Source organism: Jaculus jaculus, chromosome 1 (assembly GCF_020740685.1).
Source record: "Jaculus jaculus isolate mJacJac1 chromosome 1, mJacJac1.mat.Y.cur, whole genome shotgun sequence".
In the NCBI taxonomy this organism is placed as follows: Eukaryota; Metazoa; Chordata; class Mammalia; order Rodentia; family Dipodidae; genus Jaculus; species Jaculus jaculus.
The window spans coordinates 219,875,975-219,948,063 of record NC_059102.1 but is presented as its reverse complement, the minus strand read 5'-3'; the positions used below and the strand labels follow the sequence as shown (position 1 = coordinate 219,948,063).

Below are 72,089 nucleotides of genomic sequence, written 5' to 3'. Positions count from 1 at the left end.
TTTAGGCTAGAGTGAGACCCTGCCTGGGAAAAACAAATAAATATAAGATAGAGAGTGATTAAGACAGATTTTCATTGTTGAACTTTGGCCTTTGAATGCAAGTGTACACACATGTACACACACGTGTACCCACACATGTATAAACATGCAGACACATGGTCTCATATATACATACACCCACATACACATGCAAAAATGAAATATAAAAGGGAGTCATGTACACAGGAGTAGGCAGGCTCACATGAGGCCTTGCTTGGTACTGTGAAGATTAGAATCCACCTTAACCCATTATCTCAGGCTAACAGGGACAGGGAATAGCAGGTTTTGGATCTAGAGGGAGCAGCTGAGACCAAAAGAATAGCTCAAATGGAAAGGAGAGGGTAGAAGACAGATATCATTTCCTCTCTTAGTTCACCTTCTGATGCTAATAGTTCAATATCATAGTCTGAGCAGCTTACAAAGAAAAGGGGGTTGTTTTGTCTCATAGTTGTCCAAGGTCAAGGAGCCTTATCTAGTGATGGCCTTCCTTTTTACTTATTTGGATTGTAAATTCTATTTATTTGCATGTGTGCATGTATGTGTACAGTGTTCTAGGACTTCTTGCTGCTGCAAATGAACACCAGACACATGTGCCACTTTTTGAGCCTGGCTTATGTAGATGGTTTAGGAAGTGAGCCTGTGTAAACAAGATTTGTAAGCAAATGCCTTTAACCACTGACTGAACCATCTTCCCAGCCCATATTTATTTGTTTTTTAAATTTTTGTTTATTTATTTGAGAGAGAGAGAGAGAGAGAGAGAGAGAGAGGGGGAGGGAGGGAGGGAGAGAGAGACAGCGCGAATAGGCACACCAGGGCCTCCGGCCACTGCAAACAAACTTCAGATACATGTACCACCTTGTATATCTGGCTTCGGTTTCACAGGCAAACAATAATGAATTGTAAAAGCAGACACCTGGGAAGACCAAGACTTAATGTCACTGCAGACTCCTTCAACAGTATCTTCCTTGGGTTGGACAAGTCTGTGGATCCCCACCTTGAGCCCTCTTACTGGCTGGGTAGCTGGTGGGAGTGATTTTCAGATTCTCAGAATTGGAACCCCAACAAATATGACCTGGGGAGGTTGAAACCCACTACTACTCTAAAGATTTCTCTGTGTTTCTTTCTCTCAAACCTGTTCATTTGATATCCTGGCACTTCTGCCAAGATTCTGGCAGCTCTCACCAGAAGATCTGGCACTGGATGTACTTTGAGGCTTGATGGATCTATCTCATGACCTTCACTGTAGTGGGTGAAATGCAACAACTGTGAAATTACAAACTACTGTGGGTTTTTTGTGAGTTCAAGTCCAGCCTGAGACTATATAATGAATTCCAGGTCAGCCTGGGCTAGCATGAAACTCTACCTCCAAAAACAGGCAAGCAAGCAAGCAAACAAACAAACAAAAATTGTCAAGGGAGTGATCCTTTCACACAGCCTGCTCATCCATGCCAATCAAGTTTCTGCTCAAAGATCATTTGAAGGGATTTCCTCCATGACCTTAGTGTTCATAACTACATTCTACGTTCCCTCACTCTGCTATTTTTTTTATAACTTCATACACATGTATAAATGTATTTTGAGCATATTCTCCTCCTTTATCTTGTCTCTTATCTCACTCCCACTTCTGCTGAGCCCCTTCCTATTTCCAACTAGTCCCCCTCATAGTTTCATTTATTTTGTGATTCACTGAGTTTAATTACAACACACACACACACACACACACACACACACACACACACACACTTGGGTGGGGGTTATTTACTGAAGCATGAGCAACTTACCAGTGGACTAATACTGAACAAAATGCTTATCCCTTATTAAACTGCCTATAAATCCCCAGGGAGAGGTGTGGCCTCATGAGCCCCTCCACCACCCATGATGTGATATAGATATTCTATTTAGTATTGAACTCTTAACAGTCATGTATTTTTGTCATTTTGACCAGTTTATAATTCTCTGTAGTAGCCCACTGCAGAAAAATCTTCTCTGACCAAAGCTGCAAGCAACATTAATTTATAGGCATAAACAAAATGTTTACATGGCAGTTTAGTGGGCACAACATATTCATTTAATAAAATATTAGTAGCAGCTTTCCCACTAGTACCTATGACTTCCTAAGCTTTTGACAAAGGTGATAGTATCAGGCATGGATTCCCTCCTATAAAGTGGGCCTCAAGTCCAATCAGATAGTGGTTGGTTGCCTCCATAATATCATGACATTATTTTACCTATGGGCACAACTTCCTGTCAGGCCAATAGTGTAGCATTACTCTGTTTATTATTTTTATTACCTGCACCATATAACTTGGTGATATTTCCTGTTGTCAACTTTCCCCATCAGACATGAGCATTGTGATGAAAAGGGCCTCATGTGTTTTGTTATTCTGCACTCTGGGTCCAAGCATCAGGCCAGGTGCACTTCCATGATCAAGTGGCTCACTGTTGAAGACTGAACTACCTGGGAGGTATAATCCCACTCTTAATTTTAAGGAGAACATGAGGATCAAGATGGCAAGCAACTTGTTCAAGATCACATAGTCAGTGAATGGCAGAACTTGCACTCAGTTCTGAGGCATTCAGAACTTGTTTCTTTCTGATAGCCACAGAAGAGACAGATGCGCTTCCAGCTACCAGGAAGCATGTATGATGGTATGAAAAGACTCTAGGACAAGACATGTTGGAATTTGTCTTTAATTCAAGTACTCAGGGAGCTGAACCAGGAAGATTGTCACCACTGTCACTGTGCTTGACTTTGATGAAATGATCACAAGTTCTGGGAAGCTTCATGAGACCTGTTTTTTAGATGTAAGATGTAGACTCAAAGGGTCCCAAGCAGGTCACCTATGGAGTTATCAACATTGCTGGTCTGATTGCCAGCCAAGGGATGGACAAAATGAGCTCCTGGAGGGAGGAACCAGCCCCCATTTACCATAGGAACCTCCCCTTTCTCTCACTAGGGAACATTCCATAAACCTTGCTGTTTGATTTGGCTGAGAGCACATTCCTTTGTGGGATGAGAAATCACTGGGAAGGCTCTAGGCTACACAGGCAGAATACTCCCAGAGCATGAGTTGTCTTTGCTATTCTTCCATCTCCTTCAAGGCAGGGTCTCTTGTCACTGTAAATGAACATCCAACTAGCTGGCCTGTGAGCTTGAGATTCTCCTGGCTTCACCTTCTATTGCTGTAGGTGTGTTGGGATCACAGACTTATGTACCATTTTGTGTCTGGCTTTACATGGATGCTGGGAGGATGGAACTGGAGTCAGCAGGCTTCACAAGCCAGTGCCTTTAACTGCTCAGCCACCTTCCCTAACCCAAGTCAGATCTTATTATTTGGTTGATTATTTGCTTATTTATTTATTTATTTTTGGTTTTTTTGAGGTAGGGTCTCCTCTAGCCCAGGCTGACCTGGAATTTACTATGTAGTCTTAGGGTGGCCTTGAACTCACGGTGATCCTCCTATCTCTGCCTCCTGAGTACTGGGATTAAAGGTGTGTGCCACCATGCCTGGCTCTGATTGATTTTTTTTTTTTTTTTTTGTGATACAGGGTTTCTCTGTGTAGCACAGGCTGGCCTTGAACCTGTGTCAGTCCTCCTGCTTGAGCCTCTTGAATACTGGGATTACATGTGTGTATCACTATATGTACCCTGATGATTTGTGTGTGTGTGTGTACATGCTCATGTGTGGATGGCTATGAGTACACATATGTTCATCCTTAAGCATGTAGTCCACCTTTATTTGACACAATATTTTATTGGCCTGGGGTTCCCTAATTAGGCCAGATTGGGGGCCTGCTAGTCCTAGGGATTGTCCTGTCGCTGCATCCCCAGTGCCAGAATTATAAGCATGAACCATCACACCTTGGCACTTTTTTTTAGACTCTTTTTTTAAAATTTTTATTAGCATTTTCCATGATTATAAAAAAATCCCGTGTTAATTCCCTCCCTCCCCCCTACTTTCTCCTTTGAAATTCCATTCTCCATCATATTACCACCCCATAACAATCATTGTACTTACATATATACAATATCAACCTATTAAGTACCCTCCTCTCTTCCTTTCCCTTCCTTTTATGTCTCCTTTTTAACTTACTGGCCCCTGCTACTAAGTATTTTCATTCTCACGCATAAGCCCAGTCATCTGTAGCTAGGATCCACATATGACAGAGAACATATGGCATTTGGCTTTCTGGGCCTGGGTTACCTCACTTAGTATAATCCTTTCCAGGTCCATCCATTTTTCTGCAAATTTCATAACTTCAATTTTCTTTACTGATGAGTAGAACTCCATTGTATAAAATGCCACATCTTCATTATCCACTCATCAGTTGAGGGACATCTAGGCTGGTTCCATTTCCCAGCTATTATAAATTGAGCAGCAACAAACATGGTTGAGCACGTACTTCTAAGGAAATGAGATGAGTCCTTTGGATATATGCCTAGGAGTGCTATAGCTGGGTCATATGGTAGATCAATCTTTAGCTATTTTAGGAACCTCCACACTGATTTCCACAATGGCTGGACCAGATTGCATTCCCACCAGCAGTGTAGAAGAGTTCCTCTTTTTCCACATCCTCACCAACATTTATGATCATTTGTTTCCATGATGGTGGCCAATCTGACAGGAGTGAGATGGAATCTCAATGTAGTTTTAATCTGAATTTCCCTGATGACTAGTGACGTAGAACATTTTTTTAGATGCTTATATGCCATTCGTATTTCTTCCTCTGAGAATGCTCTATATAGCTCCATAGCCCATTTTTTGATTGGCTTGTTTGATTCCTTATTATTTAACTTTTTGAGTTCTTTGTATATCCTAGATATTAATACCCTATCAGATATAGAGCTGGTGAAGATTTTTTCCCATTCTGTAGGTTGCCTCTTTGCTTTTTTCACTGTGTCCTTTGCTGTGCAAAATCTTTGTAATTTCATGATGTCCCAGTGATTAATCTGTGGTTTTATTGCCTGAGCAATTGGGGTTGTATTCAGAAAGTCTTTGCAAGACAAATATGTTGGAGGGTTTCCCCTACTTTTTCCTCTAGCAGTTTCAGAGTTTCAGGTCTGATGTTAAGGTCTTTAATCCATTTGGACTTAATTCTTGTGCATGGCAAGAGAGAAGAATCTATTTTCATCCTTCTCAGATATATATCCAGTTTTCCCAACACCATTTGCTGAAGAGGCTGTCTTTTCTCCAATAAGTAATTTGGGCATTATTATTGAATATCAGATGGCTATAGCTATTTGGGCTTACATCTGGGTCCTCTATTGTGTTCCAATGATCTACATGTCTGTTCTTTTGCCAGTACCATGCTGTTTTTGTTACTATGGCTCTGTAGTATAGGTTAAAATCAGGTATGGTGATACCACCAGCCTTATTTTTGTTACTCAGTATTATTTTAGATATACGAGGTTTTTTTTGTGATTCCAAATGAATTTTTGGATTGTTTTTTCTATTTCCATGAAGAATGCTTTTGGAATTTTGATAGGGATTGCATTAAATGTGTAGATTGCTTTGGGTAAGATTGCGATTTTAACAATATTGATTCTTCCAATCCAGGAACAGGGGATGTTTCTCCACTTTCTAGTGTCTTCTTCAATTTTTCGCTTGAGTGTTTTAAAGTTCTAATTGTAGTGATTCTTTACTTCCTTGGTTAGGTTTATTCCAATGTACTTTATTTTTTTTTGATGCAATTGTGAATGGGAGTGATTCTCTGATTTCATCCTCAGTGTGTTTGTTGTTAGCATATATGAAGGCTACTGATTTCTGTGTATTTATTTTGTATCCTGCTACATGGCTGTAGATTTTGATCAGCTCTAACAGTTTGCTAGTAGAATCTTTAGGGTCCTTTATTTATAGAATCATGTCATCTGCAAATAATGATAACTGATCTCTTCCTTTCCAATTTGTATCCCTTTTATGTGTGTCTATTGCCTTATTGCTATGGCTAAGACTTCCAAAACTATATTAAATAAAAGTGGGGATAGTGGACACCCTTGTCTTGTTCCTGATTTTAGTGGAAGAGCTTCCAATTTTTTCCCATTTAGTAATATGTTGGCTGTAGACTTGTCATAAATAGCTTTTATTATATTGAGATATGTTCCTTCTATTCTCAGTCTCTGTAGGACTTTTATCATGAAGGGATGTTGGATTTTGTCAAATGCTTTCTCTGCATCTAATGAGATGATCATGTGATTTTTGTCCTTCAACCCATTTATATAATGTATTACATTTATAGATTTGCATATATTGAACCATCCCTGCATCTCTGGGATAAAGCCTACTTGGTCGGGGTGAATGATCTTTTTGATATACTCTTGTATTCTGTTTGTCAATATTTTGTTGAGAATTTTTGCATCTCTGTTCATGAGGGAGATTGGTCTGTAATTTTCTTTTTTTGTTCTATCTTTGTCTGGTTTTGGTATCATGGTGATGCTAGCCTCATAGAAGGAGTTTGGTAGAATTCCTTCTTTTTCTATTTCCTGGAAAAGCTTAAGAAGCAATGGTGTTAGCTCTTCCTTAAAGGTCTGGTAAAATTCAGCAGTGAATCCATCTGGGCCTGGGCTTTTTTTAGTTGGGAGATTATTGATAACTGTTCGGAGGTCCATGTTTGTTATAGGTCTATTGAAGTGATTGATCTCATTTTGATTTAATTTAGGTAGGTCATATAAATCAAGGAAAGAATCCATTTCTTTCAGATTTTTATACTTTGTGGAGTATATACTTTTATAGTATGTCCCTATGATTTTTTGAATTTCTGTGGAATTTGTTGTGATGTTACCTTTTTCATCTCTGATTTTATTAATTTGTGTCTCTTCTCTCTTTTTTTGGTCAGATTTGCTAAGGGTTTATCAATCTTGTTTATCCTTTCAAAGAATCAACTCTTTGTTTCGTTAATTCTTTGGATTGTTTTTTGTTGTTTCTATTTCACTAATTTCTGCCCTAATCTTTATTATTTCTTCCCGCCTACTGATTTTTGGTTTGCCTCGTTCTTCTTTTTCCAAGGCTTTAAGGTGAAGCATTAGGTCATTTACTTGCGACCTTTCTAATTTCTTAATATAGACACTTAAGGCTATAAATTTACCTCTTAGAACTGCTTTTAATGTGTCCCAGAGATTTTGATATGTTGTGTTCTCATTATCGCTTGACACTATATAATTTTTGATTTCCTTCTTGATATCTTCATTGACCCATTCATCATTTAGTAGTGTATTGTTTAGTTCCCATGATTTTGTGTATGCTCTATAGCCTTTCTTGCTACTGATTTGTAGTTTAATTCCATTGTGGTCAGATAGAATGCAAGGAATTATTTCAATTTTCCTGAATTTGTTAAGATTTGCTTTGTGTCCTAATATATGGTCTATTTTAGAGAATGTTCCATGTGCTGCTGAAAACAATGTATATTCTTCAGCCTTTGGATGAAATGTCCTATATATATCTGTTAGGTCCATTCCTTTTATGACCTCATTTACTCCAGATGCCTCTCTGCTTATATTTTCCTGGGATGTCCTGTCAATTGATGAGAGTGGGGTGTTAAAGTCACCCACCACCACTGTGTTTGGTGTCATCTGTGACCTTAGTTCTAATAGTGTTTTTTTGATGAATTTGCGAGGCCCCATATTAGGTGCATATATGTTTAGGATTGTAGTGTCCTCCTGTTGTAGTGTGCCCTTAATCACTATAAAGTGACCTTCTTTATCTTTCTTGACTAACGTTGGACTAAAGTCTACCTTGTCAGATATTGGGATAGCAACCCCTGCTTGTTTTCTAGGCCCATTTGCTTGAAACACTGTCTTCCAACCTTTCACCCTAAGATAATGTCTATCCTTTGTAGAAAGGTGAGTTTCTTGGAGACAACAAACTGTAGGATCCTGCTTTTTAACCCAGTCTGCAAACCTGTCTTTGTGTTGGGGCATTGAGGCTGTTGATATTAAGAGATATTATTGAAAGGTGTGTATTTATGTTTGCCTTTTTTTGTGTGTGTGTGGTTCCGGTTCTACCTGTGCTCTCTTGTGTTAACTAGTTTTTGAGTCTTGCTTGTTTTTCTAGGTTCCTTATATGTGTGCTTTTCCTTTTCTTCAGCATGGAGGATTCTATCAAGTATTTTCTGTAGAGCTGGTTTTGTCTTCAAATACTCCTTTAAACTGGTTTTGTCATGGAATGTCCTTATTTCTCCGTCTATTTGAAGGGATAACTTTGCAGGATAAAGTAACCTTGGTTGACAGTTGTTATCTTTCAGAACTTGGAATATATCACCCCAAGCCCTTCTGGCTTTAAAAGTTTGTGTTGAATAATCTGTTGTAATCCTGATGGGCTTGCTTTTGTAGGTAACTTGATTTTTCTCTCTAACTGCTTTCAGTATTTTTTCCTTGGTTTGTGTGTTTGGTAGTTTGATTATAATATGATGAGGAGAGGTTCTTTCCAGGTTTTGTCTGGCTGGGGTTCTAAAGGCTTCCTCTATCTGCATTGGCACTTCTTTCCCAATTTGGGGGAAATTTTCTTCTATGATTTTGTTGAAGACACCTACTATGCCGTTGGAGTGGAATTCTTCTCCTTCTACTATGCCCTGAATTCTAATATTGGATCTTTTCATCGTGTCCCGAATATCTTGAAATTCCCACTCATACTTTTCTATAAGTTTGTCTTTCTCTTTGTTGGACTGCATTAGATCTGCCACATGGTCTTCTTGCTTAGATATTCTGTCCTCTCCTTCATCCATTCTACTGGTGAGATTTTCTACAGATTTTTTTAATTCATTAACTGTGTTCTTCATTGCTAGTAATTCTGACTGGTTTTTCTTCATTATTTCTATTTCTTTATTTATGTCTTGTATTGCCTTCTTTATTTTATGAAATTGGTGTCCTGCATCTTCTTTGATTCCTTTGATTTCCTCTGTAAGTTCCTCTTTGACTCCTTTGATTTGTTCTCTGACTTCTTTGATCATATTTACAATCATTCTTTTGAAATCTTTCTCAGGCATTTCCTCTAACTCATTCTCACTGGAGGCCATTTCTGATGCCTTAATACTTTTAGGTGTATTTATATCGTCTTGCCTTTTAGTGTTCCTTGTGTTATAATGTATATATTTTTGCATCTTGGATTAAGTTAACACTTGGATTTTCTAGCTAGCTGGATATTCTTAGCTGTATCAGTTGATTTGATGTTATATTTTTTCAGGGTAGGAGCTTAAGGTGTTAGGTGTGGCTCTTAAGACTGTCAGAGTATCTACAAAGGTGCTCCTAGGGGTTGAATTTCCTTGCTATGGGAGTATTCAAGTAGGCTGAGTGGAATAAAATACAGGTAGATTCTAAAAGTTAACTAAACACTGTACACATCCCATCAAAAACAGCCCCAAGTATGTATGCCAAAGTGGTTATCATAACAACCAGATCCTCTATCACCATAGAGGTTAAGATTTCTGGTCTGTTGAGGGATCCAAGTCATCTTGTGACCAAGTGAGACCCTTCCCTGGTGCAGTCCCAGTTACCTTGGATGATTTTGGTCTCAGTCAAGTTGCTGCACCTTGGCACTTTTTTTTAATACATAGGTTCTGGAGATTGAACTCAGGTCCTCATGCTTGCAAGGCAAGCACTTTGATGACTGAACTATCTCCTCAGCCTGTGATTATTTTCTTTGGAGACAGGATCTTGCTATGTACTTCAGGCTGGTTTTGAACTGCAGTCCTCCTGCCTCAGCCTCCCTACTGCTGGGATGACAGGCATATGACACTGTGGCTGGTGACACACCACCCTCCCACGAGCTAAAACCACCTGATGTTCTAGTGTAGAAGGACTGGAGGTGGTACTGTGTGTGTGTGGTGGGGGGTGTAGGGATGTGTGGGCTGTCCTTAATAACTTATCAGTGTCAGAAACACTGTCTCTCCCTCGCGTTCTGTAGCAGTTACCTCTTTGCTGCTGGGACAAAACACCTGAACAGAAGTAGCTTATAGAAGGAAAGGCTTTATTTCAGCTTACAGTTTTAAAAAATATTTTATATTTATTTAGTTATTTGAGAGAAAGAAAGAGAGAGAGGGTGAGAGAATGGGTGCACCAGAGCCTCCAGCCACTGCAAATGAACTCCAGACACACGTACCGCCATGTGCATCTGGATAACTTTGGTAGTGGGGAATTGAACCTGAGTCCTTAGGTTTGACAGGCAAGTGCCTTTACCACTCAGCAATCTCTCCAGCCCCAGCCTAGAGTTTTGAGGGAAAGTTTCATTATGGTGGGAAAAGCATGGTGAGAACACACAGCAGGACATCACATCTTGTTACATTAGGTTGCAGGAAGCAGCAAAAGTGAACTAGCTATCATTGGAACATGGGGCTGAACTATATATTTTTAAGGTCCACCTCTGCTGACACACCTCTTTCAGGCAAGCCTCCACCTTCCAAAGGTTCCACTTTCCAAAAGCTCTACCAGCTGGGGACTAAATATGAAACTTAAACACATGAGGCTATGGGAGATATTTTACATTCAAATCACCATGCTTTCTTTCTTAGCATGTTTGCTTAGAGCAATTTCCAATTTGATAGGATTTTGAATCAGCATGGAAACAAATTTCTAGCATGTCTTAGACGGATTTTCTAGATTAGGTTAATTAAAATGGAAGAAATTTCGAAAAAGAAATAGGAGAGCCCATTCTAGCCTTGGACAACTCCATGTCATGGCTCGGGTCCTGAGCCAAATAAAACAGAGAAAGCTAGCTGGTTGTGGGCATCCCTCACACTCCACCTCCTCCTGGTATATGCAGCTGTGATCAGTTGCTTCAGCCTTTAGCTACCACACCTCCCAGCTAGGATAGTCTACACCTCCTTGAACTTCAAGCTTCAATGGACCCTGGCATCTGAAGTGAATTTGGGAGGTATTTGTCCCAGTGATAAGCTCATCCTCAAGCCCTCACTCTTCTGGGACCATTCCACATGGTGATTCTGGATTCTCGATATGATGCTAACAGGAAAGGGCATATTCAAAGGAGCATCCTAGGTGTGAGAGAGCAGGTAGTGATCAAAAAAGCCTAGATGCTTCCTGTCTGGGGTCAGCTCATTGCCTGAGATCACACCTCTATAAATATATTTGGGCTAATAAGGCATTGTCCCTAGTGAATGAGGGTGGAACAGCATGGTGAAGGGAAAGGGTTTGAGATTGAGTTTGACAGGCTTGGAGTCCTTTGAGATTTTTAAGCTCTGCAACTTGGGCTAAAGCCTTGCCCTCTCTGATCTGCAGTTTGCTCCTCTGTTAACTGGGTATCTTCCCATCACTTGGGTCTCTTGATGTGACACCCAAGACTCTTGCCCAGACAACTGAGAGCATGGAGAGAGACCTTGGGCCTTGTGGTGAGAATGAGCCTCTTCAGAAAGCAGACAGTTTATGCAAAAGACCCAGTTTTTATGTAATGCTGTCCTCTGAACATAACAAGGCCATTGCCCTCAAACTCTCAGCAGAATTGCTGTCATTACCTGCAGGAGACTTGTATAAGATTGGGTCCATCAACATTCTGTCATGGAGGGGCTCACATGCCTGACTCCTCCCTGAGGATCTATTTGAAGTTAACAATTGATGGAGATGGGGCCCATTATCTCCTTCCCCTCCCTGAAGATTTGTAGACAATTGGAAGTTACTGGGAGAAAAAAATTTTCTTCAGTGGTAAAGCCTCCCATAAGTTGAGGGTGCTCCTTTAAGTAACCCCAATTAAAATCATTGGTCCATTACTACATTTGTATGGAATCATTTCTTTGGTCTATCCTTGGTGCCTATCTGGGATGAATAGATGTTTGATCATCTCACCTCAGAAAAAGTTAACAGGAGCCTTGTGTGATGGCATATGCCTTAAATCACAACACTTGGGAGGCAGAGCTAGGAGGACAATCATGAGTTTGAGGTCATCCTGAGCTACAGAGTGAGTTATAGTTCAGCTTAGGTTAGAATGAGACCTATCCAGAAAAAAAAACAAAAAACAAACAAACAACAACAATAACAAAAAACCAAGTTCACAGGACAGCAGCACATAGTAGGCATTTTGTTTTTGGAGAGGTCCTGGTGCACAGTGATAGTACTTTCTCACATTTTGCACAAAGTAAAGTATCTTTTCACAGCAGCTTCAGAGATAGTGGCCTCACTTCCTCTTTTTTGGGCCCCATCTCTAAGGATCCCTCGTCTGCCCCATCTGAGGCATGGAAGGTGCCATATTCTGAGCATTGAGCACCCATACCCTGTGACTTCTACACCTCACTGGCCCTGCCCTCATGTCTTGGCCACCAACCCAGACAGGGAGAAGACAACTGGGTCTGTAAGGGACTGGGTGGCCCAGCCCAGCCCAGCCCAGCCAACCTCAGCTTTCCATAGCCTCCTTCAGGTCAAAAGCCAGAGACACAGATTCTCTAGAGTAGGAGAGAGGCCACTCAGGACACACTGCAAGAAGGTGCCAGGCTGGGGGTGGCAGAAGGCTGGAAAGCTCTGGCCAGAGATTGGGTAGAGATTGCCCAGGACTAAGGCAGGTTAGGGAGCCAGCTGGCTCAGGAGGTTTATGTTTGATTTAGATGCTTTAGTCTCTTTCTTCCCCCTTTCACTCCTTCTCTCTTCTTCCATGTCTTCCTCCATCTTCTCCTCATCCTATTCCTCTCCCTCCTCCTCCTTGTTCTCACTGTCATCCTCCTCTATGCCTCCCTCATGCATTGTCCTGGGTCTTTTCTCTCTCAGCCCTTTTGGTTCCTGTTCTTGCCCACTGTCTCTGTAAGTTCCCATCCTTCTCCTGGCCCTTAGAAACTTACCCTCTGTCCATCTGCTCTGTAGGATGCTGCAGCTGAATCTGTCCTGGCTGGGATGGGGGCCTGTGGTGGCTTCCCCATGGCTGGTTCTGCTACTAGCCAGGACTTCCGGGCTGCAGGCTCGCATTTTGACCCAGATCTACAGCTTTTATAAAAACTCTCGTTGCCTCGGCTGTTTCCCTCAGCCTCCCAAATGGAACCAGCTTATGGGTCATCTGGGCTGGTAAATGTGGTACCAGGACAAGTCTTGGATGCCAGGAATGGGGCTCAAGGGGATTGGGGTGGGCTGGGGTCTAGGGTGGAAGAAGAGGCAGGGAGGGACTCCTTTATGCCTCCCATGATACCCTCATTTCCCAGGTATGCCAACCCAAGCCTTTCTTACATCCCTCTCCCCACCAACTCCTAATGTGCCAGCCTCTCTTTCACACAGAAGTGCACAGTACAGGACTCCAGCGCAGATCATATAGAGTGAGGATTTCAGGTGTCCTCACATTTTCTGCTGCTGGACTTGAGTCCTCCTGATGGCCAGCTCCCTGCCTGGATTATTTCTCTAGGCTTCCATTGTTCATACTAGTGAGCTACAGTCCTCCCTCTAGGCACATGCAGGGGGCACAGCTAGGCCAGAAAACTCTATGGGCTGACTCCTCAGCTTCCTGACCTCCAGCACCTTCTCCTTATCTCACTCTTCTCTACTAAGATGTATTAATGAGCCCCATGCCCAATCTACACACAACCTAGCCATTAAGTTCCCTTTTCAGAAGTCTTCTCAGACCCCACCTTGAGCCTTGAATTTCTCTGCCAGGTGACTTGGTCATATTTGCTTCCCTTGCAAATGGCACAGTGTGTATGTGTATGGTGGGGAGATGTATATAGGTTTCATGAAGCACACACAGAGACATGGGTGATTCAGGCAGCTGCAACACTAAAATCTCACCCAGAATGGGTGATGACTCACAAAAGTGGTATCTCTGGATCTTCCTGCACAACTTGTAGGAAACTCCACTAAATAGTTCCTCCTTCAAGCAATTTTTATGCTTAGATTAACTCAGGGAAAGTCCTTTCCTTGTGGATCTTGTAGATTTTGTGAATTTCCTGAAGTCTTGTGACCCTCACTCTTCTCACCTTGGAAGGAATATTTCCACAGGAGGAAACTGGGTATACCACATATGATTTGAATATGAAATGTCCCCTATCATGAATGCTTGGTTCTAGTGATACTATCTGTAGGTCTGGAATATCTAGAAGGTAGGGGGCATAGCTGAAGAAAATAGGTCACTGAGGGCATGTCTTACAGGACACCTCTCTGGCCCCTTCTCTCTTTCTGTTTCCTGTCTACCATGAAGTCAAGAATCTTCCCTTTCATACGCTCCCATCACCATGATGTTCTGCTCAATTGTATAGACTGGCCCTTCTGAAACCATGAGCCAAAATAAATCATTTCTCTGTTTAGTTGTTCTCCCTGGCATTTTAGTCATAGCCACATAGAAGTAACTAACATCAAGCTTAATGGGTGGTTTTGATGAAGCTCAAAAGACCAAATGTCTGGGCTAGGACGATGGTCAGTTGATAAAGTGCTTGCTGTGCAAGTACAAGGATTTCTAAATTCAGATCTTACAACCCATGTAAATGCCTAATGTGGTAGTGTGCACCTACATCCTAGCAGGCAGGAGACAGAGACCCCCAGATCCCCAAGGCAAGCTGGCTAGCTAGTATAGCTGAATCAGAGAGGTCTGGGTTTAGTGAGAGGCCCTGTCTCAAAGAATAAGCTTGGGAGACATTGCAAAATACAACTGAGGTTGACCTCTGGCCTTTTCATGTCCATACTCATATGAACACAGATATATAAGCACATGCACAATATATACAGAAGAAGAAAGAGAAGACCAGAAATATGCTAGAAATTTCTTTGGTAATTAATGTGCCCTTAAGGTTTGGGGTGGGAGTAAGGACTGTACTGGGAGTTGGACTAGAGACCATCTGTGCTGCATTCTGGTAAAGAGCTTGTGTATATTTTGTTCCTATGAGATTTTTGTGGGGAGCTGAGTTTTAGAATGACAAACTAAGGGGCAAGAGGGACAGGTCAATAGTTAAGCCTGACAACCAGAGTTCCAAATCCCATAATCCATGTAAAGCCAAACATAAATAGCACATACATGTTTAATTTCAAAGTTCCTACAGAAATGGGAGGTAGAATCAGGAGATTTACAAATCTCCCAAGCCAACTAGACTAGTGTTTACAGGAGAAAAATTACAAGAGAGATCCTGTCACAAGATAGAAGGCAAGGACAGAAACTCCAGGATTGTCTTCTGACCTCCACATATGTACTGAAGCATGAATGAGTGCATGTGTACACACACACACACACACACACACACACACACACACACACACACACCACCTGACCAAAAGAAGCTTCTGGGAGGAAAGGGTTAATTTGGCTTACAGACTTGAGAAATTCCATGATGGCATGGGAAACATGGCATGAATAGAGGTTGATCATCACCTCCTGGCCAACATCAGGTGGAAAATAGCAGCAGGAGAGTGAGCCAAACTAACATGGGTAAGCTAGGGCTAATAAACCTCAAGGCCCAACCCCCAGTAACACACCTCCTCCAGCAAAACTTCACTTCCCAAATTACCATCAGCTGGCAACCAATCATTCAAAACACATGAGTTTATGGGGGACATCTCATTCAAAACACACACACACGCACACACACACACACACACACACACACACACATACACAGCAAACTAGATTATTTGACAGAAGTTTCAAAGGAGCACAGAACTCAGGTTGTGGCATGGTACTGATTTAACCATATTTATAGTAAGATTTGGGAGCAATAAGCAGAGCTAAATGATAAGAAAAACTTGCAGTTTGTCCAGAAAAGGAGTACATGTAACATTGTGGCCAAGATGTGAATGCTAAAGAGGTAAGCACCAATAAAAACAAATAAGTACTTTGTGCTGGGGCAACAGGAAATATGCCTTGAGGACCTCTCCCGAATCAGCAAGACCTACACCCATGGTAACCTCAAGGATTTACAAAGGTAAACTCATCTGGAAGACTCTCTCTTGAGAAGAGAGCACAGCTGGAGCACCCTTCTCACACAGAATCACATAGGAAGGTGTTTTCCCAGGATTTGGTTCAGACACTTAAGTTCAGAGCCCCCAAAGCAGCCATTGTCCAGATCACCCTGCTTGAGCTCTTGGAAGACTTGGTGTCACTCACATATTGCTAGTTTTGCAGGCAGACTAAAAGCAAAAGTTATATAATCATGGGAGGCTGCCAGCTAGATTTCAAAGAAAGGCCTTACAGGCCAGGCAATGTATAGCAGAGAGAGGCTCATAGCTAAGATTTTACCCCAAGTTTTAGAGGAGATTTTGGGTTTGGACTTGAGCAATGCTAGGACTACAAAGATTTTAGAGATCATGCAGATGGGCTCAGATGCATTTTGAATTATCAGATGACCATAAGCCTTTGGGAACTAGGAGTGGAATATTATGGTTTAGATATGAAGTGTCTTCCAAAAACCTGGGTCCTTAGCTACTGGATCCAATCATTGACAGATGACTGGATCATGAACGTTGTTGTATGAATTTTTCCTGGGAAGACGTGAACACACATTTATTCACCCAGGAAAAGGCACTGACAACAGATGGATTCTAGTTTGGTAAACCAAAGAGTCTACTACAGTTGTTTACTGAAGCATGGGAGACTTATCGGCTGCTGCATCACTGAAAAGCTCACCCAGCATGGCTTATAAAGGCACATCCCTAGAGCTCCTCTCACAACTCTATTAGAGGGTCTTCCAGTTCAATCCAAGCTCTCCAGTCAGGAAGATAAACTAGCCAGCTTGCCCTAGGCATCCTCTCGTCTCTGCCTCCCAGTGTTGGGATTACATATGCAAACCACTATGGCTTGGATTTACATGGTTGTTTGGAGATCTGAACTAAAGTCTTCATGCTTGTGCAACAAGTGCTTTATCCACTGAATCATCTCCCCAACCTTCAAAGATGTATTTTCCCCTGTAACAGAGGGACCAGGATTGCTGTTTACTGAGCCTCCAGGATGTGGGTTCCACACAGGAGATGATGAAGTGGAGGATGACAGCTTCAGAGCTCTGTCTGGCCCCTTGCACTTGCAAGTCCTCTCTGGCAGCCTAGAAGAGCAAGTATCAGTATCTCTTTGTTCTTTTCCAGATTCAGAGCTCAGAGGAGGGTCTCCTATACATTCAGGGCCTAGTGCGCACCTTTGGGGATGTGTGCTGCTGGAAAGTGGGGCCATGGCACACTGTCACCCACATCTTCCATCCTGCTTTCATCAAGCCCGTGCTGTAGACACCATGCAGCCCCAGCTTGCCCACCATTGATGTCACTGTGTGGTGTCCAGCTGGTCAGGTGACCTGAGTATGCACAGGAGGAACCGAGACAGTGAAGCCCCTGATTGTGTCTCACATGGACCCCATCTGTCTTACCTGTGGTCATGTTGCTCATGCCCATCCTGTGTAATGTCTTCTGTGTGATCACTCCTGGTGTAGGGCCACAGTTGCTTTCATATACTATATGTTGTACCTGATGGACACCTGGGCTTGTATGAAGATGGTCCTGTTTGGGGGGCAGGGTGGGGTTCATCTAGGTCCCTGGACAATTGAGGTGTTTTGGGTTCTGTCTGGTTCTTGTCTGAGGGGTTGTTTGAGTTTGTCTTTTTCTCCTGTTAGGTCATATCTATGTCTTCTTTGGGTTGTCTGAGGTCTGGGACCCAGACACTTTCTGAAATATGACTGAGACCTTATTTGAGATATGTACAAGGCAGACTTAAATATGTACAGGTGGCGACTGAGGCCCAGATAGGTTACATCTGAGCCACATTGTGAAATTAATTTTGACATAAATAAATGTATGTATATACACACACATATATATGTGTGGCATATGTTGTATATGTATATATGAATGATTATATGTGTGTGGGCATTTGTGTGTATCAGGTGTTCATGCATATGTTTGCTGGTGGGAGCAACAGAGCAATGTCAGGTGTCTTCCTAAATTGTTCTACATCTTTTGTGTGTGTGTGTGGTGTGCATAAAAGTGTATTCATATATGTTTGTGGTGCATATATGTATGTTGGTGCACATGCACTTGTGTGCACATACATATGGATGCCAGAGGTATACATCAGGTGTCTTCCTTGACCACTTTACACTTTATTTACTGAGACAGGGTCTCTCACTTGAACCCAGAGCTCACCAATTTGGCTACTTGAGCTAGCCAGCTTGCCCTAGGGGTTCTCTTTTTTTTTATTTTTTTTTAATATTTTTTTTGTTCATTTTTTATTTATTTATTTGAGAGTGACAGACACAGAGAGAAAGACAGATAGAGGGAGAGAGAGAGAATGGGCACGCCAGGGCTTCCAGCCTCTGCAAATGAACTCCAGACGCGTGCGCCCCCTTGTGCATCTGGCTAACGTGGGACCTGGGGAACCGAGCCTCGAACCGGGGTCCTTAGGCTTCACAGGCAAGCGCTTAACCGCTAAGCCATCTCTCCAGCCCCCTAGGGGTTCTCTTATCTCTGCTTCCTGAGTGCTGGGATTATAGTGGGCCACCATGCCCATGCAACATGTACATGGGTGCTAGAGATCCAAACTGAGGTCCTCAAACTTGTGAGGCAAGTGCTGTATACACTGAGCCATCTCCCAAGGCCCCTCCACCTATTTTTTGGAGACAGAGTCTCATACTGAGCCTAGAACTCACTGATTTGGCTAGATTTGCTAGCCAGCAAGCTTTGGAGGTTCTTTTGTCTCTGCCTCCCCAGCACTGGAATTATAGACACATGTCCTCATGCCTGGCTTTTACATATATTCTTGGGATATGAACTCAGTGGTGCATGTTGAGGTGTGTCAGAGAAGATCATGTATATTGTGGCCATGTCATGACATGTTAGTTTATGTGTATCTATATCACTTGTCTATATCAGGAGATGTTAGAGAGTGCTGGATGGACAGGATGCTCTGGTGTCTATGAAGGTCTGTAGAATGTTGTACTGAATTCAAGTGTGGCAGACATGTTGCTCTCTGCAGAAACCATGTGATGTGCTGGGACATGAATTGTCATGTCACACTATTCCTTTTCCTCTCTTCCATGTTCCATCTACCCTTGTCCTTGGAGGGGGGTGTGTTAATCCTTGGTTGAGGGACCCAACCCTTCCAAAGTCCTTCCACACTCAATGGCTCCTGACAGTCTTCATTCATGTCAGCTGCAGTTGCCTCCAAAGACATGGTCTTCTATAGCTTCCTGAAGCCCTGTCTGGGTGAGTATATGCAGGGGAGGGAATGGTGACACCTTTGAGTAGTCAGAAGATGTCACCCTTGTTTCCCACTGATATGGCTGCCTTACCAGGAGATGGGCTCTTGCTGAGTGCTGGTGACAAATGGAGCTGCCACTGTCACATGCTAACACCCACCTTCCATTTCAACATCCTGAAGCCCTATGTGAAGATTTTCAATGATAGCACAAATATTATGCATGTGGGTTCCTTGAGCCTAAGGTGAAGGGGCTGCAGCCAGATCTGGTCGACAGCCCTGGATCACATGGAGCATTTGGGTGTAGTATTAATTACTTTCCTTGTTGCTGTGACAAAAATGCCTGACAAAAGCAGTGCCTCCTCCTATGAGCAGTTCTCTTCAAATGCAACTCTTACAAATAGCATCAGAAGGGTTAGAGATGGCTCCGTGGCTAAAACACTTGCCACATATGCTTGAATACCTGAATCCAGAGCCCCATGCCCCATGTAAAAGCCAGAACCTGTGGTAGGCTTCTGTAACCCCAGCAACCCAATGGCAAGATGGGAGGCAAAGACAGGGCTTATAGACCTGCTTACCTGGCCAATGCAGCATTGAACAATAATGACAAGAAACCCTCCCACAAATGTGGTAGAAGGTAAAGGACAGAACCCACAAGCTGTCTTCTGACCTCTACATATACACAGTGGCATCCCTGTACCTGTATTCTTACATGTGAACACACACCCACACACATTCTGAAGAAAAAAAGTATCTTATATGGATGGACATATATGCAAACATATATCTCTTTTTGCATGTGTGTGTGTGCATGTATGTTCATATGCATGTGGGTGCATGTGTGGGTACAAATGTGCATATGTGTGCATGCATGTAGACACCAAGGTTGATGTCAAGTGTCTTCCCTGATCACACTCTTCTTTATGTCACTGAGGCAGGAGTCTCACTGGAACCCAGGGCTCATGCTTGTACAAGTGCTTTGTCCACTGAGCTATCTTGCCAGGCTCTGAGATAGATTTATAATAATGAAGATAAGGACACTAACACTGACTGAATGCTTAGTATATGTCAGAAATTATGGGGCATACAACAATTCTTTAATGAATGAAATCCATTTCTCACAAGCCTGTGAGGTAGAAGGCATTCTTCCCCATTGAGGATGATGAGCCTGAGGTTCTGATACATCAGAGAGCTTGTCAAGGCTTGGTCAGGTAGGAAGTGAGTGAGGAGTGGTTTATCAGGCAGCAAATCAAGTCATCTTAACAATTGCTGACAACTTGGCAGGTGGGACCTGGGAGAAGATAATGAGCTGACCAAAGGCACACAGAGCATGGGCATGAACTCAGGGTGCCTGAACCCTCAGTTTTGCACCATCACCCCCAGTAATAGCAGTTTTTACTCACACCTAAGTCTCATTATCTATGGGGTAGGGTGTCTGGGGCTCAGGATCAAGAAATTGGTTCTGGGGGATCTGATCCATTTAGGTGGGTGGGGTTGGACAGGGACTCAAGGACTATGGCCCAACACCAGTCCCATTCCTTTTTCTGCCCAGGCCAAGTGGCAGCATTTAATCTCACAGGGCAATGCCTGTCTGGACACGTTTGATCACATCAGCTTCATGACATTGGACAGTCTGCAGAAATGCATCTTCAGCTTTGACAGCAACTGTCAGGAGTGAGTTCCTGCCCCAGGCCTGGACACTTGGCTCATGGACTCAAAGGAGGAGTGGAGAGAGGACTGTTAGAGGGAGCAGAGAGTACTCCCTGGAGGAGGTGGGCCAGAAATAGCACAGAAGGTCCTGGAAGTGGTGAGGGAGTGGTCCTTCTAAGAGATGGAAGAGATGTGGATGAACAGGTCACAGGCATCCAATAGTGAGGAGGTACTTTGGAGATATGGTTGCTGGAGGAGGCAGTGGCTTAATCCCAAGGACTTGAAAAGCAAGGCAAAGGAACATGGACTTCATTATGAGGTTTCTGGGACACCACTGAAAGTGTTTAAGCTTGTATTAGATTTCCCTTGCTGTAACAAAATACATGAGCTAACAACATAAAAGGAAGAAACATTTGGGCTAGGGGGATAGCTCAGTGGTTGACGTGCTTGCTATTCAAGCAGAAAGTACTGAGTTTGTATCCCAGCACCCACCTAAAATCCAGGTGTGGTGGTGTAAACCCAGTACTAGAGAAATGGAGACTGAAAGCTATCTAAGGTTTGCTGGCCAGCTAGTCTAAGTGAGTCAGTGAGCTCCAGTGAGCAAGTTTCTTTCTCTCAAAATAAGGTGAAGACTGACTGAGCACGAGACCTTATGTCAACATCTGTTCTCTCCATGCACATGCACATGTGTGCACTCACACAAACACACACATGCTTCAACACACATATGAACACCACATACATGCACACCACTCACATAAACACACACAAAAGAAGAAGGGTGTGTCTTGGTTTCACAGGCTTTGGTCAATGATCAGTTGGCTCTGTGATGAAGTGGCACACCAAGCAGGAACATATAGAAGGGAAGACTGTTCCCCTTGTGGCAGCTAGTAGTAAAGAGCAAGATAACAAAGCATGGGGATCCAATTATCCCCCTCAAGAACACACCAATGACCCAACTTCCTCCTGCTAGACTTGAAGGGTTCAGCATCTCTTAACTGCCCCACAGCCTGGCAATGAAAATACCAACATGGGGCTGGAGATATTTGCTCAGTGGTTAAGATGCTTGCTTGCAATGGCCTGTGTTTGATTCCCCAGTACCCATGTAAATCCAGATGTACATAACACATACATCTGAAGCCATTTTGCAGAAGCTAGAGGCCTTGGGGCTCCCATTCTCTCTCTGTGTGTCTCTCTTCATTCTCTGCTTGCAAATAATTTTTTTAAAAAAGTGTGTATACACACACACACACACACACACCTCTTCAGGACAGTTCAAACTATGGCAGATCTACTGAGTAGACACTAACTGTTCTGAACATACTAGATGAGCTGACACTGGATGAGGGACACTTGAAAGGGAGCTAAAACCTAGACCTGGTGGAAGAGAAGGGGCTCCAAGCTAGGGGGGTAGTTTCATGCAGGAGGTGGGGCAGGACTGGATCTTGGGTGGGAAAGGAAGGAGAGGGGCCCAATGGCCTGGAGGTGGCTCCAAGAGATGCAATGAGTGTGAGAGCAGATCACAGAGAGTCAAACTTCAGGGCTGATCCCACTGGGTATTACCATCTCACTTAGTGGGGAGCCCGTTCCTCCTAGACACAGGACTTCCAGATAGCAGAGCCCTAAATGTCATATTCTACAAAAGTTTCCAGATGTCCCTTAATCCAAAAATGTCCTTGGTGCTTATGAACACCCGACCAAGCTCAAACCACAAAGAATATAGTGCTTTTTAGTCTAATTTGGTGATATCAATTGACCCACATACCTCTCCCTTTCTGGGGACCTTCCCTTGTTCCCCTTCTCCTCCCATTAAACCCCTTTTTTCCCCAACCATCCCCCCTTCTACTTCAGTGTCTTGTTTTGCTATTGTTGTTTTCTTTTTTAAAGTTTCTTTATATTTCTTTCTTTATTTATTTAAAAGAGGCAAACAAGAGGGTGAATAATGGGCTCTGTATGCAAACTCCAGATGTATGCACCACTTTATGGCTTTATGTGGGTAGTGAGGAATCAAACCCTGGTTATGAGAATTTGCAAGCGAGCCCTTCTCCAGACTTGTTCTTGTTGTTTTTGGTGAAGGGTCATACTCTAGCCCAGGCTGACTTGGCACTTGCTCTGTAGCCCCATAATGGATGATTCACAGTGATCCTCCTACCTCAGTCTTCTGAGTGCTGGGACTACAGGCATGTGCCACTATGCCTGGCTTTGATGTTGTTTTTGTGTGTGACTCTCTGAGTTTACTTAAATAGGATTTGTTGCCTAAAAATGGGGTTCTTTATTGGAGCATGGGCAACTTATCATTCTGTATGACACTCTGAAGAAAATGACTGCCCTTGCCTCTGTCTCAGCAACCATTAGCTGCCAATAATTCCTCAGAGAGGATGAGGCCTCATGAGCTGCTCCACAACCCATGATGGGATGCTGGTGGGCTCAATCTTGTGCAAGAATTATGAAGGAAACTACAGCTGTTACAAGTTTAGGAGTACAAAGGGCATGTCATGTTTGAAAGACAGAGCTCCACAGCATTCCTCCCCATCATCAGCCCTTACATTCTTTCATCTAACAAACAGATTAGATCTCTCTTTCTCTCTCTCCTTTCTCTCTCTCTCCCTCTCTGTCCTTCCTTAAAAACTAGCAGGCATTTCTTTGGCCATCTGTTTCTGGTTACATCAGTCCCGGAGAATAGAGGCAGCTCTTGGATGCTTGTGATTCACATATGTTAAGTCATCATTGCATCTGTGACCAGATCCCACAGAAAGCCCAGTGAATATATTTCTGCCATCTTGGAGCTTAGTGCCCTGGTTTCCAAAAGGTACCAGCGGTTACTTCTGTACATGGACCTACTGTACCGCCTCACTACCGATGGGATCCACTTCTGCAAGGCCTGTCGCCTGGTGCATGACTTCACAGATGGCACCATTCAGGAGCGATGTCACACCCTCCCCAGTCAGGGTGTGGATGAATTCCTCCAGGCCAAGGCCAAGTCCAAGACTTTGTACTTCATTGATGTTCTGCTGCTGACCAAGGTGGGCTTTTCACAGGGCAAAATGTATCGTGATGCCCAATACCAGGTCCAATTACTGGTCCTATGAAGAAGTTGCCAAGGAGCTATGGCAGGTGTTGGAGGGTGGGAGGGACATACCATGCACACACAGATTTTAGAAGTGACTCTGGAATATGGGCTGTGGGAGACTTCCAAGGTTGGAACTTTGAAGAGCCTAAAGGTTTTACAAATTAATAACACTGCAAGACACTTTTTTTTGTGTTTGTATGTATGTATGGGTGGGTGGGTGGGCATGTGTGTCTAGAGGCCAGAGGTTGATGAAGGTGTTTCTTTCAGTTACTCTCCACCTTAATGTTTTGAGATAGGGTTTGTCACTGAACCTGGAGCTCATATATTTTGCCAGACAAACTAGCTAGCAATTCCTAGGGATCCTCCTATCTCTACTTTCCCAGCACTAGGATTATGCACATGCACTACTATACCCAGCTTTTATGTGGGTGCTAGGGATGTGAACTCATATCTTCATGCTTGTGCAGCAAGCACTTTATCAACTGAGCCATCTTCTCAGCTCTGCATGACACATGACCTATGTCTATACTGACAATTGCCCCAAACTTCATAATCAGAATATCCCATTATCACTAATTGCAATTGCCACAAACTAAGTTGGATATAGCAATGGCCTACATTCCCAGCATCCCCCTCCTTGGGCAAGGCAATATTTTCACTTGTATGGAAGCAATCCTTCCATTATTGTTGATGGCTACAGGAGCTGAGGTTAGAGGTAGAACCTGGTACACAGCAACAAGGCACATGGGGCTTGTGCAGATCAGCTGTCATATCTGTCTTTTCTTCCCTCAAAGGACACAGAGAGGGAAAGCTTTGTTCTGGAGCATAAACTAGTTCTCTCCTGTGCAAAGGTGAGGTGTGCAAACCAGTGCTTCTAGGGAGATAAGAGTTTTTGGCTTTCATGTTCCAGAACAAGAGCAAACATCTTTGGAGTGATGTATCTATCACCTATGTCTTCTGAGGCAAGCTGCTTCATCATACAGAAATAGGAAAACAAGGCTAAGGAGATGGCTCAGTGTATGAAGCGCTTGCCACACAAGCATGAGAAATATAGTTTGTACTTCCAGCTCCCATGTAAAAGCCGGGCATGGTAGAAAGTGCCTGTAATCCTAGTGCTAGGGAGGTGGAAACAGAGGATTCCTGGGGCTTACTGGATAGCTAGCCTAGCTAAGTCGGTGAGCCCCAGATTCAGTGAGACACTGTGTCTCAAAAATAAGGTGAAGAGGGCTGGAGCGATGGCTTAACAGGCAAGGCACTTGCCTGCAAAGCCTAAGGACCCAGGTTTGATTCCCTAGTACTCATGTAAGCCAGGTGCACATAGTGGCACATGTATCTGGAGCTCATTTGCAATGGCTGGAGGCTCTGGCATGTCCATTCTCTCCCTCTCTGTAATAAGTAAAAAGCCATTTTATTAAAAATAAAGTGGACAGCAATTAAGGAAGACACATGTGCACACAGACATGCACATGTTAGCCATATTATATGAACACATATAATCATGCAGACACACCACAAACAGGCAAAATAATAACTAAGTGAATAAAAGAAATAACAGGAAAACATTCATGGGTCACTGATTACTCCAACCAGGGTCACAACAGGAAGCAGGGAAGCCAGGGTTGATGTCTGTGGAGTGGGCACTTTGGTGATGTTTATCAAGAGAGGTTCAGAGTGCTGGAGAGATGGCTCAGGTAAGAGTACTTGCTGTGCAAGCAGGATAACCTGAGTTTGATCCCCAGCAGCTACATAGAAAGCCTGGCATGGTCGTACATGCTTGCCATCCCAGCACTGGGAGGGGCAAAGACAAGAGAATAACTAGGGTTTCCTAGTCAGCCAGTCTAACCAAAAAACAGAGAGATGTAGGTACAGTGAGAGACTGTCTCAGGGAAATTAGGTGATGAGTGGTAGAAAACTATGCCCAGTGGCTTCCTCTGGCCTTCATGTGCACATAGAGAACACATGTTTGCACACACATAAATATGTACATATGCACACACCACATACTCCAAACATACACACCCCAAAAGAGAGAAAGAGAGAGAGAGAGAGAGAGAGAGAGAGAGAGAGAGAGAGAGCAAGATAAAGGAAGGAAAAGGAAAGGAAAGAAGGGAGAAATGAAGGAAGGTGGGTGCAGAAGTATGGTGGATATTGTTTTTCTGGGACAAAGCACTCAGCCAAAAGCGGCTGATAGGAAGAAAGTTTTTATTTAGCATACAGTCTCAAGAGGAAGCTTCATTTTGGCAGGGGAAAGCAAGGTATGAGCAGAGGCTGGACATCACCTCTGCCATAGCAGGTGGAAAATAGCAGCAGGAGAGTAAGTCAAGCTCTGGCAATGGGGAGCTAGCCATAACACCCCAAAGCCCTTCCCCAACAACACACTTCCTCCAGCAAATTGACATCAGTGGGGGACCAAGCATTCAGAATACATGAATTTATAGAGGACATCAGATTTAAACCACCTCACAGGGCTTGGGTGTCTGGATGGATGAGGGATCTTTACAAACAGCCAGGTTAATGGAGGATCTCTCAGAACTTTGTGTGGTTTGGGGTCTTGTTTTTTCTCTAGGATGAAGATGGAAAGCAGTTATCAGATGAGGACATTCGAGCAGAGGCTAGCACCTTCATGATTGGGGGTAAGGATACCAGTGTGAAACTGCAGAAAGGATACAAGTCTCCCAATACCAGGGATATGTTAGGACCCTGGGTCCCTCCATTCCACCTATCCAGTCTTTTCTCCCTCCTTCCTGGGGGTGGGGGCTCAGTACCTGGTTGCTACCCAGCTGGTGGTTCTGAGGCAGCTCAGATACCCAAGCCTTCATGGTTGCCCCCTCAGGTCATGACACTATAGCCAGTGGGCTCTCCTGGGTCTTGTACAACCTGGCAAGGCACTCAGAATACCAGGAGCACTGCCTGCAGGAAGTGCAGGGGCTCCTGAGTGACCGGGAGCCTCAAGAGATTGAATGGTGAGTGCAAGTCCTCATGAACGTCTCCCAAGCCCCTGTCCTGGGCTCTGTTCTTCAGGTGGAGGAAGGGAGCTCTTTTTGCTGATCTTTCCATTATTGCTTGGCAGGCACAAGAACTGAAGTTAGAGGCAGAACCTGGTACCCAGTCTGGCCAGCAAGGGAAGGTTTATAGGCTTCTCAGACAGAAAGACCTGGGCTGCTGAAAGCATTAGTGAGAAGACAGCATTGGGTAAGGGCAGCCAATATCCATTAAATGAACTTCTCCTGTCACTTTCTTCTGTCTCAAATAATGTCAGGCCACCCTGAGACTATATAGTGAATTCCAGGTCAGCCTCAGCTAGAGCGAGACCCTACCTCAGGGAAAAAAACCCTCAGGTTAAACTGATAGTGTGGTGGCAAACGCTTTTTAATTCCAGCACACAGGAGGCAGAGGTAGGAGTATCACTGTAAGTTCAAGGCTAGCCTGGGCTACAGAGTTAGTTCCAGGTCAGCCTGGGTTAGGAAATGCTACCTTGAAAAAAAGAACAAAGCAAAAAGTCCCTGTGAAGTCATGGATATCAGGGCATTCTGTGTCTGGGGGGAGCACGTTGTAAGGAGTCCTACCTTTCCTTTGGCTCTTACATTCTTTCTGCCACCTCTTCCTCAATAGACTCTGAGCCTTGGAAGGTGTGATAGAGATATTGCAGTGCTGAGCACTGCTGTCACTTCTTTCCAGCACCATGATGCCTTCTGAGTCATCTCAAGGTCACTGCCTTCTGAAAGGAGAAGGTTCACTACCAAAAGTGAGAGTAGCATTAATATAACATTAAGAGAAGTGCTTACTGGGCAGTTTGATAAGCATAGTATATACATTTAGCCAGACAGCAGCAGACGTTTACACCCCTAGGGCTGGCTCATAACTACTGCTGTTTTAAGTGTTCAGTATCAGGGATGTATTCCCTCCCATGGAGTGGGCCTCCAGTCCAATTAGAGGGCAGTTGGTTTCCACCATGACAGATGTGCCACTATTATACCCGTTCGCTCAATAGGCCTTGCTGGCCAAATATAAGGCTTGCAGTGTCACTGGTGATTTCTCTCTTCCACTGAATGCAGAATGGCTTCTTCCAGCTTTCTGTCAGCTGGTCTACATGGAGAAGGTTTTCAGCTCAGCTCCAGCAGGATTTCTCAGTGGTCTTACAGCCCAAGTATGTGGAGTGTTCAGCAACAGGGTCTTACCATCTATTCCTGGTGGGAAACCAAGGGCCTCGGCAATGGCCTATAATGGGCAAAACAGATTTTTTTAAAAAGGAGCTACAGAAGGGTAAATGAAAAGTAGTGACCCAGGAGGTTTATGGGAAAAGGAATTATTTTACCATAGGACTAAGGGATGTATATATTTCAATTTTTTTGGATCAGAATTAGATATTACAATTTTAAATAACCATATAAAAAGAAGATAAAGAAAATAATAAGTTATTTGTTCTTTATTGCTTATAAAAAAAGTCTAGTGGATTCTCTGTGTATACTTAGAAAAAAGTATAAAATCACTGTATAAGGCTGTGGCAATAGCTCAGTAGTATAGTACTTACCCAGCATATACAAGTCCACGGGTTGAATCCCTAGCACCACACACACACACACAAAAACACACCACTATCTGCTAAAATGATACATTTACCTCTACATGTCAAATTGTATTGTTCTCCTGTCTTGTCTAATTGCAATTGTTGGTACCTCTAGTACAGCGATAAGGAACAAATTCATTATATCTGTTTATCTTGGCTCTTCTTTATCTTCTTAATATATATAATATATATGTTTATGTATATGTTTGGAGTGAGAGAGAGACAACATACTATGATCCCACCACACCACCCTCCCTTTTCCCCCTGCACTGAATCCTTTCTTCTTTTCAACTAGTCTCTCTCTCTCTCTTTTGTTTTTAGTTTTTCAAGGCAGGGTCTCACTCTGACCCAAGCTGACCTGGAATTCACTATGTAGTCTCAGACTGGCCTGGAACTCACAGCAATCATGCTATCTTTGCCTCCCCAGAAGTAGTGTGTTTAAAAGCATGCACCACTAGGGCTGGCTCTTTTTTTTTTTTTAAATGTCATTATTCCCCCCATTCCTATTGTTCATGTCTTGTGTAGGTAACATCAGCTGCTGTGAGGTCATGAATGTCACAGTCTGGGATGAATGTCACAGTCTGGGAAATTCCATTGTCAGCACTCCTCCCCTTCCGATGGCGCTTGTAATTTTGGGACCCATCACAACCCAGCTGTGTGGCCAGACCTTAAGGTGTCACCTGTCTCCCCTTTCCAGTCTCTTCTGTTATGGAGGGAGGAAGAGTGTGTGTGTCCTATGTGCGTGCACATGTATTCCTGTGTGTGTGGATGTCCATGTGTGTGTGTCTATGGGGAGGTGCAGAGGTCGATGTCTTCCCCAGTCATACTCCACTTTTTTTTTGTTGTTAAATATTTTATTTGCAAGGAGAGAGGGGCAGGAAATGGGTGCACCAGTACCTCTTGCTGCTGCAAATGAACTCTAGGCACATGCACTACTTTGCACATTTGGTTTTCTGTGGATACAGAACCACAGGCCAGAAGGCTTTGCAAGCAAATGCCTTCAGCCACTGAGCTCCTCCACTTTATTTTTTGACATTGAACGTGTAGCTCACTGATTTGGCTAGACTGACCAGCCAGTGAATCCGACAGATCCTTCTGTCTCCACCTCCTCAGTGCTAGCATTACAGATGCATTCTGAAACACCTGGCTTTTATGTGGGTGCTGGGAATTTTAACTCAGGTTCTCATGTTTGTAAGGGAAGCATATTATCCACTGAGCAATCATCTCAGCCTCAGCAATCAGGTATTGACCAGGCGAAATCAGACCTCACTTTACCCCAGCAGAGCAGGTCTGTCATGCTGGCAGATGTCCCTCATCCATGATGGTTAGGTCTCTCCTGTAGGCCTATACCCTTTCCGCTTTGATCCAGAGAACACCAAGGACAGATCACCCCTTGCTTTCATCCCCTTCTCTGCGGGGCCCAGGTGAGGCCAGTGGCCTGGGGTGACAGGCTGGGATTGTCAAGATTCAGGGTATCCTTCCCATCCTGCAGGCAGGTTATAAGCAAAGGTTTGGAGAAGTGGGGGAGAGAAGGTGGCAGAGCGCCGCCCAGCGCTGAGCCCCGAGGCACGCTGGGTTCCCACCTGACGGTCCGCTCCTGTCCCGCAGGAACTGCCTGGGGCAGACGTTCGCGGTGAGCGAGATGAAAGTGGCGCTAGCGTTGACGCTGCTGCACTTCTGCGTCCTGCGGGATGACAAGGAGCCACGCCCGCAGCCGGAGCAGATCCTACGTGCAGAGGGCGGGCTGCTGCTGCGCTTGGAGCCGCTGGGCACGGGCACCGGCGCGGGCGAGCGCTGGGCATTCCCGGAAGCCCCGCAACCTCTGCGCATGCCCGGCGCCTCCCAAGCGCCAGCAGAGGCTTTGTGGGACGCGGATCCCCGCTGGTGAGGGGGACTGGGCTAGAGTCTGACCCCAAGACCTGGGCTGTGATGAATTCTTCTATGGGGAGACATCTGCTGGCCCATATCTAAAGATTCCACCACATACCAACTTGGGGAAACAGTTTAATGGGCTTACTTACAGATGTCCATGCAAAAACAGTTCTCACCTTGTGGGGGTTTGACTGTAAGTACCTGTCCCCCAAAGCTTCCTACCTGGTCTCTATCAGGCAGAGTCCTGCTTGGAGGAAGTGTTCCTGGGCGATCTTGAGTCTAGCCTCAAGGTGTGTTCAGAGTCAGCGTGCACTTGCACCACGGTGCTGACTGCTGTCTTTCTGCTATGGATAATGAAATGATCTTCCTCCATCGTGATGAAGCTTCCCTGGACACTAAGCCTGAAATAAACTCTTTCCTCCCAGAAGCTGCTTCTGATCGGGTGTTTGAGCAACTAGAAGTTAACTGCAGCACACCTCAAAGGGAATGAGCTTATTCTGGAGCAAAGTATGAGTGACCATGGCCTGGGAATACATTTAAGTTGCCCAAAATTCCAGATTCCAATGTGCTAACAGTGAAATTTTTATAGTAACAAAACAGTCACTTTTTAAACACGTTGGTAACATCAGGTAGGTAGGTGGTTTACAGGAAAGGGTGGGGGTGGGGGTAACTCTGCTATACATTTCAAATGCTATCTGATGACATTCTTAGCTCTTGCATATGTGGAAGCTAGTGGTTTGTTTTAATCACAAGGATGTCAGATCTGACACAGGAGGGCAAGGAATGGCTTTCAAAGAGACTAAGTATAGCCAAGATAAATTGGCTTTGATCAGCAGCATTCTAACTCCCCATAGTCATGAAGGTCGGTCATTTAGCCTTGTAGCAGGTATGGCACCTTTCTTCCTCCTCCTCCCCCTCTTATGTTATACAGAGCATGGGCAAGGGCATACTTACAGGAGTAGAGGTGACCCCAAAGCCGCCAATCACCAGAAAGTCTTACCCCAGCATGGATAACAATACCCCCATGAAGCCATGAACAGCAGAGGCAGAATCACAGATAGCTGGCTGGGAGGTGCCGGAAGGAGTGGCTGTGATTCAGGTGAGGATCTGATGCCCAGTCCCCTCCTATGACAATTGGCTCCCTCTTGAAGGTCTCTGATGAAGATGACCATGGCTGTTGTGTTCAGGGGATAGCACTCAGAAACACTGTGGTGAGTCATGATGCAACCATGCAGATGGTGGGGCCTCCCCAGATCCAAGTATTTGACTACCCTATGAGCCATAGGGAGCCATGGAAGGTGTTTGAACAGGAGAGGGATTGGAGTTAAGGACAGGATTTGTTGCGGGAAGTCCTGGATAGATTGGGACTCGCAGCTGTTTGGACAAAGGAGAGGAAGATTTATTTGCACCAGTGGGCTGACACCCAGATATCTATGTAATAGCACCAGCCCTGGCCTTAGGCATGTGGGGCCTTTTATATCTTTCATCTATAGCAGGTGCAAGCAAGCAAAAGTTACAGAAGCAAGCCGGGCGTGGTGGCGCACACCTTTAATCCCAGCACTCGGGAGGCAGAGGTAGGAGGATCACTGTGAGTTCAAGGCCACCCTGAGACTACAGAGTTAATTCCAGGTCAGCCTGGACCAGAGTGAGACCCTACCTTGAAAAACAAAAAAAAAAAACAAAAAAAAAAAACAAAAAAAAAAAGTTACAGAAGCATATGTGGCAAAAGCAAGCAGCTGCACAGTTCTTGTAACTCTTGTTCCAGTTAGCTCAAGTCTATCCGTGAGTGGCAGGTGGGTGGGAGTGTTATCTCAATTCCCTGCTGTCTCCCCGTGGGTGGCTCACAGGAGAGTGAGAACTTACTTCTGCTCCCTGTGGTTAAGTCTTGGACTGTTGCGGACGTTACAACCCAGTACAAGTTTGCTTTAAAATAGCTATTTTTGGGCTGGAGAGATGGCTTAGCAGTTAAGTGCTTGCCTGTGAAGCCTAAGGACCCCAGTTCGAGGCTCGGTTCCCCAGGTCCCACGTTAGCCAGATGCACAAGGGGGCGCACGCGTCTGGAGTTCGTTTGCAGAGGCTGGAAGCCCTGGCACGCCCATTCTCTCTCTCTCCCTCTATCTGTCTTTCTCTCTGTGTCTGTCGCTCTCAAATAAAAATAAATAAAAAATGAACAAAAAAATATAAAAAAAATAGCTATTTTCTATTAGATACCCTCCCCTTCATCTTCATAATCCCTTATGACTCTCTCTCTCTCTCTCTCTTTTCTTTTTGTGGTTTTTGAGGTAGCCCAGGCTAACCTGAAATTCACTATGTAATCTCAGGATGACCTCCTACCTCTGCCTCCTAAGTGCTGGCATTAAAGGCATGCACCACCATGCCCAACCCTTATGACTCTTCTAATGGGATCCTGTTGGGAGCTATGAACCAAACCTCGGCCATGTTAACAGAAACTGCCATGTAGCAAGTTATGTTTCTACTTCCTCACCTAATATTCAATTACCAGAAACAAAGACTGCCATATAGCAAGTGAAGTTTCTACTTCCTCACCTAATATTCAACTACCAGAAACAATGGGATCGTACGCCTGGCTGAACACTTCCCCATCCTGCTGGTAGCTGATGAAGAAACAAAGGCATTGTGGTTTAACGAGTAACTCTGTGATCTTTGCCCTAACCACGTCCCCTTCCCCCCTACAACTCCTTGCCCTGACCATGCCCCCTACAAACCTATATAAACCTATGTGGAAAAAAATGAAATCTTGAGGCCTTGACAAACACCTAGCATGGTCTCCTTCTTGTGTCTGTTTTCCTTTTTTCACTCAGGTTAACTTCTCCTCTGGTCCTTGTTCAACTCCTCACTGGCCAGGGCAAGTGGTGCCCAACGTGGGGTCCGAGGTATGAAGTGTGACCTGGGCATTGCTGAAGTGGACAGCCATCCTCGCCATTGGATCGCCACCCCACCAGGGTGAGTGAAGATGCTCATAGAACACTACAGGCAATACACCTGAAATACAGATCTGCTCCATGATCACCACAGAAAAACCCGCCTGTGATACATATCTGCTAAGGTAAGACAAGTGACGCAGACTTCTAGGCAAACCATTTAAAGACTATTTAGTCAGATTTGTAAGACACAAGAACTGCGGGATTTCTTTTTGTACTTCTTTTCCTCCTTTTCCTTTTGGTTGGCGCCATCACGTGGAATTGCAACATAGCAACAGGGCAACTAAAGCCTCTTGGCTAGGGCTACCCTCTGGCATTGGCTGAAGGCCCCTAGCTCCCTGTGTGAATCCTGACAGCCCATTCGGGCATTGGCAAAGACCTCCTATCTAGCCTCTCTTCCTACCAACCAACCTGGTTATGCAACAGCCAGTAAATGCCCTCAAGGCGGCTGCCAGTTCTTAAAATTGTGGACAGGCTTACATCAAACCCACCGGGGAATCCCCCATGCTGGTTCTCCGACTGGGAACGTTGCCCTCTGGTCTTGCCATTTCTACTCTATTCCTTTCTATCATGGGACAGACTCTAAGTAAGCATAAATTGTTAAAGGGCTTAAAACTTCTCTCAAGACACAAGGAACACAGGTTAAAAAAAAGAAAAAAAATTAGCAAAGAGTAAAAAAGGAGCTAATTGCCATAGTAAAAGATATTTTAAAAGCTCAAGGAATTGAGATTGCTTCAAGTTCTTTAAGCAAATTTTTTAATTTTATCAGGAAAATATGCTCTTTTTATATGTGTGTATGTGTTGATGTGTGCTCATTGTGCTTGCTAGTCGTGACTAAAGAGATGAGACGGATACAGGTGACACCCCTTTCTCTTCTAGAGAACCATTTCAAGGAAACCAAAGACCTAAGCATAAAAATTAAAAAGGAAAAGTTAAATGCCTTTTACAGGAGTAAATTTGCCAGATATTGTTATAGATCAAGTTCACCTTACATAGAGGATTATTAAAAACAACAAAACTTCCTCTAAAGAGTAACTTATAATTTGTCAGATATTTTAAAAAAGATTGTAATGTCCTGTTACTTAAAAGGAGGAGGCAACTTATCTGACTTCTCAGCCAGCCTGCCTCAAAATAACAACACAATTTGCCTAAGTTACTTCTAATAAAATCATTTCCAAGTGTGTTATTGGTATTAATGACATAAAATTGTGTTAAGACTACTTTCTTGTTAGTAATAGGATTAATCAATTTGGTGTAATTTTTTAATAGCCTGATAAGAAAGATAATTAATCACTTCTTCTCCTTTTGGCTAAGATCAAGTGTAGTATCTGTTCTTATCAGTTTAATATCTGATATGTCCTCTATCTGAGGACAATATCATAAATAGATTTTTGGAGCTCAGAGTTGGAATAGAAACTTGCTCCATCCACTCCATGCATTGACCTGGTATTGCAGTATTTCTAGGAATGGTGTATCTCCTTGGGGGAATTAAAAAAAAAAAAGAAAGATAATTAATGATTGGGTGAGATAAATTGAAGGAACTGGGAAGGAATTTTTCAATGATTACTTGTTAAAAATGCCTTCTGAGTGGTACGTAGATCAGAATGTTAAAAGTATATAAATAAAGGTGTGCAGATGTAAGACAATACTTTTTCAGGCCAAACCTAAACACCATGCCTAAAGTTAAAGGTTTTTAAACTGTTTACAAACTTTAAGAAACAAAAAACTAATTTTCAGGCTAAAATATGTTGGAATAGCTTGCTTAAGTTTTATCAAATTTAAGTCATGGGTAAAACATAAAATTGTTTTTTTATTTTTATTTTATTATATTTTAAAAGAGTTTTATTCCTACTCACATAGAAGTCCAATCATTTGTAGCTAGGATCCACATATGAGATAAAACATGTAATGTTTGGCTTTCTGTGCCTGGGTTACCTCACTGAGTATAATCCTTTCCAGATCCATCCATTTTCCTGCAAATTTCATCATTTCATTTTTCTTTACTGCTGAGTAGAACCCCATTGTGTGAATGTGCTACATCTTAATTATCCACTCATCAGTTGAGGCTGGTTCCATTTCCTAGCTATTGTGAATAAAGCAGCAGTAAACATAGTTGACCAAGTATGTCTAAGGTAATGAGATGAGTACGTAGGATATATGCCTAGGAGTGGTATATCTGGGTCATATGGTAGGTCTCTTTTTAGCTATCTCAAGAACCTCCACAGTGATTTCCACAATGGCTGGACCAGATAGCGTCCCCACCAACAGTGTAGGAGGATACCTTGTTTTCCATATCCTCACCAGCATTTATGGTCACTTGTTTTCAGGATGGTAACCAATCTGATAGGAGTGAGATGGAATCTCAATATATAGGGGTGAGATGGAATCTCAATATATTTTAGACTGCATTTTCATGATGGCTAGAGAGGTGGAACACTTTTTAGATTCTTATATGCCATCTGTATTTCTTCTTTTGAGAACTCTCTTTTTAGTTCCATAGCCCCCCCCTTTTTTTTTTCTCAAGGTAGGGTCTCGCTTTAGCCCAATTCACTAGGTAGTCTCAGGGTAACCTCAAACTCATGGTGATACTCCTACCTCTGCCTCCCAAGTGCTGGGATTAAAGGCATGAGCCACCATTTTTTAATTGGGTTGTTTGGTTTCTTATTATTTAACTTTTTGAGGTCTTTGTATATCCAAAATATTAATCCTCTGTCAGATGTAGAGCTGGCAAAGATTTTCTCCCATTCTGTAGGTTGTCTCTTTACTCTGTTCACAGGGTCCTTAGCTATATAAAAGCTGTGTAATTTCACGAGATTCCAGCAATTTATTAGTAGTTTTCTTTCCTGAGCAACTGGGGTTATATTCAGAAAGTCTTTGCAAATACCAATGTGTTGAATGGTTTCCCCTACATTTTCCTCTAGCAGTTTCAGAGTTTCAGATCAGATATTAAGGTCTTTGATCCATTTGGACTTAATTATTATGCATATATAGAGAGAAGGATTACTTTTATCCTTCTACAAATACATATCAAATTTTCCCAGTACCATTTGCTGAAGAGGCTGTCTTTTCTCTAATGAGTATTTTTGGCATTTGTAGAAGATCAGATGGCTATCGCTACCCAGATTTACATCTGGTCCTCTATTCTGTTCCACTGGTCTACATGTCTGTATTAGTATTATGTTGACTTAGTATTATGTTGACTGTAGGTTTATCACAAATACCTGTTATTATGTTGAGATATGTTCCTAGACTCTGTAGGACATTTATCATGATAGGAAGTTGAATTCTGCCAAATATTTTTTTTTCATCTAATGAGATGATCATGTGATTTTTGTTCTTCAGTCTATTAATATAATGTATTACATTTATTGATTTGCATATGTTGAGCTGTGCCTGAATTTCTAGAATAAAGCCTACTTGATTGGGGTGAATGCTCTTTCTGATATATTCTTGTGTTTTGCTTGACAATATTTTGCTGAGAATTATTGAATTTATGTTCATGAGTTAGATTGGTCTGTAAATTTTTTGTTCTATCTTTGTCTGGTTTTGGTATCAGGGTGATACTGGCTTCATAAAGGGAGTTTGGTAGGATTCCTTCCTTTTCTGTTATGGAGAAGTTTAAGAAGCAATGATGTTAGTTCTCTGAAGGTCTGGTAAAATTCACCAGTGAATCCATCTGGGCCTGTAGTTTTTTTAGTTGGGAGATTTGTGATAACTGCTTGGATTTCCATAGTTGTTATAAGTCTATTTAAGTGGTTAATCTCATCTTGATTTAACTTAGGTAGGTCATATAAATCAAGAAATCATCATTTTCTTTCAGATTTTCAAACTTGGTGGAATATAGGTTCTTATTGTATGTCCTGATGACTTTTTGAATTTTTCTGGTATCTGTTGTGATGCTGCCTTTTTCATCTCTAATTTTATTAATTTGTATTTCTTCTCTCTTTGCTTTGGTCAGATTTGCTAAGGGTTTATCAATCTTGTTTGTCATTTCAAAGAATCAACTCTTCATTTCACTGATTCTTTGGATTATTGTTTTCATTTTTAATTCATTAATTTCTGCCCTAATCTTTGCTATTTTTTTGCAGTCTACTGACTTTTGGTCTGCCTTGTTCTTCTTTTTCCAAGGCCTTAAGGTGAATGTGTTAGGTTGTTTATTTGCAACCTTTCTAATTTCTTAATGTAGGTACTTTAAGCTATAAATTTCCCTCTTAGTACTGCCTTCATTGTGTCCCAACAGTTTTGGTATGTTTTGTTCACATTATCATTTGACTCTATGAATGTTTTGATTTCCTTCTTGATTTCTTCATTGACCCATTTATCATTTAATAGTGTATTGTTTAGTTTCCATGATTTTATGTATACCTATAGCTTTTCTTGATATTAATTTGTAGTTTGATCTCATGTGATCAGATAGAGTGCAAGGAATTATTTCAATTTTCCTGTATTTGTTAAGATTTGTTTTGGGTCCTAATGTATGATCTATTTTAGAGAATATTCCATGTGCTGCTGGAAAGAATGTGTATTCTGTATCATTTGGATGAAATGTCCTATATATATCTGTTAGGACCATTTCTTCTATGACCTCATTTAATCCAGGTGCATCTCTGTTTATTTTTTTGCTGTGATGACCTGTTAATTAATGAGAGTGGGGTTTTGAGGTCACCCACCACAACTATGTTTGGTGTTATCTGTGACCTTAGTTCTAATAGCATTTGTTTGATGAAGTTGGGAGCCCCCATGTTAGGTGCATATATGTTTAGGATTGTAATGTCCTTCTGTTGGAGTGTTCCTTTAATCAATATAAAGTGACCTTCCTTATCTTTCCTAACTAATGTTGTTCTGAAGTCTACCTTGTCAGATATTAGGACAGCAATTTCTGCTTGCTTTCTAGGCCCATTTGCTTGAAACACTATTTTCCAACCTTTAACCCTAAGATAGTGTCCATCCTTTGTAGAAAGGTAAGTTTCTTAGAGGCAACAAACTGGAGGATCCTCCTTTTTAACCCATTATGCAAACCTATGCCTTGTGGTGGGGGCATTGAGGCCGTTGTTATTGAAATGTAGGTATTTATTTTTTGCCATTTTCTTGTTTTGTAGTTCTTCCTGTTTTACCTTTGATCTCTAGTATTAACTGGTATTTGAGTATGATTTGTTTTTTCCAGGTTCCTTATATGTGTGCTTTTCTTTCTCCTTAGCATGGAGGACCCTGTCAAGTATTTTCTGTAGAGCTGCTTTTGTCTTCAAATATTCCTTTAGCCTGCTTTTGTTGTGGAATTTCCTTATTTCTCCATCTATTTAAATGGATAGATTTGGAGGATAAAATAAACATGGTTGTCAGTTATCTTTCAGAACTTAGAATACATCATTCCTAACCCTTCTGGCTTTGAAATTTTGTATTGAGTAATCTGCTGTGATCCTGATGGGCTTGCCTTTGTATGTGACTATTTTTCTCTAACTGCTTTCAGTATATTTTCTGTAGTTTGTATGTTTGATAATTTAATTATAATATGGTGAGGAGAGGTTCTTTCCAGGTTTTGTCTCTTTGATGTACTAAAGGATTCCTGTATCTGCATTGGCATCTCTTTCCCAATCTGGAGGAAGTTTTCTTTTATGATTGTTTTTGAAACTCCTACTATGCCTGTGGAGTAAAATTCTTCTGTTTTTACTATACATTGAAGTCTTATGTTTAATCATTTCTTTTAATTTTTTTCTGACTTTATGCATTTTTCATATACACCCACACCCATATGTGTGTGTGTGTGTGTGTGTGTGTGTGTGTGTGTGTGTGTATTCCAGGTCCTTTATTTATTTTTTTTCTTCAGGAAATGTGAATGGGGGAGAATCCCTGATTTCATCCTCTACATGTTTGTTGTTAGCATATAGGAAACCTACTGATTTTTGTGTATTTATTTTGTATCCTGCTACGTTGCCAAAAGTATTTATCAGCTTTATCAGTTTGCTGGTAGAGTTTTTATGGTATTTTGTGTATAGAATCATATCATTGGCAAATAATGATATTTTGATCTCTTCCTTTCCAATTTGTATCTCTTGTATGAGTGTCTCTGTCCTTATTGCTGTAGCTATGACTTCCAGTAGTACTATATTAAGTAAATGTGGGGACAGTGGACACCCTTGTTTGTTCCTGAATTTAGTGGAAAAGCTTCAAATTTTTCCTCATTTAGTATTATGTTGGCTGTAGGTTTGTTATAAATAGCTTTTATTATGTTGATATATGTTTCTTGTATTCCCAGTTTCTATAATACTTTTACCATGAAGGGATGTTGGATTTTTTGAATGCCTTTTCTGCATCTATTGAGATGATCATGTGATTTTTGTCCTTTAGACTGATTTGCATGTGTTGAGCCATTTCTGCATTCCTGGGATAAAGCCAACTTGGTTGGGGTTAATAATCTTTTGATATATTCTTGTATTTTGTTTGCCAATATTTTGTTCAGAGTTTTTATATCTGTGTTCATGAGGGAGATTGGTCTGTAATATTCTTTTGTTGTTGTTGTTCTGTCTTGTCTGGTTTTGGTATAAGGGTGATGCTTGCTTCATAGAAGGAGTTTGGTAGAATTCCTTCCTTTTCTATTTTATGTAAAAGTTTGAGAAGAAGTGGTGTTAGATCTTCCATGAAGGTCTGGTAAAATTCAGCAATGAATACATCAGGGCCTGGAATATTTTTAGTTGGGAGACTGTGTATAACTACTTGGAAGTCTGTACTTGTTATAGGTCTATTTAAATGTTTATCTCATCTTGATTTAATATTTGTAGGTCATATGAATCAAGTAAATCATTCATTTCTTTCAGATTTTCAAAACTTAGAGGTATATATATTCTTAAATTGTGTCCTTATGATTTTCTGAATTACTTTTGCATCTGTTGCAATGGTGCCTTTTAAATCTCTAATTGTATTAACTTCTGTCTCTTCTCTCTTTCTTTGGGTCAGCTTTGTTACAGGTTTATCAATCTTGTTTGTTCTTTTTTTTTTTTAAATTATTTACTTATTTATTTGAGAGCGACAGACACAGAGAGAAAGACAGATAGAGGGAGAGAGAGAGAATGGGCGCGCCAGGGCTTCCAGCCTCTGCAAATGAACTCCAGACGCGTGCGCCCCCTTGTGCATCTGGCTAACGTGGGACCTGGGGAACCGAGCCTTGAACCGGGGTCCTTAGGCTTCACAGGCAAGCGCTTAACCACTAAGCCATCTCTCCAGCCCTTGTTTGTTCTTTTAAAGAACCAACTCTTTGTTTCATTGATTCTTTTTGCTTTTTCTAGTTTCTATTCCATTAATTTCTGCCCTAATCTTTATTATTTCTTGTTGGGCTCTGAAAGGCCCAGGCGTGAGTCCTAGTGGATCTTCCTGAGCCTAGCTAAAGTTTGGTGACCTGTCTCTGGTCAGCTAGGACTCAGCAAGACACCTAATGGCTTCTGGCCTGCCACTTCTGTGTGGTAATTGTAATTACCATTTCAATAGTTACATTTTACTATTGGCCCTTACCTCTGCCCCCATCCTAAAATCTCTGCCTTTGTCCCCAACATGATATAGGCAACTGCTCAGAGTAATAAAGTGAGTTGTTTCTGCAAGTTCCTGCATTGAAAAGACTCCCAACTCAGTGTGGTTTTCCTCTGGTGGCCAGGAGAGGTTTCTGAGTCATCCGATGCTCATCATCTCTCTCAACCCCTAGGGAGGAACTAGCAGGCCTGGTCCTTCCCTTGGCACTACCTACCTGACTGGGTAGGAGCCCCACATCTGGTGCCTAACGTGCAGCTCTGGGACCCCGACAGACTAGTGTACCCCATGAGAGGCTGTCATTGAGGAGGTAATCGGTGTGTGTGGATGAGCATACCCTCATGAGTTATGAGGCAGTCTTCATACTTAGTGCACAAAACTTTGCTTCTATAACCTGTAATTACTTGTCAACATCTCTTCGTTCCCTTTCTCTTTCCCTTCACCTTCGGTTCACCGGCAGCTTTTGTATCTCTAAAGGCTTGTGCTTCTCTCTCTCTCTCTCTGCTTGGGCCTGTGAAGGCAGGCCAGCTTTTTCTGCCATTATGGAACTTCCCCTGGATCTGTAAGCTTCAATAAATATTCCTTCCTCCATAACTGTACCTGGTCTGGAAGTTTATCTCAGCAAACCTAAAGCTGTCTGATGAGCTGAGATGAACCTGACCATGTGGATGTTAATCTTTTTTAACCTTTGTTTTAAAGACATAGACATGGATTTGATGCCTACAACTAAAGGTGTCTTCTGGAGTGGTAAGCCAAATTTTATGGACTATTCAGATAAAAATTTAAAAATTCTAAGTACAGACAGCATTAGACTTCGAGGCTTAGCTTATAAGCTTTCTAAGAGGAAAGAAAGACTACAGGGAACTTCATTGGAACTGGGCTACTGGCATAAGGGCTGGCTACGTCCTGCTGCCAAGGCCCAAAGAGTTTAATCAAGGTTAAATTTGTAATAGACTGATATGCTTAGCTAGAGATATTGGATTAAAAAATTTAAGATTTGTTTTTTCTTTGTTTTGGTTTTTCAAGGTAGGATTTCACTCTAGCCCAGGCAGACCTGGAATTCCCTATGGAGTCTCAGAGTGGCCTGAAACTAATGGTAATCCTCCTACCTCTGCCTCCCGAGTGCTGGGATTGAAGACATACACCAACATGCCTGGCTGAGACTTAAGATTTTAAGCTAAAAAACTTCAAACAAGTTAAAATTACAGACACTTAGACTAATTTTAGGTTATGATGGTTCAGTTTACATTGTTTTAGTCTCTCCTTACTATACCTTATACCAGTTAAAAATGTTTACTCTGCCTTTATTTGTTAAAAGTGTTTAACTTGTTTAATTTTACAGATCTTAATATCTTAAATTGGTCAAGACTGTGGGGACCTTTAAAATTAAACTAAGTACAATTTATAATATATAATAATTATAAATCTATTGGAAGCCAGGGACAAAATTTGGTAATTTAAATAGATGGCCCCCCTCCTGGCAGCTTGTGCCCAACCCTCCCCTACTGGGAAATGGTGGGCAATCCACCTTCTGGGAGACTGCCATATGGCCCCCTTGGACTGACCCAGGTGGGGACAGGGGAGACGTCTGCCATCTTGTGGTGACTGGGCTCACTGACCTTTCCCCACACCTACTGGGCATTGGCACATGCCGGAAAAAAAAAAAAATCTAAACATGCCATTAGTTATATGCTTCAGTGTTTCACCACTTGCGCTACCTGATCAAATTAAAACAGATAATGGCCCCTACTTCGTAAGCAAGGCCTTTGTAGATTTTCTCCAGACCTGGAAAATCTCACATTCCACAGGCATCCCATACAACCCCCAGGGCCAGGCTATTATTAAAAGATATAATCAAACTCTCAAGTCTCAATTACAAAAACAGAAGGGGGAAACATTACCCCCACATGCCCAACTAAAAAGGGCCTTATTTACCCTAAATTTTTAAATTTTTTCTAACAATTTATAATGTGTGATGGTTATAAATCTATTAGACTCCAGGGGAAAAATGTGATAATTTAAATAAGTGGACCCCAATATATTCAATTGTTTATCTTAAAGTGTGATGGTGGGTTTCAGATTTCAATCTAAAGATATACAAAGTGTGCCTAGCAGGAGTTCCTGAAGTGTGCTGTGGCTTTAGGCTTGTACTTTTAATGTCTAACTATCCTTCATACTCACAGCTTAAAGTAGCTCCTAAAAAAATAATTCAAACTGTACCTCCCTTTAAGATCTTGGGCTTGATCCTTACCATAGATACATACATAGATAACTGTTAGATGCTCTATATACTAGGGTTAAAAGTTAAAACTCGTTTGGAGTGTCATGTAGATTTTTGATGGATTTGCATTACTTCTAAAAAATGTAATAACCACTAACAGCATTGGGAAAATACATTTAAGAGATATTTGGCACAAAGATAATATTTCTTTAGATCTGATCCAGTTACATTCAGAAATTTTGTCTTTACAAAATAATCAGCTTATTTTTGATACAGCTAAAGCTGCAGATGACTTAATATCTACTTTTAAGTCTGCCTTGCCTAGATGAAATTCTCTCACTTCTTGGATAGGAAGCTTTACTGCTACAGGTGTTTGTCTTTTACTCAGTCTGTGTCTGCTGCCCATACTCATTAAATGCCTTTTAAGACCCTTTATAGATATCTGTGCAGAAGTACATGGGATACAGCTAGACCCAACCCTGGATTCCTGAGACATTATCTCAAAGCCCCTGCAGAGGCTGGTAGTCAAAGACGGGTATGATTCTCTCGAGTTAGGTCAACCTAAGACAGGGCATGAATGATGGAATTCATGTACCGATGATGGGTAAGGCCTAAATATCGTAGAGAACAAACTAAGACAGACACAGTCTTTCTGCACTGAGTCCCGTTGGGGCCCAGTCCATAAAAAATAAAATAAAAAAATGGGAATTGTCGGGAGCCATTTTGGCTGGACTTATATCCATAGCTCTGGGCTTTCGGCAGCAACACTTTAGCAAAACTATAGCAAGGCTTTAACAAAACTATAGCACCTACAGTAAGCCAGATTATATATATTCAGTGTCAGGAAGTCATTCCGGCAGCAAGACATTTGTACTGAGAAGTAATTAAAATACAAAAACTCTGTAACAGAAAGGAGTTTTTTGATAGAAACTTGTGTGAAGCTCATAAAATTTTTGTCCATGGGAAAATTTTGTAAAAAGAAAAAGACCCATTTGGGTACCAGTGAGAGACCTAAAATATTTGTCCCAACAAGGGGACACTGACAATCACTTCTCTAGGGAGTGTCCCGCCCCTGAGGACTGTTCCTAAAATGGTCCTTCAACATGCTAAACTAAATAACTCTGTCCCTTGCAGAGGATTGCTAGCTTTGCCTCCAATCTGGGCCTCTCCGGCTAATTACAGTACAGTTGCCCATATGACTTTAAAAAACTGCTCAGCCACCTTCCCCATCCCATCCAGGTTTTCCCAATGTTTCCTCTGGGCATTTGGGCCCTGCCTTCCCCTAATAATTCCAGTATAGATGTGAGATACATTCATCCTTCCTTCTATACTTTTAACACAACTGAGCCCAGTGCTCAACGCTGCCCGCCTTCTGGAATGGCTTATGTTTGTGGAGGTGAGATGGCCTATGACTTTCTGCCCACTAATTGGATGGGCCTTTGTGCCCCAGCCACCTTAATCCCAGATGTAGATATCATTCCTGGAAGCTAGATTCCCTGGATGAGGTAGTCCTACAAAACAGGAGAGGACTGGACCTACTAACGGCTGAAAAGGGAGGCGTATGTTTGTTTTTACAGGAAAAATGCCGCTTTTATGCCAATAAATCAGGAATCATCCAGGACAAGATTAAGAGGCTTCAGGAAGACTTGGAGAGGAGACAGCGGGACCCCCAGGACAACCTGCTGTGGACGGGCTTACATGACCTCTTACCCTACCTTCTCCCTCTACCTGGACCCCTCCCCCTCCTTCTCCTTCCCCTCACTGTTGGGCCTTGTGTAATTAACAAAATTACACAATTTATTCACGAGTGGCTAGAGGCAATGAAACTTCATCAGTTCGAGATATCACCGGCTGGCAACTCAGGAAGTAAGTTCCTCAGATGACCCACTACCACCTCCCCTGCCCTCCATGTGACCAATGATGGGTAAGATCCCTAGAGGGGAACAACCTAAGACAGACCATGGAGTGGCTTCTCAGTGAGCTAAACACCTGGCATCCAATGATGGGTAAGATCTCCAGAGGGGGACAACCTGTGACAGGGGCCACGGTGACTAATGCTCTTACAAAAACAAAAGTGGTAGATGTTGGGCTCTGAAAGGCCCAGGTGTGAGGCCTAGTGGAACTTCCTGAGCCTAACTAAAGTTTGGTGACCTGTCTCTGGCCAGCTAGGACTCAGCAAGACACCTAATGGCTTCTGGCCTGCCACTTCTGTGTGGTAATTGTAATTACCATTTCAATAGTTACAGTTTACTTTTGGCCCTTACCTCTGCCCCTATCCTAAAATCCGTGCCTTTGTCCCTAACATGATATAGGCAACTGTTCAGAGTAATAAAACGAGTTGTTTCTGCGAGTTCCTGCATTGACAAGACTCCCAACTCAGTGTGGTTTTTCTCTGGTGGTCAGGAGAGGTTTCAGAGTCATCTGATGCTCATCCATCCTTCTCAACCCCTAGGGAGGAACCAGCAGGCCTGGTCCTTCCACAGCGCTACCTACCTGACCGGGAAGGAGCCCCGCAATTTCTTCACAGCTACTGATTTTTGGTTTGCCTTATTCTTCTTTTTCCAAGGCCTTAAAGTGGAGCTTTAAATTGTTTATTTGTGAACTCTCTAATTTCTTAATATAGGCACTTACAGCTATAAGTTTCCCTCTTAAGACTGCCTTTATTTTGTCCCAAAGGTTTTGGTATGTTGTATTATCATCATAATTTGATTCTATGAATTTATTGATTTCCTTTTTGATTGCTTCAATGACCCATTTATCACTTAATAGTGTAATGTTTAGTCTCCATGAATTATGAATTTCTGTATGCTCTGTAGATTTTCTTGTTGCTGATTTGCAGTTTAATCCCATTGTGGTCAGATAGAGTACAAGGGATTATTTCAATTTTCCTATATTTGTTGAGATTTTCTTTGTGTCCTAATATAAATTATATTTTAGAGAATGCTCCATGTGCTTCTAACGTGCATATTCTATAGCATTTGGATGAAATTTTCTGTAGATATCTGTTATTTGATATCATTTTCTGTAGATATCTGTCTATTTGATATCATTTAATTCAGATGTCTCTCTGTTTATTTTTTTTGCCAGTATGACTTGTCAATTAATGACAGTGGGGTATTAAAGTCATTCATAACAATTGTGTTTGTTGTTATCTGTGCCCTTAAGTCTAATAGTGTTTGTTTGATGAAACTTGGAGCCCCCATATTAGGTGCATATATGTTTAGGATTGTAATGTCCTCCTGCTGGAGTGTTCCTTTAATCAGTATAAAATGACCTTCTTTATCTTTCCTCACTAATGTTTGTTTGAAGTCTATCCTGTCAGGTATTAGGATAGCAACCCCAGCTTGTTTACTAGGCCCATTTGCTTGAAATACCATTTTCCATCCTTTCACCCTAAGACAGAATTTATCTTTTATTGAGAGATTAGTTTCATGAAGGCAACAAATGCCAGGATCCTGACTTTTAATCCAGTCTGAAATCCTGCATCTATTTGTGGGGCAATGAGGCCTTTATATTAAGAGTTATTATTGAAATGTTTGTGTTTACTCTGACTCTTCTTTTTTTAAAAAAAATTTATTAGCATTTTCCATGATTATAAAAAAAATATCCCATGGAAATTCCCTCACCCACCCCACACTTTCCCCTATGAAATTCCATTCTCCATCATATAACTCCCCATCTCTATCACTGTACCTACATATATACAATATCAACCTATTAAGCACCCTCCTCCCTTCCTTTCTCTTCCATTTATGTCTCCTTTTTAACTTACTGGCCTCTGAAACTAAGTATTTTCTTTTTTTTTTTTAAATTATTTATTTATTTATTTGAGAGTGACAGACACAGAAAGAAAGACAGAGGGAGAGATAGAGAATGGGTGCGCCAGGGCTTCCAGCCTCTGCAAATGAACTCCAGATGCATGCGCCCCCTTGTGCATCTGGCTAACGTGGGACCTGGGGAACCGATCCTCGAACCGGGGTCCTTAGGCTTCACAGGCAAGCGCTTAACTGCTAAGCCATCTCTCCAGCCATGCTACTAAGTATTTTCATTCCCATGCAGAAGCTCAATCACCTGTAGCTGGATCCACATATGAGAGAGAACATGTGGCACTTGGCTTTCTGGGCCTGGGTTACCTCACTTAGTATAATCCTTTCCAGGTCCATCCGTTTTTCTGCAAATTTCATAACTTCATTTTTATTTACTGCTGAGTAGAACTCCATTGTATAAATGTGCCGCATATTCATTATCCACTCATCAGTTGAGGGACATCTAGGCTGGTTCCATTTCCCAGCTATTACAAATTGAGCAGCAATAAACATGGTTGAGCATGTACTTCTAAGGAAATGAGATGAGTCCTTCAGATATATGCCTAGGAGTGTTATAGTGGGGTCATATGGTAGATGAATCTTTAGCTGTTTTAGGAAACTCCACACTTATTTCCACAATGGCTGGACCAGACTGCATTTCCACCAGCAGTGTAGAAGGGTTCCTCTTTTTCCACATCCCCACCAACATTTATGATAATTTGTTTTCATGATGGTGGCCAATCTGACAGAAGTGAGATGGAATCTCAATGTAGTTTTAATCTGCATTTCCCTGATTACTAGTGATGTAGAACATTTTTTTTAGATGCTTATATGCCATTCATATTTTTTCCTTTGAGAATGCTCTATTTAGCTCCATAGACCATTTTTTAAAAAATTTATTTATTGGAGAGCGACAGACACAGAGAGAAAGACAGATAGAGGAAGAGAGAGAGAGTGGGCGTGCCAGGGCTTCCAGCCTCTGCAAACTAACTCCAGATGCATGCGCCCCCTTGTGCATCTGGCTAACGTGGGACCTGGAGAACCGAGCCTCGAACCGGGGTCCTTAGGCTTCATAGGCAAGCGCTTAACTGCTAAGCCATCTCTCCAGCCCTCCATAGCCCATTTTTTGATTGGCTTGTTTGATTCCTTATTATTTAACTTTTTGAGTTCTTTGTATATCCTAGATATTAATCCTCTATCAGATATATATCTGGCAAAGATTTTTTCCCATTCTGTAGATAGCCTCTTTGCTTTTTTCACTGTGTCCTTTGCAGTGCAAAATCTTTGTAACTTCATGAGGTCCCAGTGATATAATCTGTGGTTTAATTGCCTGAGCAATTGGGGTTGTATTCAGAAAGTCTTTGCCAAGACCAATATGTTGAAGGCTTTCTCCTACTTTTTCCTCTAGCAGTTTCAGAGTTTCAGGTCTGATGTTAAGGTCTTTAATCCATTTGGACTTAGTTCTTGTGCATGGTGAGAGAGAAGAATCTTTTTTCATCTTTCTGCAGACATGTATCCAGTTTTCCCAACACCACTTGTTGAAGAGGCTGTCTTTTCTCCAATGAGTATTTTTGGCATTTTTGTCGAATATCAGGTGGGTGTAGCTACTTGGGCTTACATCTGTGTCCTCTATTCTGTTCCACTGATCTACATGTCTGTTTTGTGCCAGTACCATGCTGTTTTTGTTACTATGGCTCTGTAGTATAGGTTAAAATCAGGTATGGTGATACCACCAGCCTTATTTTTGTTGCTCAGTATTATTTTAGATATACAAGGTTTTTTGTGATTCCAAATGAATTTTTGGATTGCCTTTTCTATTTCCATGAAGAATGCTTTTGGAATTTTAATAGCGATTGCATTGAATGTGTAGATTGCTTTTGGTAAGATTGCCATTTTCACAATATTGATTTGTCTAATCCAGGAACAAGGGATGTTTCTCCACTTTCTAGTGTGTTCTGTAATTTCTCGCTTGAGTGTTTTAAAGTTCTCATTGTAGAGATTCTTTACTTCCTTGGTTAGGTTTATGCCAAGGTACTTTATTTATTTATTTATTTTTTTTGATGCAATTGTGAATGGGAGTGATTCTCTATTTTCATCCTCTGTGTGTTTGTTGTTAGCGTATATGAAGTCTACTGATTTTTGTGTATTTATTTTGTATTCTGCTACATGGTTGTAGGTTTTGATGAGCTCCAACAGTTTGCTAGTAGAGTCCTTAGGGTCTTTTAAGTATAGAATCATGTCATCTGCAAATAATGATAACTTGATCTCTTCCTTTCCAATTTGTATCCCTTTTATGTGTCTGTTGCCTTATTGCTATGGCTAAGACTTCCAAAACTATATTAAGTAAAAGTGGGGACAGTGGACACCCATGTCTTGTTTCTGATTTTAGTGGAAATCTTCCAGTTTTTCCCCATTTAGTAATAAGTTGGCTGTAGGCTTGTCCAGATGCCTCTCTGTTTATTTTTTCCCATGATGGGATATTAAAGTTACCCACCACCACTGTTTTTGGTGTTATCTGTGACTTAGTTCTAATAGTGTTTGTTTGATGAATTTGGGGCCCCCATGTTAGGTGCATATATGTTTAGGATTGTAATGTCCTCCTGTTGGAGTGTGCCCTTAATCAATATAAAGTGACCTTCCTTATCTTTCTTGACTAACGTTGGACTAAAGTCTACCTTGTCAGATATTAGGATAGCAACCCCTGCTTGTTTTCTAGGCCCATTTGCTTGAAACACTGTCTTCCAGCCTTTCACCCTAAGATAATGTCAATTCTTTGTAGAAAGGTGAGTTTCTTAGAGACAGCATATTGTAGGATCCTGCTTTTTAATCCTGTCTGCAAACGTATGTCTTTTTGTTGGGGCATTGAGTCCATTGAAATTAAGAGATATTATTGAATGGTGTGTATTTATGTTTGCCTTTTTTTTTTTGTGTGGTTACAGTTCTACCTGTGGTCTCTTGTGTTAACTAGTATTTTAGTGTTGCTTGTTTTTTCTAGGTTCCTTATGTGTGCTTTTCCTTTTCTTCAGCATGGAGGATTGTATCCCGTATTTTCTGTAGAGCTGGTTTTGTCATCAAATACTCCTTTAACCTGCTTTTGCCATGGAATGTCCTTATTTCTCCATCTATTTGAATGGATAGCTTTGCAGGATAAATAACCTTGGTTGACAGTTGTTATCTTTCAGAACTTGGAATATATCACTCCAAGCCCTTCTGGCTTTAAATGTTTGTGTTGAATAATCTGCTGTAATCCTGATGGGCTTGCTTTTGTAGGTAACTTGATTTTTCTCTCTAACTGCTTTCAGTATTTTTTCCTTGGTTTGTGTGTTTGGTAGTTTGATTATAATATGATGAGGAGAGGTTCTTTCCAGGTTTTGTCTGGATGGGGTTCTAAAGGCTTCCTCTATCTGCATTGGCACTTCTTTCCCAATTTGGGGAAAATTTTCTTCTATGATTTTGTTGAAGACACCTACTATGCCTTTGGAGTGGAATTCTTCTCCTTCTACTATGCCCTGAATTCTTATATTGGATCTTTTCATAGTGTCCCGAATATCTTGAAATTCCCAATCATACTTTTCTATAAGTTTGTCTTTCTCTTTGTTGGACTGTATTAGATCTGCCACATGGTCTTTTTGATTAGATATTCTGTCCTCTCCTTCATCCATTCTACTGGTGAGATTTTCTACAGAGTTTTTTATTTCATTAACTGTGTTCTTCATTGCTAGTAATTCTGACTGGTTGTTCTTTATTATTTCTTTTTCTTTATTTATGTCTTGTATTGCCTTCTTTATTTCATTAAATTGGTGTCCTGCATCTTCTTTGATTCCTTTGATTTCCTCTTTAAGTTCCTCTTTGACTCCTTTGATTTGTTCTCTGACTTCTTTGAGCATATTTACAATCATTCTTTTGAAATCTTTCTCAGGCATTTCCTCTAACTCTTTCTCACTGGAGGTCATTTCTGATGCATTAATACTTTTAGGTAGATTTATATCATCTTGCTTTTTAGTGTTTCTTGTGTTATAATGTATATATTTTTGCATCTTGGATTAAGTTAATGCTTGGATTTTCAAGCTACCTGGATATTCTTTGCTGTATCAATTGATTTGATGTTATATATTTTTAGGGTAGGAGCTTAAGGTGTTAGGTGTGGCTCTTAAGACTCTCAGAGTATCTACAAAGGTGCTCCTAGGAGTTGAGTTTCCCTGCTATGGGAGTATTCAAGTAAGCTGAGTCGAATAAAATACAGGTAGATTCTAAAAGTTAACTAAACACTGTACACATCCAATCAAAAACAACCCCAAGTATGTATGCCAGAGTAGTTATTATAACAATCAGATCCTCTATCAACATAGAGATTAAGATTTCTGGTCTGTTGAGGGATCCAAGTCAGCTTGTAACTGAGTGAGACCCTTCCCTGGTGCAATCCCTGTTACCTTGGATGATTTTGGTCTCAGTAAAGTGCTTCCTGGGTCGTTGGGCTGCTGTTCTTATTTGTGATCTGGGCACTGGCTTTTCCTGTGGGGCAAACTGAGCTTGGCAACTGTGGCCCTTCAGATCAGCACACCCTCTGCTGGAACTGCTGCTGTTAAAGCTGCCTCTGCTGGGCCTGTCGCTGCTGCTTCTTGCTCTGCTGCTGCTGGGTCCACCGCTGCTGCTGCCGTAGCTGCCCCTGCTGGAGCCACCACTACTGCTGAAGCTGCTGCTTGTGCGTCCACTGCCACTGCTGCCACTGAAGCTGCTTCTGCTGTGTCTGCCATTGCTGCCGCTACTGGGTCTGCTGCTGCTGGGGCAGTTGTTACCAGTGCCGGAGTCGCTGTTGTAGCTGCTGGACTCTGCCTCTGCTTGCTTCCCGCTGTCAGCTCAAGTTGGCATGGCCAGGTCCCGGTACCGCTGCTCTGTTTGCTGAAGCTGGGCCCAGGTGGTGGGGGAGGGGAGGGAGCCACAGCTGCTCCAGTTCTCTTGCTGTTCCACATGTTCTTCTACCTTGTGGTCTGCTCCTCTGCTGCTCTCTGCCGCTCTCCCTTCACGTTTCCTGAGTTGCGGAGAGCGCCGATGTGAGTGGAAGCTCCCCCCATCTGGCTTTTACTGTGGCTGGAGCCAATCCTGGCGGCTTTCTGGTGCACTGCTGCCGCTGTGGTTGGTGGAGCTTCCAGGGCCGCTTTTGCTTGCCTGTGCGGGGTCTGGATGCTCTGGCTCTCTTCTACTTCTCTGCTGGTGCTTCAACTTTCTATACACCTCACTTTTTAGTAAAAGTGTGTATTTTGCTGTGTTTTTTTGGTCTCCTCCCCCCAAACCCCAGGCTGCTTTGGCATGGTACCTATGCTGCCATCTTCACTGGAAGTCGTATTCTTCTTATTTGTAGTGTTTCTGTTTTCTCTTTACTCACTTGTTTTAACTGTTATTTGAGTGTGGTTTATTTTTTCCTATTTCCTCCTGTGTGTGTTTTGCTTTCTCTTCAGTGTGAAGAATTACTTCAAGTATTTTCTGTACAGCTGGTTTAGTTGTCATAAATGCCTTTAGCCTGTTTTTGTTGTGGAATGTCCTTTGTGTCTTTTGTGATGGTACTTTTTTCATCTCTAATTTTATTAATTTTTGTCTCTTCTCTCCATATCAGCCTGGATGTGAATCAGACCCTGCCCCCAATAATGACAGAAGCAAAAGACAAAGGCCCTATAAATATTAAAGCATCAAAGGCCACAATATTCCACCCCCAAATACAGCTGATTTGAAAATGGTAAAGACAACCACAAATATATAACACATGTTCTGCCCTGACATGAAAAGAGAGATTAGCTCTTCCAATTCAGGTCTATGTACATTTTTTTTTTTCTTTTTGTCAGTGGGCCTCATTGCCTTTTGGGGTGGCTTCCAATCTCACCAATGCTGCATGCCCACTTCAATCCTTCCGCGTTGTGCTGTGGAGCTGGAGCTCTGATCAGCTGTGCTGGATGTGCTGCCACTGGAGGTTTAATGCTGGACGTTTGCGGTTCTGATGGTTGGGGAATGAGAGTGCAGACTCCTGGAGTTGCTCACACAGTTCTGCCTGTAGCCCTTTCAGTAGCTCCATAGTTGATCTCAGCTGTCTTTCCTTCAGATTTCTTAAGTTTGCAAGAAGGCTGATGAAGTTGAAAAATCCCCTTGTTTGATCACTGCTGCTTCTGTCACTTGGCATGCCTGGTGGGGCTGTGCCTTGCAGGTGCACAGATCCTGTGGATCGAGAAGCCATAAGTGTCTCAGAGGGATTCTGGCTGTTTTCTTCCTTTCTTTTGGATCTTGGTCTCTCTGGCTTCTCTGCTATGTCTAAGTAGAGTCTATACTCCTTTGCTTTTCAGAAGAAGAGTGTATTTTGCTGTAGTTTTGCTTAACTACCTCCTTAGGCTGGTTTGGCATGGCTCCTATGCCATCATCTTATCCAGAAGTCTCATGTTTGATCTTTTCATAGTGTCCTGAGTCCTGAAATTTACATTTATACTTTACTGTTAGTTTTTATTTATCTTTGTTGGATTGTGTTAGATCTACCACCTGCTCTTCTAGTTTAGATATTCTGTTCTCTCCTTCATTCTACTGGTGAGATTTTTTATAGAGTTTTTTTTTTTTATTTCACTGGCTGTGCTCTTCATTGCTAGTATTTCTGGCTGGTTTCTCTTTATTACTTCTATTTTCTTACTTAGATCTTGTAATGATCTCCTTATTTCATTAAACTGGTTTCCTGTATCTTCTTTAATTCCTTTGATTTCCTTGAATATATTTATAATCATTCTTTTGAAATCTTCCTCAGACTTTTCCTCCAAATCATTCTCACTGGAGGTCATTTCTGATGCATTAATACTTTTTGGTGGATTTATATTGTCTTCATTTTTGTGTTTCTTGTATTATAATGTAGAGATTTTTGCATCTTGGATTAATTTAATGCTTGGGTTTTCTAATTATCTGCAGTATTATTAGAGATATCAATCAATCAATCTGGTGTTATATATCTTCAAAGTAGGAGCTTAAGGTGCTAAGTGTGGCTCTTAAGACTCTCAGAGCAACCACAAAAGTGACTCTAGGTGTTGGGTTTGCTTGCTATTTGCTTTCTGAGAGTATTCAAGTAGGCTTAGTGGAACAAAATATAGGCAAATTCTAAAATTTAACTAAACAACATACACATTCAATGAAAAACAGCACAGAGTATTTATGCAACAGTAGGTATTATGACAACTGGATCCTCTAACAGAGTCACAGTCCTTAAGTATGTGTGTTGCCCCACATCCTTAATCCTGTCAACTGGGAGGCTAAAATTTCTGGTCCACAGAGGGTTCCAGGTCAGCTTCTGACCAAGTGAGACCCTTCTGCAATGAATGACAGAAGAAGAAACAAAGGCAGTATAAATCAGGAAGCAACACATGACAAGCCCCAAATATGGATTATTTAAGAATAGCCAATCCAAGCATCCATCAGATTTAACATATAATTTACCCTGACATAGAATGTACAATTAGCACTTCCCATTCCCAGGATTATTTGGTGGGTATTGACTTGGTGTAATCTCAGTTACTCTTTGGGATGGCTTTTGTCTCAATTATGCTGCACACCCACTTGGGTCCCCCTTTTCTGCACTGTGAGTTCATTTAGGCTGGCTGGGTCACTGTGTCGCTGCTCTGATCACTTGTGTTGGGTGCTGTGTAGGTGAGCTCCCTTCCTTAGGTCTCTGGTGCTTGCTGGCACTTGTGCTGGTGGTGGGGAAGGGGAGGGTGTGGATGGTGGCTGAAGCTGTCCCACTGGTCCTCATAATCTTCTTCCTCATGAGCCACTCTGTCAGTACCTGCTGTCCTCCACATTTCTTGAGATTGTAAGGAGGCTAGTGTGAGTGGAAAATCTCCTTACCTGGCTCTTCCTGTGGCTCAGGCCAAGCCTTGTGGCTGTGGTCATGCAGACCTGGTACTGCCACTGCTAGAGCCACTTCTGCTTGCTTCTGTGGTCTCTCGACATTCTGAATACCTCCTACTTCTCTGCTGCAGTTGATAATTTCTTTTACAACTTACTTTTTAGTAGTAGAGTGTATTTCGCTGGCTTTTCTTGGCTTTTTCTCCCCTAGGCTGCTTTGGTGTGGTTCCTACACCACAATCTTAACCATAAGTCCCCATGCCTTAATTCTTTCCAAGGGTTGTCTGCCATTTTCTCTTATTATTTCTGACATATTTGCATAAAAACAATATTCCTCTCTCAAGGAAACATAGATAGCCCCCTTTTCTGCTGTCATCAGGTCTATACCTCTGTGTTTCTGCAGCACAACTGAGGCCAAGAAATTTGTTTTTGCAGGGTGACTATACTTTACTGGACTGGGCTGAGATCCTTTTTAATCTTATCAGATAGTTGACTGTGCTATACCTGATGGAGGTCTATGGCAGTCACCCCAGTGGCTGCTGCCCCTGTTGAGGTCATACACAGGAGGATGGGGAGTAGGACCAGGGACTTCTTATGCCTAGAGTGGCTAGACAGGTATTGAGAGACCTCATTTCCTAGGAGGATATCTAAGTTAGGGGTCAGGAAGACTAGGGTACAGTCACCCCATGGGTAACAGGTATAGATACCATTTTGACAGGCAAAATAGGTACCATTTGGGGCCCTGGTCTTAGGAGGCAGCCTGGTGCAGTTGTCTCCTATACAGTTTGTTCCCCCAGAGTCTGTCCTAAGGGTTTTGCCACACAGGTGCCATGTTTAGTGGCGAGATTGTCTAGGGTCATGTTGAACAGGCTTAGGTTGGTAATTCCTACTCTGGTGTAGATCATCTTGCTAGCTCTCAAACTGATCAAGCAATCTTTCCTGAGCTCTGGGTCTTCTTGCCTTATCACCTCATGGCTGCTGTTTTCCAGTTGGAGCATTTTTATCAGGGGACTATCTGGGTTAACCAGGAAGGATTAGCATTGCCCTCAAGGGTTGCTGAGCTATGATTTAGCTGGAGGTGTGTGGGGGTGTAGCTAGGGATACTTCATGTTGACTCTGCTCATGGGTAGCAACATGTTGGCAGGCTTGATGATTAGTCTGAGTGAGGCCAGTGGATTAGCTCCCTGCCAGTGGTTCTTGGTGCACCAACCCATCCTGAAGTTTTGATAACCCTGTTGTTCGGGCCTCTCTATAATCAGTTCCCAATTCACTCCATGGCCTCTCTGTAGCTTGGAATGGCCATTTCTGCCAGACACTGAGACCCCTTGCCCTTTTTCAGGGGCTCCTGCCCTAGCCCTTGGAGTAGCAAAGTCTACATAGGGCCAATATCTAAGGTATGACCAGTATGCTTCCACTTTCCTTGGTGTTTCTTTGTATGTGCCTGTAGAGCACATAGCCCCAGTCATCTGTGTGTCCATACTGGTAATTTGGGCAGGGATCCACACTGTAACATTCTGAGTGGTAGGGAGGATTATCACATTGTCAGATCCTCCTGAGAACCACCTGAAAGAGATGAGACAGGGGCCCTGAAGGGGGTGTTTAATCTTGTTGACCAGTGCCATCTGTGGTACAGGGATGCCTCCTACACCAGCTTGTGAATTTGAGGCCCTGACAGTGAAGCTGAGTGGAGGTTGTTGAGCCAGTTCAGGTTTAGTAGTTTCAAGGCCATCCACAGCCAGACTGGATTCCTGAGGATCATCTTCAGGTTGCCTGGACAAGGTCAACTTCAGGGGCTGGTTTGGGTGTAGTTCACTTCTCCACTCCTGGCCTGGATCTGTGGCAGCCTTGGCATGGTTGTGGTGTATCCAGGGCTTGACACCTGCAACTTTAAGAGCTGAGCGAATGGTTTGTATAATTTGATATGGTCCCCCTCACCTTGGATCCAGCTTTTCCCTCACAGGGACCTTGATCTAGACCCAATCTCCCAGATTCCAGGGGCAGAGCGGACCTTGAGCCATGGAGGGAGGGCAGAAATTTAAGCATCTTATTATTTCCTTTGCAGTGTTGACCAAATCTTTGAGAAACCACTGGAGGTGAATATTTCCATACTCCTGGAGGTCACCAGAGTCTCTTGGGAGAAGCAGGAATGGACATCCCAACAGGATTTCAAAAGGAGAAAACCTGCATTTGCAGGGTATGCAGTGCATTCTGAACAACATAAGTGGCAAGATTTCTGGTCAAGCCAGGCTTGTCTCCTGGCACTGTCTGGCCATGGCAGTTTTTAGAGTTCTGTTCATTCTTTCAACTCTGCCTGAGGACTGGGGATGATACTGTGTGTGCAGGTCCCAAGCTAATCCTATTGCTTTAGATATCTGCTAGATAATTTTGCCGACAAAAGTGGGGCCATTATCTGATCTTTCAGGAGCCATTTTGGCTGGACTTGTATCCACAGCTCTGGGATTCTGGCAGCAAGACATTAGCAAAACTATAGCAGCCTACCTGTAAGCAAGATTATATAAATTCAGTGTGGGGAAGCCGTTTGGCAGCAAGACCTCAGCACCTACTTGTAAGCAAGATGATGTACATTCAGCCATTTGGCTGGTCTTTTGTACTGAGAAGTGATTGAAGTGCAAAAACTCTGTAACAGGAAGGGTTTTTTGATAGAAACTTGTGAAGCTCATAAAATCTTTGTCCATGGAAAAACTGTTTGTAAAAAGATATAAAAAGGAATGCTGTGAAATAAACTGTGTCTTCAGTCCTGGCTTGAGGCCTTGCTTCAGCCCTGGACTGGGGTCCATGCTTTCAGTTTTTCTTCTGTATTTCCTTAATCCTCAGTCCCCATCAGGCTCGAACCCTTTCAGCTGGCAGGCTCTGGCACTGATATAATGCTCATTGGGATCCCAAAGCATGGGATGATTTGTTTCTGGCCAGGCATGTAGGGAAGGCTTCTACTCAGCCTGAGAAAGTGCAGATTATGACCAGCAGTCATCAGTAGTCATTATTAGGCTGGATGTTTATGAAATCCACTTCCAAATTCTCAAATGGATAAGACCTCTACTTCCAAGATAGCAGCAGGGCTTGGGGCCCTTGTTTAAGATTGTGCTGTGCACATTGCAGGCATGTTCTGCAAGCTTGTTGAGCCAGTGTTACCAGACTTGGGACCACCAGGTACCTCTGCAGCAGCACCTCCAGTGCAGTTTTCCCCAGGTTGGTCACCTCATGGGTCTGCTTGACTAAGCCAGGTGCTATTCACTCTGAGATTATTAATCTGCCATGTTGGGTGATCAGTCATTCCTCTGAGTTTTCAGTTGTTCCTTTCTTTAATGTTTCCTCCTTCTCCTCAGAGCAGTATTTAGGCTTCTCAGGGAGAACAAAACATATTTTCTGGGCTCTCAAAGGAGGAGAGATATGGCTCATTTTCTCAAGGAGGGTTGTCTGTCTGGCTGTCTGATCCACCAGCCAGTTTCCTTGGCTCACTTTATCTCAGTTTCAAGTGTGATCTTGGCAGTGAAATACTGTGGTAACCTTAGGGATACAGATTGTTTCCTGAAGCCGAAAGATCTGGTTGCTGTTTTTAATTTCTTTTCCTCCTGATGTTAACAGTACTCTCTCCTTATAAATGGTCAAATGGAGGTGTAGCATGGCCAAAGCATACCTGGAGTCATTATAAATAGTGGCTCATTTCCCTTCTGCAAGGAGGAGGGCTCTGGTGAGTGTTTGTAATCTGGCCTTTTGAGCTGACCAATCATTGGGAAGTGTCCCCTTCTCCAGGACCTCATTGGCAGTAGTTACCACATACCCTGTGTGATATTCTCCTTGTTGTAAACTCTGGCTCTCATCAGTGAAGAAGAGTTCTAAGTGCACATTAGGGAGTGGTTCATCCTTTAAATCAGGTAAGGAAGAGAACACTTCTTTTTATCACTTCCTCGCAGGTTATCACTTGTTTTCATCCTTTTCCAATTTCCTTTTTTCCTGGCTGAGGTGACCTAAGTAGGTGACCTCTCTTGGCCTATCTGGGCCTTTTTCTTTGAGGCCCTGTATGCTGTCTCCTGTAGAAACCATAACAGTTCATCAGTGCCCTTTTCACAGGTCTCACTGGAGGGGGTATCCAGCAGCAAGTTATCTACATATTGCAGTATAGTGCACTTTGTTGGTCAGCAGTTTTCTAGGTCTTTTGCCAGTGCCTCCCCAAAGATGTTGGTGAGGGGGCTGTTGATCCCTTGGGGCAGTCGTGTCCATGTCAGTTGGCTTTTTGTCCCTGTCTCTGGCTCTTCCCACTTGAAGGCAAACAAGGGTTGGCTTACTTTTGCCAACAACAAGCAGAAGAAGACATACTTCAGATCCAGACAAGTAAAACTGCCATGAGAAGGGGTATCAATCTCAGTAGGGTGTATGGACTGGGGACTCAGGGTGCCGAATCTCTGTGGCATCATAGACTTGGTGGAGATCCTGCACTTGCTGATGATCATTGGTCCCCGGCCTTTTTTCTCTTGTAGAATTCATCCTTTTTTGAGCCTCTTGATCTGGGAAGACATCTGAGTTGAGCTTCCAGGCAGATTGGGTATTGTCTTTATCTTATGGGAGTGGCAAAGGCTTGAGAGTCACCACTAGAGTTGGGTGGCCTTTGGCAAGGCTGATCTTATGTGTATCCTGCAGCTTGGGGTAGGGGAGTACCCATATCAGCTAAGTTGGTGTGAATTTTGAATGTTTTCCACCATGGTCTCAGAGTGCAGTTGTGGCTCTTCTTTGGGGCAGACTTCTAAAGTCAGAACTGACAGGGCACCACAGTTGGCAGTGGGGCTCAAATCCATTGTTTCTGTGTGCTTAGTTTAGATAATAAGTCTTTTCCTAAAAGGGGCCCCAGAGCTTCAGGAACTTACAAGAACCAGTGGTGGATTCAATGGCCTCCCACTGACCAATCCTTCAGCTCACAAAATTGGTACTTTTTGGTGGTTCCTGTATCCTTGACAATTGTGGTAGAGTCCTTGGTGAGTCAGCTGGTGGGGGATGTCACCATGTTAATGGTCATGCTAGTATCAAAAATCAAGTCCACAGTCCCCCCCCCCCCAGGTTTATTGTGAATGGACCCTAGGGGGCTGAGTGAGGTTGAATCCAGTTGCCCTCAGTCAGATGCAGTCTCCCATCTTGGTTCTTCAAACGTAGGTAGATGAGCCTGCTTGGAAACTACAATTGTGGCAGGCCTTATCCCTTCAAAACTCGGTTTTTTAATTTTCTTTTTTCTTAGGGCATTGACTTTTCCAATGACCTCATGGTTTACAATAAGCACATTGGTATTTTTCTTTCCTTTTTAAATTTACTTGAAAGGATGAGAAAGAGGCAGAGAGAAGCCACTGCAAACAAACTCCAGACATGTGTGCTCCTTTGTGTGCATGTGTGACAGTGTGTGCTTGTGTCACTGTGCATTTGGCTTACATGGGACCTGGAGATTTGAACATGAGATCTTAGGCTTCACAGGCAAGTGTCTTAACTGCTAAGGCATCTCTCCAGCACACATTGGTCCTTTAAAAAGTTATTTATTTATTTGATAGCCAGGCGTGGTTGTGCATGCCTTTAATCCCAGCACTTGGGAGGCAGAGGTAGGAGGATTGCCATGAGTTTGAGGCCACCCTGAGACTCCATAGTGAATTCCAGGTCAGCCTGGGCTGGAGTGAGACCCTATCTCGAAAAACCAAAAAAAAAAAAAAAAAATTTATTTATTTGAAAGAGAGAAAGAAACAGGTGGAAAGAGAGAGAGAATAGGTACCTCTAGCCTCTGCAAACAAACTCCAGACACATGTGGCACCTCGCTTATATGGGTACTGGGGAATCAAACCTGGGTTCTTAGGCTTTGCAGGTAAGTGCCTTAACCACTGTGGTGGTTTGATTCAGGTGTCCCCCATAAACTTAGGTGCTCTGAATGCTAAGTTCCCACCTGATAGAGATTTGGGAATTAACAACTCCTGGAGGAAGTGTATTGTTGGGGGCGGGCTTATGGGTGTTAGATCCAGTTTTCCCATGCCAGTGTTTGGCACACTCTCCTGTTGCTATTTTCCTCCTTATGTTGGCCAGAGGATGATATCCCATCAAGCCTGTAAGCCAAAATAAACCTCTTTTTTTCCCCACAAGCTGCTCTTGGTCAGGTGTTTTCTACCAGCAATGTGAACCTGACTGCAACAACCACTAAGCAATCTCTCCAGCCCACATTGGCCTTTTATTAATGGGAGGTGACAGCTTCCCTTACCTGTAGATGAAGACCTTGGACTCCCAGTGGTCCTTTCATCACTGAGGGCCACTGGCATGATTTTGGACTTTTTCTCTGGGAATTTTTCTTTTTCTTTTTCTTCCATATGTATGTATGTATGTATATATATATAAATATAAAGCTTTGTATTCAGCAAATACAGTCAGTTTGGTACCATTATTAGGCTCATCCATGACCTACCTTCTCCCCATTGTCCCCTCCTTATTGAGGTATATGGGTCGTGCATTGTGGAGTTAGCCCACATTTATGGGTAAGATAAATGTCTCTGCATGTCATGACCCAACATGTGGCTCTGACATACTTTCCGCCCCCTCTTCTGCAAAATTTCCCTGAGCCATGTTGGATTCATTTTTGGTCTGCTTCAGTGCTGAGGTGTTGGGGGCCCCTGAGGCTCTGGCTCTCTGATGTGGTGGGAGTTGATTTTTCTCTGTGTTGGTCTCCTTCCCCTTTGTGCTGGTATCCGGTTCATCAGGAAAACAGCACCCTTGCTTGTTTTGCCAATTTTCTTTAGTTTCAGTCGGGCCCCTTTTGAGGTATGTTGGGGCAGCTCTCTCCTTAGGATCTGCATATATCTGAAAAAGAGAAGCAGATTCTCCAACGGAGAGTAAGTTAGCGCCTGTAAAACTGAGATAACACGTACTTTTTTGATAGAGAGTTTAATAGGTGTAGGCCCTCTTGTAGCCCATGATTGGTGGTAGCTTGATAATGGAGAGTGGGCTTATGTTTGCATATGGTTCTGACTTGTTTTCCAGCTCCAGCTATGGGTCTTGTACCAATGAGGGGATCAGTTAGCTGAATCAAGAACAGTTGGTTTCCCACCATGGCTGTGTGCCACTATTGCACTTGTGTGGGCATCACAACAGGTTATTTGCTGCTAAGTAGGTTAGACCATGAGTTGCTTGGACAGATATTGGTCATTTTCCCCCAGTAACATTCTGGCACTAGACACGCTGATTGTCTGGGGACTGACTCTCTTCTAGCTTCCAGCCATGCCATTCCATTTTACATGTCAATTGCATATGGTGTCTTCAGCAGTAGGGTCTTACCACTAACCTTTGGTGTATCATCAAGTACTCTGACAGAAATCTGTCTGTCTTTTAGGAAACTTTGTAGGTCTCTCTGATCAAAAGCTCATTGTGGATGATAGCCCCATGCTGGTATGGGAGTTACAGGTCAGTGCCAACCAAGAAAATGAGGAAAAAAAGATAACTAATTTACAATAGTTAGAGAGAAGAGAGAGATAGAGAGAGAGAGAGAGAGAGGGAGAGAAAGGGAGAGGGAGGGAGGGAAGATGTAGAATATTAAGGTCAGCCTTGTCCTACCCTCTCCAGTGTCTTGTGGTTCAGGTGTTCCCTGTAAGGGCCTGGTGAAGGTTCAGCCATTTGGTTTGCCTTTTAGGAAGTACAATTTTATGGTACCATTGCCATTTGGGTCTCGATTTGTGTTTCCCACCACTTTGATGCCCTCCCATCCCTCCCTATCCATCCTAGTGTCTAGTCCACAAGATGCTTGCTGGATATATAAGGTATCTCAGGTAGATTCAGTTAAGTGCTGTAGATGAGTGAGATTATGTGGTGATTTTTTTTTTTTCTGTGATTGGGTAAGTTCACTGAGAATGATCTGTTCCAGGTTCAACCATTTTTACTCAAATTTCACTGTGTCATTTTTTTCTTACTGCTGTATAGAATTCCATTGTGTAGATATACCACATCTTAATTATCCATTCTTCTAGTGATGGACATTTGGGTTGATTCCAGCTCTTAGCTATTATGAATTGAGCCACTACAAACATGGTTGAGCAAATCTCTCTGGCTTGTGGTTTGAAGGTGTTAGGGCAGATGCCCAGTAAGGGAATAACTGGGTCTGTTGGCATCTCTATAGTCAGCTTTTTCAGGAGTCTCCATATTGCTTTCCAAAGTTGTTATTCCATCCTACATTCCCACCAACAGTGGATGAGTGTTCCTACTTCTCCACATCCTCTCCAGCATTTATTTTCATTTGATGTTTTGATGTTTGCTATCCTTACTGGGGTAAGGTGGAATCTCATAGTTGTTTTAATTTGCATTTCTCTGATGATTAGGGATGTTGAACATTTTCTTAAGTGTGTGTTTGCCATTTGTATTTCTTCCTCTGTGAACTGCCTGTTCAGCTGTTTGCCCCATTTTGTGAGTGGGGTGTTTGACTTCTTAATGTTTAGGTTTTTGAGTTCAGTTTAGATTCTAGAGATTAGGCCTCTATCAGTTGGATAACCAGCAAATATTTTCTCCCATTCTGTGGGTAATCTATTGGATTTGCTTATTGTATGCTTGTCTGTAAAGAAACTCTTCAGCTTGTGTGATTCCATTGGTTGAGTGACTGTTTAAGATTGTGAGCTACTGGGGTTTTGTTCAGGAAGTCTTTTCACATTACTATATCGTGGAAAGTACTTCCTAAATTTTCTTCCAGTAGTATTCGAGATTTTGTCTTATGTTGAGGTCTTTGATCCATTTGGATTTGACTGTAGCGCATGGTGAAATGTGTGGATCAAGTTTCAGTTTCCTGTATATAGTTATCTAGGTTGTTTAGCACCATTTTATGAAGATGCTGTCTTTTTCCAGCCTATATTGTGTGGGCCTTTGTCAAATATCAAGTAGCTATAGTTGCTTGACCCAATGTCCGGGTCCTCAAGTCTATTGCATTGGTCTGTACTCCTGTTTTTATGCCAGTACCATGCTGTTTTTATTACTATAGCTTTAGATTAGGCATCATGATGCCTCCAGATGTGTTTCTTTTGCTGAAGATATGTTTGGATAGGTGAGGCCTTCTGCCTTTCCATATGAAATTTGATTTGGGGATCTTTCTGTCCTTTTTATGAAGGCATTGAGTGCTATGAATTTTCCCTGAGGACTGCCTTCATTGTGTCTCATAAGTTTTGGTACGATGTGTTCTCATTGTCATTCAATTCCAGAAAATTTTCAATTTCATTTTTTATTTTATCCTCTAACCATTTATTGTTTCAAAGTGTGCTGTTATGTTTCCAGGTGCCATTGGAATTCTTGGTGGGTCTTTTGTTGTTGATTTCTAGCACTATAGCATTGTGATCTGATGTCATGTAGGGAATTATGTCAATCTTCCTAAATATGTGGAGGCAGTCTTTGTGACCCAGTATATGGTCTGTTTTAGAGAATGTTCCATGGCCTGTTGAGAAGAATGTGTAGTCTGTGGATTTGGGATGGAAAGTTCTGTAGATGTCCATTAGGTCTAAGTGATCTATGGTTTTGTTGAACTCTCTTACTTTCCTGTTGAATTTCTGTTTGGATGGTCTGTCTATTACTGATAATGGTGTGTTGAAGTTCCCAGCTATGATGGTGTTGGTGGTTATTTCTGTTTTATTGTCAAGTAGGTTTTGTTTTATGAACTGTGGTCCCCCTGTGTTTGGTGCATGCAGATTTATGATTGTAATATCCTCTTGATGTATTGTTCCCTTGATAAGTAGGAAGTGGCCTTCTTTGTCTTTTTAAATTATTTTTGGTTTGAAGTCTATTTTATCCAATATTAATATAGCTACACCTGCTTGTTTCTTATTCCTATTTACTTGGAATATTTTGTTCCACCTTTTTACCCTGAGGAGGTGTCTGTCTTTAGTGGTGAGGTGGGTTTCTTGAAGGCAACAGATTGACGGGTCTAATTTTTTGATCCATCCTTTTAGTTTGTGTCTCTTGATGGATGAATTAAGGTCATTAATATTTATGGTAATGACTGTGAAATTTGATTTGATCCCTGCCATATTGTGATGGTAGATGTGTGTTGGTGTTTTCATGGACTTTGAAGATTTTGTGCCTACTCTGAGTTTGGTTATTGTGATCTGCTTCTTGTAGGCATTTGATTTTGATTATTTGTTTCTTCTCTGTGGAAAATTTCTTGAAATACTCTCTGTAGGTTTGGTTTCATGTTCATATAGTTGTAAAGCTGAGTTTTGTCATGGAAAGTTTTTCTTTCACCATCTATTATGAGGGTACTTTTCCTGGGTAGAGTAGTTTGGGTTGGAAGCCATAGGTTCTTAGACTTTGCAGTGTTTCATTCCAGGCCCTTCTAGCTTTCAGGGTTTCCATTGAGAAATCTGGAGTAATTCTGATGGGGTTACCTTTGAAAGTGTTGTGCTGTTTTTCCATAGCTGCTTTTAGGTTTTTCTCTTTGATGTCAATGTTTAGAGTCTTAATGATAATATGTCTTGGAGAGTTTCTCCTTTGGTCCAGTATGTTTGGAGTTCTGTTGGCTTCTCGTATCTTGATGGGCCTTTCTTTTAAGAGACTGGGGAAGTTTTCTTCAATTATTCTGTTAAATATGTTCTCCATGCCTTTGGTCTGAATTTCTTCTCTTTTTGGTATTCCAATGATCCTGATATTAGGATGTTTAAGTGTATCCCACAATTCCCTCATGTTTTGTTTACAGAAACTTTTGAACTTACTGAAATTTTTGAACTCTCAAACTGTTTCTTCCATCTTGTCTTCCAGATCAGAGTTTCTGTCCTCCACTTGGCTGACTCTATTCTTGTGGGATCTACAGAATTTTGGACCTGTTCAATTAAGTTTGCATTTTCTACTACTTTTCTATGTATCATTTCCATCCCTCTGTGAAGCTCCCTTTTCACATCATTTTCTGATTTTCTTGATGATTCTTAGAATTCATACTTGCATTTCTTTATGTCTTCATTCAGTATGGCCAGCTGATTTTTAAGGCCTTTTTTTTTCACTCTCCCTCAAATCTTTTTACTCTCTTTGGATTCCTTCCAATTTCTTATGTATCAGTTCTAGTTTAGTGATGGCAGCATCCACACGATTATTGGTCCTTTGTTGCTTTCCTGCAAGTTCTACCAGGAGGTTGGTCAGAGTTGCATTGCTCATAGCTTTCATTTGATGTTCTGATCCTAAAATGACTCTTCTATGATTTGGTTAAATGTATTCATTGTAGGACTAGGTGATCTAACTGGATTTTCTTGCATTTGATTTTTCATGTCATTTCTTTTTTTTTTTTTCTTTTTTCTTTCTTTCTTTTTTTTTTTTTGGTTTTTCGAGGTAGGGTCTCACTCTGGTCCAGGCTGACCTGGAATTAACTGTCAGCTCAGGGTGGCTTTAATCCCAAGTGCTGGGATTAAAGGCATGCGCCACCACACCCAGCTTCATGTCATTTCTTTTGCGCTGTGGTCTGCCCATCACAGCGTTTGGGCACTTAGGTGGGTGGATCAGCCAGGGCTCTAGCACAATGGGAATCTGAGGCAGCCTGGGGCAGTTGCCAAGCAGCCTGGGCTTTGGCTCTCACTTGCCAAAGCTGCCTATCTACTGCCTGGCAGGGGCACCATAGTTGCCTGAATTCTCAAGTGGTAATGTGCCAAAGCTGCCTGTGTTCAAGCTAGGAGGGACACTGAGGTACCAAGCACTGAAGCAGCCCAAACTCTTGCTGCAAACACTGGGGCCCGGAAGCAGTCTGCAGTCCTCCACCACAGGACAATGGCAGATGGCTGGCATGGCAGACAGGTAGGGGTTGGTACCTGAGCTGGCACAAGTGAGAGAGGCAGTGTGAGTTTGTGTGGCAGTTGCTGTGGACTTGGCTCACTCAACGTGCAGCAGCTGGACGGTAAATGAGCAAGTGGGTGGAGCAGTCTAAACTCCCGTGCCCAGGGATTGATCTGCACACAGATGCACTGTGGATGTGGGGAGGGTTGGGCTACCCACACCTGAGGGAACCAGGGGGTCCCTGTTATTTTCAGGAGTCACTGAATGTGCGGCAGCCAGAGCAGTAAATGGGTGAGTGTGTGGAGCTGTCTAAGCTTCCGCACGCAGGTATTGATCAGCACCGTGGCCATGGTGGCAGACACAGTGACTATTTTGGGAGAGGAGTGGGCTACCCACCTGTGAGGGGATCCGTGATTCCCTGTTTTACCCCCCTCTGTGCCCTCATACTGACAATCTATTGGAGATTTCTCTCCCATAAAAGCCCCAGTGAACCCTTAATGTCTTGCCTGTCTTTCCCTGGGATTTGCAGTGCAGCTAGGCAGCTGCCATCTTGGCCAGAAGTCCCTGGTATTTCTCTTTTTCTATGTATGCTATTTCCTCTTGGTTAGCTATCAACTTGGCTGTTATATTGATGAGTTGATTGATATTCCAAGGAAGCCTTCTAGCTTTTGTAATTTTTGGCACATATCCAAAGCTGACTGCTGGAAAAACTGTGTTCACCATGGATAGGTGCTGCAGAGCCTCAGGGTCAAAGGGAGTGAAGTGTTGAGATGTATCACTGAGTCTCTCATAAAGTTGGTTGGGTGGCTCGTCTGGCTTTTGAGTCACTTTGGTCAGGTTGGTGGCTCCCATGCACTTGCTCAGGTTCTTTCTAAAATTGCTTTTCTCATCCACATGAGGAACTCCATCCCTTCTTGGGTATCTGGGTCCCAGCTTGGAAGTTCATTTGGTAGGGCAGTGTCTGCAAATCATTTGGGATTTGTGACATCGGAGAGGGGGGCTGGGTAATCAACCAGACTTGGGCAGCTTAGTAAATGTGCCACCTCTCATCCCAGGTGAAGAGGGTAGACAGCAGCTGACAGTAATCATCCCAAGTTGGCTGGTGGCTATGCATAATAGTAGTCAGTAGGTCTATCATGCTTGGGGTTGCTCTGAATATGGCAGAGTATGGTGATGCCAGTTCAGGAGGTTGGTGGTGGTAAAGGCTGGTAGGTGTACTGTATTGGACCTATCCCATAAGTTCTGTCTGCCTTGGGGAGGGACAGGTCTGGGATTTGAGTTTGGGGATCTTCCCCATTTCTCAGCTGGAGGCCTTCTGACAGCAGTGGAAGATCTTGGTTCTCTTTCCACAGCAGAACCAGATAGATGCCAGGAAGTGGAACTTCTAGTTTCTGATCACTTGCAGGGGGCAGCAGGTTCATGGATGGAAGATATGGGGAGGTTCAGAGTCCTATTTAGGGGCCTCATGAATCAGGGGTTTTTCTTTTGGTTTGGTTGTTTGTGTGACCAGCATGGTGGCCTATTTCCTTGGTGTATGGAAGCATAGCCAGTCAGGTGGGGACAAAGCCAGCACATACCAGGAATTGATGTACAGAAACTAATCAGGATGGCTGGGGATCTCCTGTGCAAACTTCTCTCATTCTACAGATGGCAGCCAGATCTAGGATGTCCTCAGGCAGCCATTCCACATCAAAGGATGGTCAATTGATTTCACAGAAGGTCTTCAGTTTTGATGGTTTCATTTTGATACCATAATTTCCAGAATATCCTGCCTCAAAATTTTCTAAAATAGTCTGGAGCACCATTAGGCACTTCGTTGGGAGGAACCCATCTGCAGCAGACAGCTTCAGTTCACTGAATTGAACCTCCAGACCAGACACAGTTATGGGAGGAAGAAATTTATTGAAGCAGGGTGTTGCAGTCCGGTTCGCATTGCTGGTAGAAATCACCCAACTAAAAGCAGCTTCTGGGAAAAAGAGATTTATTTTGGCTTACAGGCTCGAGGGGAAGCTCCACGATGGCAGGGAAAAATGATGGCATGAGTAGAGGGTGGACATCACCCCCTGGCCAACAGAAGGTGGATCACAGCAACAGGAGGGTGTGCCAAACACTGGCATGGGGAAACTGGCTATAAAGCCCATAAGCCCGCCCCCAACAATACATTCCCTCCAGGAGGCCTTAATTCCCAAATATCCATCAGAACCTAGCATTCAGAACACCTAAGTTTATGGGGGACACCTGAATCAAACCACCACACAGGGGAAGTTCCATAATGGCAGAAGAAGCTGGCTCACTTCCACAGGTCTAAGCAGAGAGAAAAAAGCAAGAGTCACCAACACCAGTCCACACAAGAACACTTTTGGAGCTCCAGACAAAGCTCAGACACTTTGCATATCTTTAGACTGGAATTTCCTATCTTATGGCTGAAACCTAGGATCCACCCACCATGATACCTCCTCCAGCCAGGTAGCTGCAGATCTAAATTACAAACTTTAATAAAATCCTGAATATACCAGGGCTCATCCATTCAGACTGCCACGCCATCTTAATTTATATGTGTCTGGGGTGTGTGTTTTGTGTGTACAGAAAGGGGTGGAGAGTCGTGTCCAGAGACTTTTCCTCAGTCAGATGCCAGCCTGGCTGGTCGTCTGATGGTAGCTTAAGGGGTCTTACCTTACCTTTAGGGCCATGTGTATAAACCACACACCTGGTCATAGCTCCCTGTTATGGGGAGATGAGTGCCCATTTAGGTGAAATGGCCCCAGTGGAACACAGGTTAGGGCCCAATCACACTCTGTAGCCTCAAAGCTGTGGAGCCATTACTCACATTTGTATATTCGCACTCAGTCACTCAGTGTTTAAACAGAAGTTTCCCAATTTAGTCCCACTATTAATCCTGATCTAGCTAGTCTGCTGAGACTGGAACAACTTTGGTCCTGATGGAAGGAGGGATGTCACCTCAGAACCACCTTGAGGTTTGGAACCCCTCCTGTGGGGATCAATCCATGCCAGCTCCTTACTGTACTGAGTAGCCAGGGCTTTCCTACCTGATCCAGCCAGCTGCTTCTGATTCTTTGTCTCATGCTGTCATTTGGATGGTCCCATCTGGGGCTCAGCAGTCCACCTTTCTGGCCTCCTGGTAGGAGACCCTGATGTCAGGGATGCACACTTCTTGGTCCCAGGGGCCATAGGGGGCTGCAGATCTTGGGAGCAGCAGTCCCTTCTGCCCAACAAGAGTCCAGCAGTCTGATCTCACTGAGGTCTCCAGGAATGTTGTGGGAATTGCTGGACAGATTGAGACTCAAAGCCATTTGGACAGAGGAGAGGAAAGTTCATTCACACCCATGGGCTGACACCTAGATATCTCTGAATAGTGCCATCCCTAAGCTTAGGCATGTGGAGCCTTTTATATCTTTCATCTATATTGGGTGCAAGCAAGTAAAAGTTAGAGAAACACACGTGGCATATGCAAGCAGATGCATAGTTTAGATGTCTTGTAACTCTTGTTACAGTTAGCTCAAATGGGGAGAGCTTATCTCTGTTCCTTGGTCTCTCCCTGTGGGTGGCTCATGGGTGAGAGCGAACTTATTTCTGTTCCCTGTGGGTGACTCCTGGCCTACTGGGGACTTTATAACCTGGTACAAGTTTCCTTTAATATAGCAATTTTATACTGGAGATTTAAGAAGTGTGATTGAGGAAGAACTCATAGAGGGCTCATCTGGCTTGTGAGTATCCTCAAATCAGAAGTCCATGGCCAGTTCAGAGCACAGAGGAGGACACGTAGTTTCTCAGGATTCTTGGTACCCTTCTTGCTCTTCTCAGTGTCCTACCTCTGCATTGGCCTCTATCAGATGGTTCTATCTATGACCTCTTCTTTTGCCTTCAGGGACCCCTATTTCCTCTTTCAGGTCCCTTGATGATGCCCAGGAACTGACCAAAAGGGATTTTTTGAGCCTTCACTGTGTGCCCAGGGCTATGCCACTTGCTGATAAGTGTCAGCAAGAGGACTTATCTCCTCCCCCTTTAACTCCAGGGTCCCCCTTTACCTTTGTCCCCATCACATCTGTGGAATGAGGAGTTAGAGCCATTACATTGTAGTCCTGATATTCAGAGGACACTATTCACAAGAAAAATAACCTCCCAAAATCAAGGGACCAGGAATCTGCTAGGACTCAAGTTGGAGCTCTGGTGTGTGACTTGGGCAAGTTTATTCTTCTCTGCTTTAGGCAACACTACCTGTCCCAGGGCTGCCCTGAGGAGCTCATGTAATAAAAAGGGCCATTATTTCTTCTTTGTTTAGAAAGCTCAGATCTGTGATTATCACAAACATGTCTTTACACATGGGTTTTTTTGTTTCTTGAACTCAGAAGCCAGGGACTCTTCACTGCTTAATCCTGGTGGCCCCTTGTACCCATGCTTTAGCTGATCTCCTTCCCTATGTGCACTTGTCCACTCTGACTTCCCTTCTGGTCTTTTGATACACTCAGTATATATATACATATATTTTTTTTTTGTTGTGTATGTGTGTTTTGGTGTGTATGTATGCAAATGTATGCACATGTGCATGTTCTGCTCTACCATGTGTCCACCATCCACCTTAATTGCCTGAGACAGCCTCCCGGTGAACATCAGAGTGCCCCATTTTTGGTTAGACAGGCTAACCCCCAGACCCTTGACCCCCAGAAATTCTGTCTGTGCTCTTCTCAGTGCTGGCATTACAAATGTGCACAGCCACATCTTGTTATTTACATGGGTGCTGGGAATCAAACTTGGATCCTCAGGCTTGCACAGCAAGCATGCTTACCTGCTGAACCATCTCCTCAGCCCCTTTAGACTTAGTACTTTCCTGTCCCAGAGTCTTTGCACTTGGTGATTCCTGATTGCTGAGCTTGGCATGTGCTTCTCCCAGTTCTTTGGTGATCAGTTCAAGGATTGGCTGAATTGTCACCTTGTCATATAGGCTCTTCCTCTACTATGTATGTATCACTCCTTTCTCAGGTCACTTTGGTCCTGTTATCCTTATTTAAATAGAAACACACGTTTTTGCATATGTGTATATATGTGTGAAGGCCAGAAGTTGATGTCTCAATTGCTCTCTATCTTATTTTTGAGTCAGGGTCTCTTACTTTACCTAAAGATAACCAATTTGGCTGTTGAGCCCTAGGGATCCTCCTGTTTCCACCTCATCAGTGCTGGGATTACAGGCATGCACCATCATGTCTGACATTTATGTGAGTCCTAGGGTTCAAACTCAGGTGTTCATACTTGTTCAACAAGTACTTTACTCACTAAGCACCTCCCAGCCCCAAATAATCCATTCTGTCACATGTTGCTGTGCACTGCAGTCATATTTGCTTTCTAGCTCACCTCTTCTATCAAGATGAAAGCTCAGCTGGGTGTTATGGCACATGCGTTTAATTTCAACACTTGGGAGGCAGAGGTAGGAGGGTCTCTGTGAGTTCAAGTCTACTCTGAGACTACATAGTGAATTTACATAGTGAATTCCAGGTCAGCCTGGGCTAGAGTGAAACTCTACTTTGAAAAACAACAACAAAAAAGATGAAGGCTGGAAAGCCAGGCGTGGTGGCGCACGCCTTTAATCCCAGCACTCGGGAGGCAGAGGTAGGAGGATTGCCATGAGTTCAAGGCCACCCTGAGATGACAGTTAATTCCAGGTCAGCCTGGACCAGAGTGAGACCCTACCTCGAAAAACCAAAAAA

The 72,089-nt window shown here is 42.8% G+C and overlaps 1 non-coding gene and 1 pseudogene across 1 annotated transcript; both read left to right on the top strand.

The window, feature by feature from the left end:
* The first annotated feature begins 12,830 nt into the window (after window positions 1–12,830).
* LOC101602635 lies at window positions 12,831–30,284 on the top strand (annotated as a pseudogene).
* A 4,215-nt stretch (window positions 30,285–34,499) lies between these two features.
* LOC123458017 lies at window positions 34,500–34,690 on the top strand. Its single transcript, XR_006635352.1, has one exon. It is a non-coding gene; the product is annotated as a U2 spliceosomal RNA (small nuclear RNA).
* The last annotated feature ends 37,399 nt before the right edge of the window (window positions 34,691–72,089 follow it).